The following is a 71,400-nucleotide window of genomic DNA, read 5'->3' as shown; positions in this document are numbered from 1 at the left end:
TTGTTGCATCACTACGTAACAAACAGATGAATGAGTTTCACAGAATGTACAGTAAAATTCACCTAAGATGCTCTGAGTCTCTCAATAAAGGACATGATAAAATCTGTGTGACCTAAAGTGTACTGGATTTTCCTTCCGAAAAGCTGCCACCCTTTCAGACTTTCAAAGCGTGTTGTGATATGCTGTGCAAACTGGAATGAGTCCACTGGTGTGTGTGTGTGCGTGCGTGTGTGTGTAGACACATAGCTTTAAACGACTGTTGAAAGTGATTTGATTCATCCCCTTGTGCGTAAATGAATGCTCCTATCATATTACTTCCAAGAAGAGTGTGTGTTGATGCCTTGTTTGTCAAATCTAACCCCCAACCCCCCATTTCATGGGCTTTTAATGACCTCAGTTGGTACATTTTGTGTTTGTTTACATGCGTTGCACAACCCCTTTCAACTGGTAACTCAAATATAAGTCAAGTATCAGCTTCCACAATCTTCATACCATAGCTTTCTCTTGCCTCAGTCCAGTCAGGCATTCCATCTCGAAACTCGCAGAACAAACTGTTGACTGAAACTGGCCTCAGGCGGCACGTGTCAAACGTAAACCAATTTGATGAAAGAGAAAAACAACTGTTGTCTGATGTAATGTGTTTTTAAGATGACACAAGTTGGATTCTTGCTAAACCTTTTGTTGCAAAAAAGCAACAATTTGCTCTGCAGAAGAAGAGTGAGAAAGACAAAGAACGCAAACTAAATCTGCATACTGTACATGCTCAACGTATTCAGGAGATGTGCTGCCTCTGGCAGCAGTGAGCTGATATTTAATTTGCTTACTGTTTGTTTGCCAAATGACATGTGCTTAGTGTACGCTGCGTGCTGCCTGACATCTAGTTAACAGATTTCTTAACCTTTCAACCTGGCGCTAGCTCAGCGTTACCTCTCGTAACCTCTTCCCCCACCCAATGTCATTAGTAGGGTATCTTATCAGCTGCAGCACATAGAACATCTTAACAAGCAGAACAAGCTTACTTGTGAATTTTTCCAAATCATAAAAATGAAAAAACAAAAAACAAAACACCAAGTTGGATGAGTAACATATGATAGATGCCTTTGTCAGACTCAGAAACACACTCGATTCTTTAACGAGTCACCTTTGGTTGACGTCCTTATCTCTACCCAGTTATGCGCTTCAACTTGTTCTCGTACAAGCTATCGCCTCTTCATAAACATACAGAGACACCAGTAAAGCCTGCCGCATCAGCAGATACTCGAATGTGACCCAAGACATGAGAAGTAGAAACACACTCGCATGTTGTCTGTAGGCTCTTATATCGATGCAGCAATTAAAGGAATAGTTTGACAGTTTGCTCTCCTGTTGAGTGTTAGATGATATTGTTGATCTTAGGCTGGGTCCAAAATTCCACACTCCTCCTTATATAGTTTACCATTTACAATGTGGTCAACTTTACAGCAGCACCAAACCTGCCATACAAATGTTAGGAAATCTCTGTTTACCGGTGATGCATTGATTGCAAAATTCTGGACTGAAATCGCATAACTTTTTTTGTCATTTATTTTAATTATAAGCCGGCGCAATCAGTTGACGTTATCCTATTTACTAATAGGCCATATACAGCTAAGAACCTGAATACGAATACCGCTGTACTCTGTGTACTCTGTACTCTGTACAGCTTTTTGTGCTACATTGCACCGTACAGGTGCAATGCAAATGTTATAGTTTGTTGGCGCAATGACAGGTATGCCAAGTTTTATTAGCTCCTGAAGCGGACCTTGAGGTGTTTTCATATACATCAGTTTCTGGCTAAAGATGAAAAGACAGACATCTTGCAGTATTCATTCATCATAAAAAGAGGAAAAAAAGGGAAAAATGTGTATATATATATATATATATAAATATATATATTATAATGCATTCATATATTGTAAATACGTTGCTGTACGCTCATTCATAATATGGTAGGGAGTTCATCTGATGCTAGTATGTGAGAACTGTGACCTGTTTGTGAGGTCGAGATCTAATCTATCACAATCTTTGTTCTTGGATCTTGGATCCACGCCAAAAGACATTAAGGCCTCTAAGGAGGTAAAGAGATATCCTTGTGTGCTCTCTGAGGAGCTCATGCTGGGTAATAATAACCACTCTGGAATTGCCTGAAAATGATGCACACTGCAAATTGCAAAACAGGCAGACATCACAGTTTTCCCGGCAATGTGCGAAAAAAGATGTTTTGAAAATAAGGCTGCAGATGAGTCACGGCATGCATCACACACACACACACACACACGCACACATGCGCGCGTACACACACACACATTACAACACCGTCTGCCCCTGTGTTGTTGTGATGTTTATGAGAGCAGACTGTCCTGGGTTTTGAGGACGTGAGCATAGTTATTATCACCATTTGACCTCCGCTATCTGCTGAGAGTAAATCTGTCACCTTGTTTGAACTTTATGGATCTCCTGAGCTGGGGCCCCACACTGAATGACCTATGTTCTTCCTCCCCCATAGAGCCATAAAAAGCCTCGGAGTAAATCTCCATACTGGTGGAACGAGGCCAATTCAACAGGGTGGTAATAATGTGATTTTCAGGACTGTCTGGATTGAAGCAACAACAAGATTTACAAAAAAATAGTTGTTAAATTACAGAGGACTGAAGTCTTAGTTGATCAGCTATTTTAAAAGCTAATTAACAGCACAGCTGAAGCACATGTGGCATCCTCTGCTATTATGTAATGGTTCTTTTAGGGGTATGATGCCAGGTGGTCTGTGAATGCACCCATGACTGAGCTGCAGTTGCTACGAATCCACAGAGCGGACATGCCTTTGCTTTTCCTGTCTTCTTGCCTTATCCTCTGTCCTCTTCTCACCTCTCCTCTCCTCTTTCGTCTTGTGTCTGGTCATATCCTATCTTACTTTCTTTTCCTGTCTTGTCCTCTTATGCCCTCAACCTTCTTATCTTGCCCTTGTTTTTCTTCTCTTGGCATCGGCCCCACAAATGACTAACTTACTTCTGCTTTTGGGAGAATCCTTTAGAAGAAAAAGCCTGTAAGATCTGGCACATGAACAGTGGATTCCGCATGTAGTTTATTTCCTGCAATATGATTTGATATGTTCTACATGTCTGATATGATATTCTCTTGGCAGTCTTGCTGCAAAACTGTAACCTAAAGTATTTAAAACACGTGATGGTCTATTACAAATGAAACGAGGACTTGATCATGTCCTCCCATACCCTCTCTCTGTTGTCTTTTCTCACTCTAATGAATCCCACGAACACACTGGAGTTTTTGGACTCAAAATGGACTCTTTGAGCCAAAAGAGTGGGCATGACCTCAGTGTTGATTCCTTTGTTGATAATGTCTCATATTGATGTGACTTTCAAATAGTGTCACCACTGAGGACAAACGATTCACATGAACTGACTCTAAAGAGCACACAAACATCAGAAAACAAGAAAAAACGGACTAAATCCGTCACTGAAAGTTACTCTAATCTACATATTATTAGATACATAAAGTACAGTGGGTGAATGTTAAGGGGTTTGAGGATGAAGACAAGGTGATGTGACAGCGTATTGCGTTGGATAGTGTGAGGTGACTGCCCTCTGCTGGAGTTAAGGCAGAGTGTGACTCAGTCTGCTAATTTCCAATCGTAAAAGTTACGATTTATTGTCACCGAATTTCTAAATTACTCCCAACTTCAAATCAATCGACAGCTGATCCAGAGTTTTTCTGAAACTGAAATTTGTGCGAGAATATGAATCTTTGGAGCAAAGCAATCATTTCTTTCCTGACTGTGTGGTTGTAAAAAGGAACCCTGCTGCAAAAATCTAGTTTGAGACTAGTTTCTAGTCCAGTTATTTAACTTTTGTGCTTTCTCTGAGCATATTCAGAAGTGTCCAACTCTTTGACTCTATTACTTTCATAGTTGATATAATGCAAACACAATCATTCACTCTTAATGGACCATAAATTGAAATTTCTCTCCCAGATCCTTAAAACAGTCTATATGCCATTGACACTATTGTGTGGAGTAATTTTGAGAAATGTATTTTGAGATACCAAGCAGAATTTTTATCTCACACTGTAAACAGTTTTTACCTGCAAAAAGTCAAATCAAGTCGAGCCTTTTTCTTTTACAGCACATTTGAAAATAACCTCAGTTGCCGTACTAGGCGCTGTACAAATTACAAAAGGAAAAATATAATCAACAATCACTGAATGATCAGTAAATATGAACAAAAACAAATAATAAAACATCATCCAATAAATGAAAAGGTACAGTACACAGGTCAATTAGCCATTACGTTAGACAAGGAGGAGACAAAACCAAGGTCCAGAATTACTGTGAGACTCGACACTGGACTCAGCTAGCTTAACACAAACAGGTGCCTTCATGTCATTGAAGCCTCTTAGCCATTAGCACTGTTTAGCTGTTAGCGTTTGGTTGCCACCATCTTGTTTTTCTGTTTCCAGGAAAACAATAACGACAGCGAAGGGTGAGCCCACATGTTAGTAAACTGTAAATCATAAAGTTACCCCACCTTAAGTCAAACCCTACTTAATAGTCTATTTCACCCATAAAATATTACCCATAATCTTCTAAGAAAAAAAAAAACCTCAATGTGAAAACTCGATCTATTATAAATTCCTTTTTTTGTTAAGATTTAGTTTTTTCCTCCATCATTTGAAAATGATATTGTGCTATACTCTTTGCTTTGATGCTAAAGTCACTGTAAGTCATTGAAATTGACAATGTTGGCAGTTGGCAATGTTTAACATGCGTACATATGTTGTGTACAGAACACAACAGATGGAGTAAAGTAATATGCAGGCTGGCAATCAAAGATGACCATGAAGTACTCACAAGCTGTCTGACTAGGTGGCACCGACAAACAATCTGCATCAGCGCCTAATTACTAGTACTGACTTTGAAGGATGTTTGCCATTCAGTCTGAATATCCAACTGCTGCATCGCACCTAATGACATTAACACATATGCTGGAAAACAAATGCTTTCATTTACACGCTACATAAATCTGACTCACAGGAAATTGCTGTAATACCCGGAATGCTTCTTTCCACATGACTTGATCTTTCATGCATCCATCATATGCTACCACTGCCAAAATGAGTTTATATATGAACAGGATAAGAATTCTTGTTCATATCGTAAAGACTTAATTTATATGTGGAAATGCCCATAAAATCTTTTTTCATGTTTTTCATGTTTTTTTTCTTTGTTTTCTTTTTTTGGTTTACAGGAGAAGGTATGCGGGAGAGGGTCCGTTCAGTTGACAGCAGAAAACTTTATTTATTCTGTTTTAAGTGCCTACAATATATCCTCTTCCCTCCTTGCTAATATTTAACCAAAATCGGTGCGTACTGTACAGTTTAACATTTAGTGGGAGTTCTGAACCTTGAGTGGAATTTACATTTATCTTTTTTTTTGTGTGTGTTTCCTGTCTGAAGAAGATGTTTGTTTTTATTTCTAAGATCATATGACGTACCAAACATTCTGCACATAGAGACGTTAAAAAATATATGATAAAAGAGATCAACTTTGCAGATGAATAAAAAGAAAGAAGACTTTCTGTGCTGAAGAGCATTCAACCCCCTGACAAAAATGATAGACTCACGACACGTGGAGGAATTCCATTTGGTTGTTTTATGTAATGATAATCATAAAAAACCACAAATATGACACAAAACTATTTCCTTTAAGAGCTGATATCAACACCGTATCATCAATGATTGTGGAAATTTGATTTGCTTTTTTCCAGATGGTCATCTTGACATGTTTCACTGGACCTGAAACCTTTTTATTTCACCATGAGCAGCAAACAGAGGACTGCCGCTGGCAATGAGCTTGTCTCAACACTCAGTCTGACAGCTGTGGCTCAGGGAGAGGTCGACGTGTGAGACAATTTGTCGGAGACATCAGCCCAATGAAAATCACAGCCATGTGTAAGAGCTACTATCATAGCCAATTCCGGGCCTGTTTTAGATTTATTAGGGAACAATTTTCAGCGGGACTCCTTTCAGCTGGTTCATTGTGCAAGAGAGCAATAGCCAGTGTCTCCGTGCTCTGCTGTCCCCATTGAGACAGACTGTGGGCCATTTTCACTTCAACAGATCGTTTCATATTCATCCACTGCTATTACCTTCAGCCTCAAGCGTTTGCCAATTCTGCTCCCACAGCTGGGCTTTTCTTTGTTCTGATATTTCTGGATGGCATGCCGTAGCCTCTTGCTCAGGATAGACAAATACGCAAGAACCAGTTTATCTTCTGTTTCTATTTAAACGTTCTTACACACCCTACTGAAATGATATCGCTCTAAAACGCAAAAGTTTTTCCCTTCAGAGTGCGAACGGTTTCATTTGTGTAGATGAGAGGAACATTTTCTGTCTAGAATGAGCACATTTCATTTAGTTTGAAGGTTATTGAGAAGTTTTAGTGAGGACATTTCATTTGTGTTTATCAGTGCATCATTTTTTCAGTTGTGTAGGTGACACCATTTTACTTATACGTGTGTAATGTTTTCCTCATTGAGCTTCCTCATTGTTATCTCCTCCAACGTCAATTTCCGTCAGAAACTGAGGGATATGAAGACGCCTCAAAGTCCACCTCAGGATCTGATCGCCAGCGAACTGTAACATTTGCATAGCACCTATATGGTTCATATAAGTGCTTAAAGTAGTTGCAGATGTCCTAAACAGTACGTATTGCTACTGAGAAAAGGACATAAAGTTACATTTGCTGCACCATGGAAGTGACAACTCAAAAATATTTGGTTTTCTGCCTTGCAATTGATAGCATTTTTTCCTCAGCAGTCCCATTGTTCACCTCAGAAGTAAATGAGTTAATAATTCTCTGCCAGGTCTATTTCAGTGTAGGAAAACCGAGTTCCGATAGGCGTATTTTTCTAAAATTAATCTCGGCCTACAGAAGAGAGTTCAACTCATGAAAACAACTCAAACAACCCAAGGCAGGAAATGATACCTGCTTTCGTTGCCCGTTTGCGATCAGTGTGAAAACCATCATAAATCATTGATGAATAAGGCACAGCATTTGAAACTTCCACAAAATGTTGCCGTTTTTTAAAAGTCATCAGCAGTGACCTCAGTGACTTGGACGATCCTTGTTACAAGTAAACACATAAACCTTACATCCACTTAACAGATGCTCAAAATTGAGACCTTTTGGAAGTGATTTAACCCTCCCTTTGTCTACTTGAGTAAATCTGTCACTGTTGCTTTGCAGCTGCTAATCTCCAGGGGTTACTGACAAGCCACCAAAAACTTTACACAATTTACGGTTTTGTTGAGAAAACCTAACAAAGCTGCAATTCATTTTTTTTGTTGAAGGGTAGAAACAAAATACTGAAGGCAGTTTAAATGCTTCCATGCAGCTAAATTTGTACAAGAATGGCGAAATCGGCTTTTATCTCCATCCACATTTTGGCGACTGGTGTAGTTTTTCTACTTCTTTGTTGGTGCAATTACTAGGGCTGTTGGTGTCCTTAATGACCTGGCTTGGCTTCTCCGTATCTCATTCATGTCCTCCAAATGATAACACACAAAAATAAATAGTGTCTAGAATTAAAAGAAAGAGGGGTGAAAACGGTATGAATTAATTGTAACAGATAGTTTGCACGAAACAGAAAAATCCATTCGCATGAGCTCCAGCCACTCATTCATAGCAGTGTTGCTGGCTTTGATAAATGAGGATTAATCAGTTATTTCTTGCCTGATTTATTTTTTTAATTGCAATGTTCAGAGATTTCAATGTGACTTGGTCTTTCTTGTGCTCAACACATGTGAAAGGTTAGCTCAGGTTAGTACTTGATCATAATAAAGACGTGGCTTTAGGAGGAAAAATGACTTCATGTCAAATCAACATCGACCAAACCTCAAGGTCATTTACACTTCTCACACTCTGTTAACTCACAAAGTCTGTGCATTTCTAAAGTGTCTTTTAAGTGTCTTATATTCAACAAACTTTTTATAAAAAGCGTGCAACAGCCTTCGCGATTACCTCTTTAGAATATTTTTGATGAGTTTAATCTTTTGATGAACTTCTCATGAGCATACTTCTTTCCAGTGGGATTGTGCAGAAAAATACTAGGAAGCGATCTTCTTGTTTTTATTTCAACTGATCAAGTTTGATCAACTGAATATCTCTATTTGATGCAGTAATGTCTGACCTAAATACCTCATGTTTGGCTCGGGGTACTTTATTTGTTAATATACGGTTGATATATATATGTGGAAGGGGATGAATAAAAGAACAAACAATAGTGTCTTAATAAATTGTTAGGACCACTTTGATCCAGCATAATTGCTTCAGTTTGCTTCAGGATGGATTTTACAACCCTGCCTAAAATCTCCATTCACTGGTTGATTCATATCTGGAGACTGTGACAGCCAAAGCATATGCTTTTCATAATTTTCCCACTAATCAAGCTATTCAGTGATGTTTCCGTCATCCTGAAAAAGACTCATTAGGATGTATCAGCACAAAAAACAAGCTGTTTTTGCTAAAGCAACGTTGCATGGATTTGCATCAAACCCCTACATCTGTAGGCATAGAGAACCCAAACATCGAAGCAAAATACACGCCATAAAATCACACGGCCATCTGATCGTCCTATCAGGGTCAAACGTTCATAAAGAAAAAGTAAATTGCATCCTACATGCTAAAATGTGCTAACTGAACCGTGTGTACTGGTGTTGAAATTAATGTAATCTTAAAAGAGACCTTTAAGGCTTTTAATATGATAATCTGTGTGGGTGAAATGTGAAAGTTAGTAATTCCATCGTGCTGGTATCTAAGGACAAATCTGAACTTAAATCTTTTTGTTCTTATGCCCTGCTGACCTTTTCCTCCTTTTTCGATTTATCCAGAGGAAATTTCTGGCCTCTGTAGATATTGCGGCGTGTCCTGCTTTTGTCATGACTTTGTACAGCACACAAAGCCTTCTGCTTTCGCCGTCTGATTTTCATACTGAAGCTGGGCCCTATTCTACGGCTTTCCATTTATTTGATGTAAAATATGTGCTTTACCAAATCCAATCTCATAGTAGCTGTGGTCAACAAATTGGACGGTGGGTATATACCTAAGCCCTAGTTTGCCTTCAGAATAAACTCAAGTTGAAACAGTTCACCACACTGAAAACAAAATACCATGCGACTGAGTTAGACATTGAACAACGATAAAGTTTATTAACTCCAACCGTTAATAAGGGTGTATTTAGTTTTTCACATACTATTTATCTGATCAGGTAAAGTTCTAAAATTATGTAAATACTATGTCATATAAACAATATCTGAATTATTACACTTTGCCTCACTTTTGCCTCTCCCTGCTGCTCACGGCTTCACTCACCTGTGGGCACGTCTTGACTCCCGGGGCATTTGGCCAAGGGCACTGGGGCATGCACTGGCCCACTGTGCTTGGCTGTCTGGGGCGCCTGGCCCTCTCGGGTATTGGATGCACTTGGGCTCTTGGGGCCTGGTTCCGGTGCACGGCCCATGTCTGGGTCTGTCAGGGTCGGTAGGCTGTTGCCCCTGGTTCCTGGGGGGCCTCTACCCTATGCTTATGGGAGCTCTGTCCAGGGGCTCTGCAGTATTCTGGGTGGATGGGTGGTTGTCCCTGCGGCTTCCCAGGGGGGGTTGCTGGTGGCCTGGGTCTTGTGGCCCTCTCTGCCTGCTTCTGATTGCTGAGGGGGGTTGTGGATTGTGGCCCTATACACTTATACACTCATAACTAAGCACAGTTATCATGTGGGATGTGCCATGTGTATTTCAGGTACATACACACACACATTCATTAGCCCAGTAGCATGCTCGCTAAGCAGTTGATGTGTTATCCTGTGGTTTGAGGTCATCTTTATCCACAGTTGTGTTGTATGTGATTGCTGCTACTTGTGTTTGTTTTTGTTTTTTATCTGCTTTCAGGTGCTCCTGGTGGTTCTAAGACTGGATTCCCCACAGAGTCCGTGGACTGTCTTCTGTTTAGTTTTTGCAGGTGTAGCAGCTGGTTGTCTGATTTTTCATTGTTTGTCTCTTTCTATTTCTGTTACGTTTCTATTTCTTTTCAGAAAGGTCTTTTATTTTCAGTGCTGATATTGAAATACACCTGACAACCTTAAGCAGAATTTTTGGCGGTTAGCTGGTCTACAGCATTCAGGTATGTGTGTTGATTTTCAACAAGACAATGATTCAAGGCACAACAAAATGGCTTAAAATGAGAAAAGTCAAGGTGTTGCCATGAACCAGTCAAATTCTATAGTACAGAAAATCCAACTTATTGATGCTAATGTTCGTTGAACAGGCTCTCACAACAAGCTATTGGGTGTACTTGGGTAGTTAGGGACAAAAAAGACACATTATTGTACTCCACAGGAAAACATCATTCATTTGAAAAAGTTGAATAAACAATCTTTAAAAGGATCTCTGATCCAGCTTATAAAGGATGTTCCCTTATGACCCTTCTGTGTATCATTCTTTGTGTTTCTTCTCCAAAGGTGTACATGGTAATCCTGCGGTTTATGGGTTCCGTGTATTTTGTTCCCTAATGAGGGTTGGTTTGGTGGTCTGCTAAAGTCAGCGAAGTGCTCAGTGAAGCTCTGCATGTTCAAATACAGCAGCTAGACAAACAGGCAAATTAAGCAATGCAGAGAAGGCTAAATCAGGTCAGAGAGATGAAGGTTCATTGAGCGAATCTAATGCAAGTGGGACTGACCCCCAAAACAAATTAATTCAGTCAAAGTCAATCAGCCTTGTTATTTGTGTTTGGCGGTGCCAAAAGAGAAGGATGGTGATAATTAGAAATAATAAGGCCCCCTACTTTTGTTCTCACGTCTCTATAAATGGCAAGACAGTAAGACCCTACTGGCTGAATTTGACAGACTACAATAGCAACTGAGCCTGGCCTCACAGAAGTGGGAGTTGAAAGCGTTAAGTGGAGCAGAGAAGTGTTTTGAGCATTTACTGACTGTTTGGTGACATGCAAAGAACAGCAGCATCAGTTTTATGATGTAAGCCTACTGCGTCAAACCTTTGTGTGTGTGGAATGTTTGTTAGTGTGACCTCTTTACTCTTTGACATGTTAACTCATTGAAGACTAGCTGACCTGAGCTTTCACAAAGGGACTCAGAGAGAACAAGCTGTACATTACTAGCGGTGGTCATTAACCTCGTAACCTACGCTCATCACAGTGATTGACATCGAATGCTCCCTCAATGACCCCTAAAAATAAACTGGAATAGATACGGTTTGTAATAGACTATTCTTGGTATTCATATATAGTATATAAGTAAAAAGTGGAACTTGACAGAGATTACTGTAACTGTGACCGGCAGCACTTTCAGTCATCCATGCATTCATGACACATCCAATGTATTGAATGACGGTGACTTTTTCACTTCGGTGTTATGTTCAGGTCACCCTCTTTTTGCAATGCGATTGTTGCTGTATGAGACACCATTTTTACAGTTTGCTGTTTTGGGGATCTTACTTTGGGCATTGCTTGGGATTTGGAAAGTCCCATCAGTCAGAGGCTTCTTCAGCTCTGCTGCAAAGATGATCGCGGCAATAACTGCACAACTATTTAAACTGATTATTTCTTGATGATGAACAATAACTTATCATTGTTTTGATTATTCATGTTGCGAAATAATTACCTGTTTTGTGATTGAAGTATTTTTCAGTTGAATTGAAACAAGTCATACTTGTTCAGTCTTATTTTAATCATACTGTCATGAACTCTGACATTTAACATGCTAACTGAGCCTTGTATTTTTTTAGATCTAGCTTTTGGAGTTTTATAGTTTATCTTTGCATTGAATAGTCTGACCTTGGGATAAACTTGCTGGGATATCCAATCCTGGGATGATTGGCAACAGTCCAATGTTTCCCACTTCTGAATTATCTTTCTCACTGTCGAATGATGGTCTCCAAGGTGTTTGGAAATGGTTTTGGAATAAACTTTCTCACACTGATGGGCAGCGATCTTTAATTCTCCAAGATCATTACTGATATCTTTCGTCCTTGGCAACGGAATGCTCTAGATCAGAATACTGACTATGTGACTGATAAACTGATTAGTATTAAAGGTCCAGTATCTGATCCTCTCTAAATAAACTTTTTTGTTCAATGTGTTGACTTTATCTTCATGTCCACACAGAAAGAAATTAATTGCATTAAAGAAACAAAAGAGGAGAACATTTCTTGTAACTATAGAGCTAGTGCATGCTGCTATGGAGCTACATTCTGTGTTAGTCAAAGACTGTATGTACAGCGATTTCTGATGTTAGCCCTAGGCTAACTTTCTGCTCTTCCAGCTGACTGGAGTGGTGCATATGCACTCTTTTACAGGCCGTGGTGTGCACACTTTGCAGAGCTGTGGCTTTAGAGGGAGCTCTGAGGAGAGCGGTTGGAGTCTTTTGGTTGCGGTAAAGTCTAGCATTCTTTCACTTTGGGAACAGTTAGACCTCTGCAGCTTGAAAGCAGTAAAGTAGATCTGAATATTTTTGAATTTTCTGTTTCATTAGATAAATGTGCTGAAGGTGTATTCTTACAGCATTTTAGAAAGTTTCAGTAATATTCTGTCAGATGCAACACTGCTTGCAATAAATAGTCAAGAAATGAACAAACAGAAAAGTGACTGAAACTTGTCAGTGAGCTTATTGTTAATGTCTTTTTTGTATTTTCTGTTATCCAAGCTCTGAAATGGGAAGTTTGTATGTTTTCGCCATGCATGCATGGTTTCTTTTGGCTTCCACATGCCGTCTTAGGTTAACAGGTTGACTGACGTTTTTTTTTTTTTCTAAGAGAATTGATTGGTCAGGAGATAATTATTTTTTATACAGTATGTTAATTTCTGTTTAGGTTTCCAGTTGCCATAAGTTGCCATAAGGTGATACAACCTAGTTAGAAGGGAGCATAATGCGATCCTGAAAATCTAGCGCTGGACCTGACGTTACCTTGATAAGCCACTTAGCCTTCTCAGTAATACAATCAGGCTTTCAGATCAGCAAAAGAAACACTGCAACACATTTGCTGTATTTTCAAATGATGAAAAAAATAAATAAATCAACTGAAAGAATCACAAACCCAACTTTGCAGGCAATGACAAAGGAAAATTATGAATTTTTCTGTGAAAACAAAATGGTAACAATAATATTGAAATTTGCAGATTTCATTAATTAAAACTGAACAATCACATCATAATTGGTATATTATTAATCATCTGATGTTCCAATAGGGAATATGATATCTTAATCAAGAAGTCCTGTGAGTGATAAGAGAAACATTTACTCCATTGTGATTCTGTGACAAATGGGGAAACGATCCTTGTTGATGATTAAAACCATGCTACGAACGCACCTTGTGATGATTTTATTTTGTTTACAGATGCTTCTCCCAGACGGAAGAATGAACAAATCTTTAAATATTTTATATCTTGTCTGAGTTTGAGTGTGATATCATTCAGTTTCCAGCTCTGACGTCCGAGGTAAAAGAAGCGTTGGGTACCTGCTGAAAGGACTGGGAAATAGACCTTTGCAAATAGTTCTCAATATTATGTTGATTATTTAGCTGTGTTAGCTTTTCTGCATGGCAAAGTTGACATGTTTTAGAATTCTAACATTAATTAGGTTGCATGTGAGTGTGTCACTAAGACGATTCTGATATTCTCATTCCCATCATGGCTGGCTGTGCACTACTGTTGTCGGAGTTTTGTACAATGGCACAGAACCAGTTGAAGGGGCCGGACGCCTTTCGTCACCTCAGCCAGACCTTATCTTTTGATTTCTTTTATGGTATTTGTTTGCTACATTAAACCAATCTTTTTTTTTTTCTCAAATTGAGATTGTTTTTTGATTTTTTTTTTTCTTTTGCTTTTACAGTTCCGGTGAAATGTTTGCAATCCTATTTTTAAAGTCTAATTCTAAAACTATTAAAGAGGCGAAATGTACTTTTGTTAATATTTTGTTTGGAATCGTGACTTTGAGTTGCTCCTCTGTTGTAGCAGTAGCTTTTAGTTAATCTGGTGGTTTCTTCTTTCAGCTCCTTTTCTCAGCTTCTCAGTGTTTTTCCTTTTGAACTTCTTTTCAGGAACACCACACTTTCCTTATCCTCTAGATCTGCTTATATTCAGCCTGTTTGTGGCGGATCACAGAGAAGGTCTCCACGTGCTCTGGACTTTAAGGCATTATTGCTTTCTTCACCCTGCTGGACACAGTGCCCATTCCCTAGTGTTGCTCTTTTAGCTGGCTCATAGACCTCAGACATCCCCCTCATTAATCTCCAGCAGTCGTCTCTTTTAAACAGTTCTCGAACATGTAGTTGAAATATATTTCTGCCCTCATGTCCACCTACAATCTTCCTATTCTTGGATAATTTGATTGTGTTGAAGAACTGATCCAATTTCCTTGAAAATAAGACATACACGTAGGAGTGCGTTTATACAAATGTGTTGTGATGGTGTGTATAAAACTCTATTTAGCCATAATTCATAGGGCAACAAAAAACTAAATGAATACATAAAAAAACACAAATAACAAGTAAAAAATCGTATCCTTGTAGTCATCATGAGAATGCTAACATTGTTGTCAGGGGCATCAATGGCAGTTAAAGAAATAATATCATCTTGATAATCCATACAATAATAATGATTATAATAAAGTAGGAGGAGTCATCATAACCAGCCAATATTGGCCAAACGCAATATCAAAGCACCTTTTGAAGACCAATATGGTTTATTTACACTGCCATAGATCTCTGGGTAGCTCACTGTCAAAGATAGGAGAGAGATGGTCTAGAGTCAATGCTCCTATACAAAAACCATCCTTATACCCTGAGGGGGGGGGGGGGGGGGGGGGGGTTCTTTTAATCAGGGAGGTGGCAGTAAGGTGTTGTCAGTGACCTGACCTTTTAACCCCAGGTAATCATTTGCGAAATGGTCACTTCCAAAGAATAGAAATTATGGCCTCTTTAAGCATGACTATGTCTCTGAACTAAATATTTCTCTTTCTAATCAGTGTCAAGCGATCAAACCTTTCAGTCTCAATTGCCTGAAATCACAGATGAATTATGAAGATATCTCTTTTTTTTAAAAAAAAATCTTAGTTTTTACCCATTTGAAAGATTTTAAAACGTTTATGCTTTGTGCAAATGTTCTGTTACTGTCTTTAGCTCTCCCCTCTGAGAAGTTGGCCTTGCAGCACAGCACAGTCTATCTGTTGTTGAGACATGCATGCCGACGGAGGTGATTAGATGATTCATAATGAGCGTCTAAATGGGTCTAAGTTCTAGGGTAACTGTTATCTAATTGTTTTACACCAAATCTTAGACGTCTTTCTGCAGAACTTCCTTGATCTAAATCAATCTGACTCTAAGAGTGGCCACTCCTCTGATACAACTGGTGTTATGATTTATGATCAGTGGTCTTTCTTGGTCAAGTTGCCCTGTACTTTACGAGATAAAGAAAGAACATGCTGCTGCAGTGCTCCGTGATTGCAAATCAACAACGTCATACATATCTTTGTAGTTTAAAGAAAATCGTTTTTCTCTTTAACTTCCACTTCCGCTCCCTCTTGGCTTTCGTACAAACAACATGGCAGCATGAGGAGCAAAGTTTGTTCTCCCAAAAAGGCAGCCACTTCTTGTGTTTGGAACTGGTCGGTTTTTTTCAGTGTCAGACCTGGTCCATTGCAAAGTTTGTCCAAAGGTTAGTGCGACTAACGGCTAACATCTCAGACAAAGGCATCCAGCCGAGTGGGAGAAATGTCGGTCACTATGAGATGCAAAAAAAACAAAAAACTGCGACCACGCACAAACAGCGGCTATAAAGCAGGTAACGTTAGTGGGGTCATTTTCACAATGTATCCCACTTAAGAAGAGATTGCAGATGCAGTCATGATGCATATTGCTAAAGATATGTTGCCCCATTATACCATGGAAAAGGGTTTATCCCCATGCTAAAATCTTTGGACCCCAAGTATGTGCTACCAAGTCGGAAGTATTTTGCTTAGTTGCCTTGCTTCACTTGTACAACTGTACATGTGAAAAGATGGCTAGAGAGCTTCAGGGGGTGTCATTTTATTCCTCTACAACTGACTTCTGGTACAGCCATACCATGCAGCTGTACATGACTTTGACGGTGCATTTTATGATGATTCCCAGATCCTATCTCTAACCCTACGGTCCAAGAAATATCATAGATTTTTGAGATTACCACAGAAACTCCCACTGTTTGCCTGAAAAAATGGCTGAAGGAAGTATACATACTGAGAACCAGTAGAGAGATGGCCTTTCACACTCCTTGAAAACCAATAAGAGCCATTCAAACACACACAGCTGTTTTACAAATACAAAGAGCTGTGTTCAGACTAAACTAACAGCAATAACAGCATCCCAACTGACAGAATTGTTGATAAAAGAAACCCACAGAATCCCACTAATTATACAGTTGTAAACTTTTGTAAAACACCTTTGAATTAATTTGAAATATCCATAGATCAACAGTCAGGTCCCCTTGTCATCCCTTTTTTTGTTTTTCTTATTTCAAGTTCTGTTGAGTTAAATGGGCTCTTTAAAGGGGCCATGAAACCACAAACTACTGCACAAAAAGCCATTCACGGTCTTCCGACATATTTCTTCTGTTTATTTGTTTTTTGATGTGACAATAATTCATAAATAATCAGCTGAGTCCAGCACTTCTCTGTTTGACCCTCTATTCATTCCCTTCCTTTACTTCGCGAGTATGTCAGCTGGACCACAACAAGAGCACAAAAGAGAGGAAAGGCCAATTGGAACGCCATCATCAGATTAATGAAAACAATGTCACCCCACAACTTTGCCAGACCTCGTCGTCTTTGCTGTAGGTCCAGGGCAGTTCCTCATAAGTCATGAATGTATTTTCTGGTGAAAAACAAACTTTATGTAATTTATTTTTGTCATTTTTAAACTCTGCTGGCACATTGATGGGGATTATTCTCTTGTGCTGTTTCAGGACATAATTGTAGCAACGGCGCTTAATTATAACTAAAGAAAAACCTGTCTCTTGTGTTTACAAAACAGATACTAAATCAAGGTTTTTGGTCCAGTGAAGAGGTAAAATTATTCCAGTTTTACAACTCAGTTTAAAATGGGCACTGCTGAGTGTTATGAGGTAGCTCAATGCTAAATGCATGGGAACGTGCAACCATGTAATGACCTCACAAGACGCTAAAGTGAAACTGCCAGTGCCAGCCGTGCAATTAAGCGTTGCACAATAAAATGGAAGCATCTGCAGAAGATCTGATGTACTCTGTAATTAATTAGACCCAGACTTTTACTGTGATGTTGAGAGGAGTTTAAAGCAAACGTGAGAAAAACAAAAGGCCGAAGCCTCATGCAGTCTTTGAAAAGGATGCAACGCTTCTTTGTAAAGAAGCCTTCCTCCTGAACTACGTTGGAAAGGTAAAATACTGCAGATTGCCTGGAAGAGGCACATTCAACATGCCCCTCATCCCACATTAGTCATGGAAATGTACAACTGACCTAAGGGATGCATTGACAGGAGATTGTTGAAATGGAGTATAAAGCCAACATTTACGACCTGTGAACACCAGGGATCCAGATACATTCCCTCCTGGAAAAAATGATCCATTTCCTTATGGGCTGTGCAAGACTTTAAAAAAAGGACAGTTGTGGATGTAGAAACCAACTAATTTCTTTACTTTACAACTGAATAAAAGTTTTTCCTTTTTTTAAAAAGTGAAGTTATATTTTACTTTGAAAATATTTACATGAAAAGAAGAAGAAGCTATGAATTATAGTGCAATACTTAATTAATACTTAATTTTAAAAAAAGCAGATATCATGCTCATTGATGTTTACTGAAAGCGACAACACCGTCAAATTCAAAATCAATTGTAATTTGTCTCATCTGAATCGCCTTGCAAACTTCAGCACTAAGGAAGCCGCACGCTGTAAATTATGTGCCAACAGTGATGGAACACTGGCAGCTGTCCGTTCGATTGCCAATCACCATTACATCACTGACGATGGATGATTTACATAACTTCTGAAAGATTGATTGAATAATGCCAAAAACACATGTCAAAGGGCTAAAACATACACAGTTCGCAACTTTGGACTATTTAAGGCCACAGATTTAATTCGGTTATATCAACTCAACTCACCTCAAAGCACTTTACATGGTTAAGTCAAGACAATGTTCCAGACTGAGTACACTCAGCCGCCTGCTTTGGCTTACTTGGCTTGTTAACATCATTCCCGTTATGATTTAAACGTTTAAACTGAGCTCAAGGAGTGCTAAGCCGCCCAAGAAGGGAATGTATGTATAATCTGTAAGCTCATGTTAAGCTCTCACTGTACCCCGCTCTACTTTCAGATCTTTAATGTTCCCGTCTGAGCTCCTGTCAACGAAAGGTTTGGCGCACATTTGTACTTACGTGTAATTTCAAATTCAGACGATTCCTCGTTTAACCTATAAATAGCATTTATTCAAAGATTTAAATGGTTTAAATGGTTTTGCTAAAATGAATACAACATAGAAAATCGAAAACAGCTCATTGCAAATGAGCAGAGCAAAAGGTGCTCAAAGCTAAACAACAAATCACATTCTTTAAGGTTTGTTCAGGCACAAGAAAATCCTCATGATAAGGTTGGAGGCTGTTTGGATTAGTTCTGGAATCATTGTCATGGTATAAAGGTTTAACCGTCTGCTTATAGGAAATTGGAAAATCTTAAGAGTGCTTCTGTACTGATAATGTTAGAATGAATAATAATGCTGATGAAAGGTCATAAATAACGTAACCAGCAGGGCATTACATTTCCTAAATGTGCATTAACTATTGCATGTCTTTATTGTTTATCATGATTGTCTTTATTTTCCTACGCAGAGAAGGTGTAATAATGCGATCATCTTGTTTTCCAAACTAATGAGAGTGTGGAAAAATTCCTGCTTGACATGTGGTTTCAATTTCTTGTCTTTCTGTCTTCTTAGTCTCTTGCTGATATGTTGTCAGAGTCAGAAATCTGTTGAATGTGACTGACCTAGTCTGAACCTTCTACCGCGGCACCAGGCTGTCAGAGCGAGAAGGCAATCAGAGATGCCGACATCAAGCCCATTGTGAGGCTCTCTTCCAGCGCTGCCTGACAGCTCCATGCTCATCTCTCCTTCTTTTTTTCCCTTTCCTTCTTCTTTCCCTTCTCACCAACTCCTCTGCTTACTGATGTGTTTCTCTGTTTAGTTGGTCTATGTCGTCTCTATGCCCGGTCAAAATCGTTTTGCATAACAAGTTTGTCACTCTGTGTCCTGTAATTGCGCCTCTAACAAATAATCTTAAAGCAGCTGCCTCGGTGCTAAATTCTAAGATATTAAAGTAATTTGATAATTCATCCACACATTCATTATGTTAAACTTTTCTAAGGTTGAACATCAATAAAAAAAAAATTAGCAGGATGCAATTTTTGTAAGGCATTCCACTGTATTCTCTCTTTTTTTTTTGCTTAATAAGCCATAAGATCAAGATAAACATAAAAGAAAAAACCCACAGGCTTATGACTGTAGCGCCGTAGTTAGAGGTTTACGTTTGCAAACAAGGAATCTGTTACTTTTAAAATTTCATTGAGTCTCTTTGCACGATTTGTTGTCACAAAAAGAAAAGAAAGAAAGAAAACTTGTGCCTCCTGGGAATCCTGCACACACCACTGCATGTTTGCAGCTCACTCAGCCAGTGGTACGATAGAAAATGGTGCTTACCACAGGAAAGTGCTCGCTTGGTTTTGGATTTATCAGTGAAATTCATATTGTGTCTGGCTCTGTTAGCAGCTAGTGAGATGAGTTTTTTCTGTATTCCTCCAATAATGCCTTTTCTACTTTCTTTTCTAATAATGTTGTTGCCTTGTAAATAGAAAAAATATGTTGGCAGATACTACAAAATTACATAAAACCTACATTTATCCCTCTGTTGTATAGATATAGTCCAAAATAAAGCAATGTACTGTTAAAATATACCATAGTAGATACACTGAAAAAAAAGAACAGTACAATTCTGGTGTCTCTGCTTCCAGGATTGTACTCAGTGTTATTATTCATGGTTATTTTACCGTAAAGATAAATTCTCATAGTGTATTTAGACTGTAATCAGAGCCTTGCAGAGAAACAGCCAATCTGTGCCTATAAGCTTCATGATTAGTGTGAAAGTAAAAATTAAGTAAGTTTTTTAGAACATTCATGCAGCTTTACAGTTCAGGAGAGAGAAAAGGGACATTTTTACTGACCCTCAGTGTCTGGAAACTGAAATGCACCGGGAGTGGCAGAGAGTGTGCTGCATTCAGTGTTCACAGTCCCACCTCTGCAATACCTGAAGATCTGAGGGAGACTACTTACGGTCAAGTTAAGGATGAATTAAGTTATTTACTCGGGGTGACTTGAAAATTAATTAGATTGTCAGCACATCAGACAATCATTTCAAATTAAATGTATCTCTGAATTTGAAAAAAAAGTCTCTGCTTCATCATTATTATCATTAGTTGTTTGAAGGAAACTGTCCTTGATTGTTGCCCAGCACTTTGGATTGAAAGCCACTACAAAATAAAGGGACACAATTATGTTAGGCTGGTGAATGATTTTTCATGTAACTGAATTTTCAACAACTGCAGGTGAAGAATACGGACAGATGAAAGAAATCCTGTCTTGGATAGTTTGTTCTGTGCAGAGATCGGCTATGGAGGTGTCAGTCTGTGGTGTGGTGCCACTGGAGAGAAGTAACAATCCCTCCTGTTCTGTGCAAGACTCTGCGTCATTGCAGCGAAAGATAACTTTTACAGCTCTTGCTCAGTTCGCCCTTTTCCTTTGTTTTTGTTTTTTCCCATATCAAACTGCTCAGATACAGAAAAATGTGTCTCACAAAGAAAAACATTCAGCCTCTGGGGACGAATGTGCCAGCTTGTTGTTGTCTTTTAATGCTGCTACCAGTGCTGCCATCCAAAATGTGGAGTAAATCCGTTTTTTACCGACAGGGAAAGCATGACGGTTGGATTTATTAGGGTTAGTGATTCCCCCAGTGAAGAATGATGCCATGCATGTGTAGGACACTAGTGTCAAATTGTAATCAGGATGCTACGTATGGCTTTCTCAATGGGTACCTGCAGATTAAGAGACAATTTTCGAGTGTAATGAGACATTTTATTTCCCTACATAATGATAAATGACTCTTTGTACCTGTCACAGTCTTCTGTCATTAGGCAGTTTTTGGCTGCAAGAAAGGAAGTAGCACAATCACAATCACCGTGATGAGAGTATCATTTAGAAATGAAAAGGAGCATCAAAAGGATGTCCTCTCTTCCTTCAGTTTACCACTGTTAGCTCTGGTTGTGTTTGAAGTACACTAGCACCCCCACTTCTCCACCTACATCATCATCCTTCACATAAGTAATGTGAATAAATATAAGTAAATAAATAAATGCATACTTCATGTCTCTCGTGTTGTTCGCACAGATTATTCTTTTCTTTATTCGATCTAAAGGGATACAGTTCTAATCACCCAAATCCGTCTCTTATCCCAGTTTCATCTCATTACAGGGTTATTTTCATGCTTTCGGTCCAATTCCTCGACCCTTATTTTCTCCGAATCCAGCATCTTCGCTCTTGGCCTTCCTTCTCATCTCTCCCCCCCACTTTTTTTTTTCTTTCCCTTCCCTCTTGATGCCATCTGAGGTTGCAGCACACGTCACTAACAGCGCAGAGCTCTTAAAATAGCCCAAACAGCAATTGGTGAAAGGGGATCCAAGTGGTAGTTACCAAAGGCCGATTCCAGCAACAAAATGAAGCTTTTCCGGAGATTTTGCAAGCACTCGTCATTTCATGAGTCACCCACTCAAGCCGTGCAGTCTAGTAGGAAGAGGGGGGGTATCATGCATCCCCCGGAAATATACTTCTAATCAGTGTTTCTAGATTGGAAAAATGTATAGAAAATGATGAGCTATGTTAAAAAGTTAGGATGTCCCACATATCATTTTTATGCAAATTAGTGCCGCCATCTCAGCCAATATTGCAGATAACTAAACAAATAAGGTGTCTAGACCCATGTTTTTAGGGTCAGAGATCATAATAAGACTATTCATAAAGTTATCACATGTTGGTGGCATGCTAGTAAGCAAATGAGTGCTGCCATTACTGTAATTTCCTATTTCCATTCATGTATTCATTACCTCGTTAAAATTCGTTAAAATTTTAGCGTCTTTGCCAATGCCAACTGTGTATTTTGCTGGGTATTCAACCTCCAAACAAACAAGGTAAGACGCTAACTCAGCTACAGACATATGCGGACATCAGTTTCTGCATGAAACCAGAAACAGGCAGCATCACTGCTGTGCTAACTAGCACCATGTTAGATAGTTAGCCTCTTAAAATCTACGTAGGTTTCTATTCTAATTGTTGTTATAACTGATGGTATCATTGAAACATTTGCTAGTGCCAAATATTAGTTACACACGTGGATGTCAGTTTCTGTATGGAACCAGAGACGGCATCATAGCTGTGCTAGCTATCACCATATTCACTATAGATGGCTAGCCTCTTAAAATCTACAGATTTCTGTTGTTATACCTGGTGGTATCACTAAAACTTTTGTTAGGACCAAACATTACTGTATAACATGATGGCTGCCCTCAGAACATCTGTTATCAAATTGAAAAGTCCATATTTCATAACAGGGCTCATTTAACATTAATGGTAATTTCTCCTTATTTTTTCTAACACTGAGGGTAGAAGTTGATATTAAGCCGGCATGTCCAAACAAAAACGGAGTGGAGATCCTGCAGCCCACAAATGCTCTACACCAACATGCAGCCTTCATGTGCCATCCATGTCTAACCATGGTAGTTTTAAACGCCTCACTAAAATCAAAGCAACTGCTACAGAAAAACTGCATCAGCTTCATTTAGTTTCAGTTCTTCTACCTAGAGCAAGCGCAAGGAAGATAGCTGGAAGACCTCATTTAGCTGGAGGTCTTCGCCAATGCCAAATGTGTATTTTGCTGGGTATTCAACCCGTAGTCCCCATATCGTATGCAATCAGTGTGTGATCAGATCCCTACAACTCTCCTCGATAACCTGGAAAGTGTTGGGTATCACCGCAACTGTTATCAGCTCTTTACTGGCAACCTTCATCTTCTTGGAGATAATACAGAACCAGAACAATCAACCTCACAGAGGCATCGCTCCCCTCGTTAATCATCGGGGTGCTGGATCCATCTTCTTGCCTGAGTATCTACTTCATAGATAGCTGAAAAGCAAAGACCACTTTGCTTGTAAGGCCAAACACCACCTGTCATGTTTTAAATCTTTCCACACAGCATTCGCTAACTACAAGCGCGGGATTCTCAGAACCGAAGGAGCAAAGGATACTGACCAGGCTTGCATGCCAGCCGCCCATGAAAAGGCATTCGTCTCAATACTGGAACACATTCAAACTCATGTCATCCAGCAAAATGAGGTCCTCCAGCTATCTTCCTTGCGCTTGCTCTATGTAGAAGAACTGAAACTAAATGGGTATGAGAACTCAAATTATTGCTCTGAGAAACTACTGGGCAAGACCTGTGGGCAAGACTTGTGCCATGCAGTGTCAGAGGGAAAATGGAAGTCACTTGTTCCAAAGCAGGCAGCTCACCATATTACACAAGCTTGGCCATTCTGAGAGCTACGATTTTGGCTTAGAGTTGGAAACTGCTCCTGCCAAGGTCCTGGATGAAGTCTCAATCTATCGGAAACAAACTGTGACAGGAGAGGGAAACCTTGTATTCCACTGTGAGTGGGACAACTTGGATAAAACTACAACTAATGTGCATGGCAGCAACATTGTCAACAGTGCTGGGGGTATACTGGTGCAAGAGGTCTGGCTTCAAGGTCTGGCTTCGAGAGCAACAAGGTTCAAAACCTGACTATCATCGACAAGTTGCAACTGCATAGCCTGAAAGTCAACACACCAGAAGCTCTCCCACCCTTGCACTTTACTCGTGTCGGTCCAAAGTTTCCTGAAGGCTCGTTATTCACACCCCCTGCAGAGAATGACGCAGTCTATACTGCTAAGATGCAGGAGTACTACATCTGGCTCTTCTGTAGGTATACTGGAAGCAGCGGCAAGCTGGACAAGGGGGCTTCACCTCTGCAATTGGTACTCCCCCAATTGGTACGCCCCCACCCAGAAAATCAACAGTGGACTACTTCACACCCATCCATCAACCAATCACTGATAATACAGTTGCTGCTGAAGCGTTCTCAGATAGCCACCAGTGAGGTGGGTCAGAGATGGGTCCTGAATACATTTGATCTTGGAGTCTGTGTGAAAGCTTTACCCATCATCTGGCATTGGCCAGATTAATTCTCCAGTCACATGGTCATGATTGGACCCTTTCACACATCCATGAACTACATTGGGATGATCACAGGCCAAATACGTGGTTCTGGATATGCAGAGATTCTGTTTGAGGCACAACTAGTGACAAGTGGATCCCTCAAAGGTGTTTTCAGTGGAAAGGCATATGCAAAGTCCCTCTTTTGTCTCAAAATTATGTGTGAGGCAATGAAGAGGCTGTTGATAGAGCGATTCAATGAGGAGCAGAGCATCCTTATCACTTGCCCTTCTAGTCTTCTCAACATGACCCAGTCTTACAATCGAGAGCAGCTTGTTGAAGCCCTCAAAGATCCCTCAACTCTAACACTCATTGAGAAGTATCACGCTTATGAGGAGAAAGTATGCAAGGGCCACCTGGGGAAGACGGCTGTCTTCTGGATGTTCTTTATTGCCCACTGTCTTCTTGTCTTCATGCTCCTCCACTCCGTTAAGACCAACAACATCCCACTGTTTCACAAATGTAATGGAGGGATGGCGGATATCTGGGTGGTACTGTACCTCCATCATGCTGCTTCTCTTGGATTAAAGAACGCTGTGGTCAGATCACCTGACACAGATATCTTCTTGATTCTTCTCTACCATGCTCATGCTATCAAGCTGACTGTATACCTGGACACGGGATCAGGGAAACATCAACAACTTCTCAACATCTCTGAGCTTGCAGGATCCCTGGGAGAAGACTACTGCGCCACTCTTCTTGGGTTCTATATCTTCAGCGGAGAAGACTGTACCAGTGCCTTCAAAGGAAGAGGGAAGGTGGGGCCCTTGAAGAAGCTGGAGAAGAACCCCAGGTTTCACAACATTCAGTCAACTCGGTGACAGCTGGAATGTCAAGCCTGAGATGCTGAGGCAGTTGGAGCAATTCACCTGTCTGATGTATGGACAGAGTCGTGAGTCTTCAGTGGATGTTGTCCATGTCAAGTTGCTACGCAACATGGTGGGGGAGGACAAGAAACTCACTTGCAAGTCTCATGTTAACCTGGCTCGCCTTCTCCCATGCCGAGCTGATGAATCTATTCTGGAAAAACCAAACCCCTATGATCAGGGGCGGGGATGGACGAAGACTGATGAAGCAGTGTTGAAACCGGTTTGGTCCTGCATTCCTATCCTACCAACTTCACTGGTTGATCTCCTTATCACTGGAAAGCATGAACAGGAAGAGGAGGAGAAAGAGAAAGGAGAGGATGAGTTTAACTCTTATTTTAGTGAAATTGATGAAAAGTGATTCAAAGTGGAGAACAATTGACTGTTAGCCTAGCATAAGAAAGAGAAGAATGGTCACATCAAGTTGTGTTATGTTTGATCCTTGTTTGATCATCCTACAAAAGAAATGCCACCAACATGTGATCACTTTATGAACAGTTTTATTATGATGTCTGACCCTAAAAACATGGGTCTCGACACCTTATTTGTTTAGTTATCTGCAATATTGGCTGAGACATAGTGAAATTATATCTATTCGGTAATGGCGGCATTAATTTGCATAGAAATGATACGTGGGACATCCTGACAACTTTTTAACTTAGCTCATCATTTTCTACACCTTTTTCCAATCTAGAAACACTGATTAAAAGTATATTTTCAGGGGGTGCATGATACTCTCTTCCTACTAGACTCGTGCTTGTAGAGTCATTAAAGGCCACTGAAAATTCTTGAGATTTATCTTTTATTTTTTTATTTTTTTACGAAACACTACAAAAGTTTGATGAGGGAAATTCAGGCCAGCGTAAAAACAACAGGCATACAGCTGAAAGACGTGATATAACTCATTCCACAGATTAGCTCATTATAATGCTGCCAACACAATATTCAAAACTTGGATAAAAATCTGGTGATGACTTGATTTGTGGAGCATAAATGGTGCTATCTTGCATTCAAACTTATTTGATATGTTGCAAGGCCAAAATTCAAATAGTTTGGGCAAGAAACATGTTTTTCTGGACACTGACAAATCAAATAAGCAGGCTACGTCTCGTTAGTTATGTGACCGAAGACGGCAACAAATTCACCGATGAATTGTTTTTGAAGAGGTGTCACTCAGTTCTAGTCATTTCACGACCAATCAGCCTTGAAAGTTATTGAATGAGAACTTTGGGGGCTTTCACAATTATGGGTTTTGGTTGCATAAGGAGAAAAGACATGGAGGGTTTAATTAAAAGCAGCTAACAAAGACCACATTCAATGGTTTTCTCTCACAGTGTGCAGTCCAATTCCTAGAATTTCAGCATGTATCCTATTGTGGAAGAGCCTGGTTTATGGATCCCGGCGTGGACTTGGACCTGCAATAAAGGCATAGAAACTCTGCAAACCCTGCTCTTTTTAATGTATAGCCAAACTATTAACCCATGCAGATCAAAGGCTCTGAACTACACATACCTTCTCATAATTGCTCGTTTAGCTCGCTTTTAATTAACTGAAGGCAACTGCTATCTCTCTGAGCTATGAATTGTGTTAAAGGCTGCTTTTGCAGTCTGTCTAATGAGTTGTGGGAGCGTAACAGTGGATTTGCAGACGGAGAATAACAAAGCATGAATATGTTAAGACTCTCTTGTTTTTTTGTTCTTGTTTACAGCATTTAATCCAAAGGCCTGCCACAGACCTTGCACCCCAAGGTCTCACCTAACACGACCCGCTGAGTAAATCTGTTATTCAATTAAATCATTACAGTTGAATTCCCTATAATTGATTTATATTGCTCCCGCGGTGGGACAATCATGAGACAATTACACATGCAAAGAACAGATGGAATCATTACTTTAACACATACTTCATGGGGAGTTAGTTCCCACAAGCTCTCAACGACGGAGGGAGAAGATGGATGGAGTTATAGCAGTTACGATTTCTGAGGGCTCGTCGGAGTGCTAGTGTTGCGAGGACTCCCGTTGATTTTGTTTGTGTGACAATCTGATTGAATTTTTTCTTTTACAAAAAACACGGGGATTATTTGTCCGTGTAACTTAGTTTAGGAGGTAATGGAAAAAGTCGCAGCTGTGTTCAGGAACCCTTTGACTGAACACAGAGAAAGATGTGACTCTTCCCTTTCACAACCTACAACTAAAACACTCAGACACTAAAACCCTCATACGTTTACGGCACTGGCGTCGCTGAACTGAAATCTGATTGACATTGTGGGATCACATGCTCATTGCTGCATGTCTGTATGTTAAGTTTACGCCAACTTATATCATAAATTTGCAGCTTTAATTTGGATATAGAAACATTTGCAAAAAATTGGAATGGCCACATACAAATTTGAAGTGCACAAATCATTTATTCACATTCTCGACCACATTACTTTTGCTACACAGCAGGAGGGAAGCCACTTCTTTAACTTAAACACCAGCAACAAAAGAGGCATTCAGACACTTTACCTTAGTCAAAGAAAAGCATGAGAAGTACCACTTAACAGGCAGGTGCACTGCCTGTAGAATGTCACCGTAACTCTGAGGTGTTACTAGATGATTACAAAACTTTCCAAAACACAAATCTATTTTTACACATTTTTCCCCTGTAAGCTCTAATTATTCTGGGGTATTTGTTTATTTGCAATAAATAAATAAATGACCAAAAAATCCCAATCCGGCGGGGCTTTTAACACAGGATGTTAGCAAATTCAACAACGTTCTATTTCAAAAACTGAAACATAACTCGTCCGGTTTGAAAAGTACACGTAAAGTTGTCGAACATGTGGTGTGGGAGTACAACACTTCCCTCAAGAATGGGGAACAATCAAACAGAACGCATAACAGCACAAAAGTTCAACTCAAATACCTCAGGATTTGACTTTTGCTCATTCCTTGAGTAACTCTACTTTCCACCATGGTCGAATACCAGTGTGCGAGCGCCAGTGAGTCCCTACATCTCATGTTCTGACTCACCTCTGCACACACTACCACTTCGAACTCTTAGTTCTAATTGTTTACATTTTCGATAAAGTTGTAAACATGTCCTAAAATCACTCGTCTCGCTTATATTTCACATTCTAGCAAAGGAACTCATCATAACGCATTAATGGACAGATGAATACATTTTCAAGCTTTATTGTCGTGGAAGGCACAAAGAGCATTTTTAAACATAACCCTTAAAAATAAATTAAAGAAATTCTTCCACACACTGTGCTTTCCCTGTTTGAACCCTGACTTCCCCTGCCAATGAAGCCAAACCCACTCCCAGCTGTACTTAATGTGTGCCGAATGTACCGAACACACGGGTTCAGAAAGGAGCTCTGTGTCATGATTCTACAGTAAGTGCTTAGAAGATTTCAGTGTCAATCATAACGGCAGCAACTTTCGTCGTCCCGTGCGGGGATATGTCATCCCAGAATGTTGTGATATCAACATCTACTTTCTAAAATGTGACTTTGATTATGAATTGGCTATTTTGAATTTTTCCTATATTGCAATATGTGTCGAGTCCGATTTTCCCTGCTCCAACACTGTAATGATATGCAAACATTTGGCATGGGCTGGGATGGGGAACATGCTCCTTAAATTGTGCGTATGGCAGCTCATTCCCAGCTCAAGACCTCAAATGGTCCTGTATGATGTCAAATATGGCTTAGGTTCAAGTAGCTTCAAAATAATTTAGTTATTTTTTATTTTTTGTTGTTGCACTGCCCCTCTAAAGTCATCCTGACCGCTGTCAAAAACAAAGCATTAAAAAAATATATAAACATGTAACAGGCTGGTCAGGGGTGCCATCTAGTGGTCATATTAGGATATAATACTTGACTGTTGTATGAATGTGTTGCATGTAACAGTTCCATTGAAGGATGTGGAAACAGTCGCTCCTTGAGAAGGAAAGATGAGGCACTGCAACTAAAGGAGTCAACGCTATTCAAACCCCAAAGGAGGCGGCTCAACTCTCTCGGGTCCAGCTTGGAGAAAACCGGTTAAAACCTCGTACGTAAAGAACACCACCATGTTTACTGGGAATGCACGCAGACAGTTGATGCCCAAGCTCCTGAAGAAGACCCCGGCTCCCTCCACTCTCACAGTCTCAGAGATGCAGTGGAAAAAGCCCTTATATCGCTTTGTCTCCCGCGCTCCGTCCATCTGCAGGCGAGCTTTGATCACGTCCATGGGCGTCCCGACAGTCCAACCTGCCATTCCAGCTATTCCGCCAGCCAGCATCACACCACTCCAATCTGGTGAAAAATGAGAAGACACTGAATCAAATAAGACCCTGAAATAGTTCAGGAAGATGCCCTATGACACATTTTTGCCTTAGATTTGTAAGTGAACAGCTTTGGAGAAACACTCTGTTGGGAAATCTGTCACATGGTTATCTGACTGCATTTCCACGGCACTCGTGGAAAAGCTACGTTAGGAGATGAAAAAGATCTTCCCTCACCAGCTTTTTTCTTGCTGCCGCCCGACAACCATTCGCAGATAGTTGTGTAAGTCAAAAAGTAAGTGGCATACGATGGCCCGTCTCTCAGCATGAGCGGGAGAGCTCCTCTGTACAGCCCCATGAACCCCTCCTCTTTGACGATGCTCATCAGACAGTGAACGGGACCGTGGTACTTAGGTTTGGGCAAGGTGGTTCCTCCTCGCTTGGACTCTGTCTGACACTGCAGACGGACCTTCACGATATCACCAGGCGACATCACCGATATCTGTTGGAGGCAAGCGAGGAGAGACTCAGAGACAGATTTTTCTCTGGGCAAACACAGCTAAAGCTATCAAGGCAAAAACATCTGGGAACGGGATGAAAATCCCGCGCCCATTTTGCATTTTGCTTCCAACGTGTGGATGTAAACAGTACACAACAGTGTTGCTTTCTGGTCACATTAAGTACTCCCCTACCTGAGCTACACCACCAGCCATCCCGGACAGGAAGACTTCTAGTTTGGTGTTTGGACCCCAGTCAGCTCCTCTCGCCTGCTTCAGACACTGCAGGCAGTTCCTGTAGGTGCCAAACACCACTGAGGAGGTCATAGAGACCGTGGCCATGGGTAAGGACATGCCTTTGAAGAAGCCATTCACCTGAAGGAACACAGGAGAAACGACTTTTGTTATTTGAACAATATACCAAAGAACTAACCCTCAAAATGACATAAATGCAACCTCGTGACATATAAAACATGCTGCGGAGGACTTTTGGCCCACTTTTCTTTCCAACGTTGCGTCAGTCTAGTGAGGTTTGCAGTATTTGTTATTCACATTCTCTTGTAGATTTGCTGCTGCGTTTGGGATCGCTGTCCTGGTGCATGACCCAGTTTCAGCTCGGCTGAACCGAGCCGTCAGACAGATGACCTCACATTTGACTCTAGAACACTTTGGAATACAGAGGAGTTCATGATTGACTCAATGGCCGTAAGGTGTCCAGGTTATGTGGCTGCACAACAAGCCCTAACCATCAGCCCCCCTACCGCCGTTCTTGACAGTCGGTATGAAACGTTTGTGCTGATATGTTGAGTTTGGTTGTCTCCAAACGTGGCGCTGTGTGTATGCTGCCGCGTTTTGTTCTTTTTTTGCAGTTTCTCCGAGCACTGCACGGTCCTGACCTCGGGGAGCACTTGTGAAAAGCATTTCTCACAATAGCGCGATGGACTCGCAGTCATAAGCCTTATAACCTGTGCAATATGTCGTGGTCATCTAAAGTCGCATTTACCTCAATTTAAGAGCTGATACATATCATTGTTTTTTTTTCACTTTCTGTCTCATGCGACTGTATCTTATCTCAGAAAGTTGTCCAAAATATGTAGTTGACAAGTTCTTACACAGGGATTCTTTTAGAGATTTTTCTTGGGTAGTTCCATCGCTTGAGGTTGAATTGACAGACAGGGATCCCATCAGATACTAAAACGTTCCTTTGCTATAGAACACACTCTACTGTGCAACAGTTTAAGGCACTTCTGAGTGAGTAGAATTTGTCTGAGATGCCAGGAAACGGAAAGTCCTGAAGAACTGCATTCAAGATATTTGATCAAATATAGCTTTTTCTTTTTGTTCATGTATAAATGGTTTATAAAATGGTTTATAAAATGGTATATGAACTAGGCTTGTTCACTTTATTTTAAGTGCATTCAACTTCAAATAAACTGTATGTGTTACTCTGGTTCTGTAAGTATAATGCAACAGCTGGATCTATCTGATTTTTTTCCCACTGTGCGATCTATTTGTGTAACCACAATGCGTTTTATGACCTCTAAAGATACAAACAATGCAGGCAAACAGGACACAAACATTGGCTACTAGTTTTCTGCTTTCCTGAATTAACAAAGATCCTGTCCAGACGAGTTGTGCAGATTTAAAAACTGTTGCAGAGGCTGGAGTGCATCCAACAGCTACTGATAACATCCTGCATTGTAGATGAGCTAAATACATCATACTCATAGAATCTGTTGAGGCTAGCTGTAGTGTACTTCCATCCCCTGGTGAGCCTGCTGGTTAACCCTGTCATCACAGGCTAAGTTAGGAAGACCTACGCTGCCCTGATATACCCTCTCAAGCTACAAGTTCCACCTTTAAGTCACCTTAACTGGGCCTGATTGTTCCCCAGACTCTTTCATCACAGATCTGTCCTCCCCTCCTCTGCTTTAACCAGGGCTCGTTCAGGTGGCTTCTGTGTCTTAACTCGCAGGATGGTTTCCAAACACTAAATACTCTTTATTCATACTCAATAACCCAATAACATTTTATTTTAACGCAGTCACAAAAAGAAACACAGACTTCACCGGTTCCACTCACCCCTTCTTTAGAAAAGGTCTCCGCCGCACACTGATACACTCCCGTAAACTGTTTCTGAGTTTGGATCCGGACCTGAAGGGACAAAGAAGATGTCAAAATGATGCCTACTCGGTTTGTTTTTTTAGACAGCGGCTACCACCTAATGTACCTTCACGGTGTCCAGGGGGTAGCCCACCGCAACTCCACAGGCCCCTGTGTGTTTTCAAAGAAAAGAGAGAGTCAAGGACAGCACAGAGAAAGTTTAAAGCAGCTTTAACAGCTAAACTATTAGCAGACGCTGGCAGGGAGGTCAAATGTGAGGATTTATAGCTATTCTTTTTTACGTAACTGTGAAAGCATCACCTTGACAGACAACAAGGCAAAAATAATGTGCTATTTTATGACATACTACTTGAAATTGTTTTTGAGGAACACACACACACACTTTCTTAGTTTTTAAAAAAGGTTTTCCCTCTAAGGGGATACACAGTTGTTTGACCAACAAAGTTTCAGACTGGATAAAACACTGACTGACTTGGTGGCAGTTGTGACCATCCATTCATCCGTTTTCTATACCCACTTAATCGAGACTAACCCGGCTGCCAGCGAAAGGCGTACTCCCATCACATGGCGATGAATTATGTCAGTTACCTGATCTTTTCAGCTGTCGGGATAGAAGCAGCCATATGAAAACATATGGGACTGATGGTTTCGCTCTTTTCTGATAAGATTTAAGCGGTCATATCAGACAGCTGTTTTTGGAAACACCAGCGCAAGCTTAATAGTAAGCAATGAAAGACACATGGTCAACCGGGCTTAATCTAATCTTCTCAGTTGTCGCATTATACACGTACAGCAGCTAACTGCTTAGCAGCTACAACACACAAGTGCTCACGTTGAATTAAAAAAAAGAAGCAGAAAGTAAATAGAGTTGACCGTTACCTCCAATTGATCCGGACACAAAATCAGCGATATGCATCCTGTCATACGGTGACTGACCGGTGGATGCTTGTGAGACGTGGACCCATTCTTTCCCTCGCTCAGTAACCTTGAGTGTGTTGTTACATGACAAGCGGCAGCAGGGTGTTACAGAATTAGCCGAACGGTTTCGACTGTGGTTACGACTCTCTACGAAAATAGCCGAGAGGTTAACTATGTGTACAGTATGTCAGTTCACACTTATATAAAAAAAACAACACTTTCTAATTCATTTCAATCTTTTTTTAGGAGTAATACTACAATATGAGTACAATAAAAACCACTACATATGAACTTATCAAGAACAATCTGTCATAAATATAGGAGCACGCGGGTAACACTTTGTAGACAGTCCCTTGAAACCAAATTCAAAACATCACGCGGCCATTCCACGCATTGAAACATCCAGGGCCAATGAATGACGAGGATTACGCCTCGAGCGGGTGTCGGCATTTTCTTTTCTCTCTGATTGGACAAAAAGTAGAGGCCGGTAATTGGAACTGCCCTTTTGTATTTACTTCCTGTGACGCACGTTAATCGGCGGCTATCCTCACAAACCTCCATATCATAGAAGGTGTTCACGTTGAGTGTAAGTACCACAGCGGTTCGTGGCGAGCGTGTAGAGTTCTACCAGAACAAGAGGAGAACAAGTCAAATAACCGAATAGAGAAAATATATTTGTTAACATCTGTTATCATTGAAATCATTCATTGCCAGCTCGCTGGTCCTGCTAGCTAATATAAACGCTAACTGACGGTGTCAGCTAGCATTGAGCATATAGCTAGATTAATCAGCCGTGGACAGTTACTGCAAGGTTACAGACGAAGTTACCGGTGTTAGACAGAGCTGTGTGTTTTACAGAGTTGTTAGGACCTGATCATAAGCCTCAACACGTTGAAGAGTAGTGATGGACTTCGTTGCTGGATGCATCGGAGGTAAGTCTGCGGCAGAAGCACTTTTATCACCCGCTATCAGCTAATTCATCAGTACACAAGGACAGTAACCAGATGGCTTGGTTTCAGGAAACTATACTTTCACAGTATTATCATTACAGTAAGTACAGTGTTTCCGTGGTTACTGTGAGGGTTTCGAAATGATGGGGATTTTCCGTTAATTGCCCAATCAGAATCTCTCTTTGTTCAGAAAGGAGTAAAATGAATCATTGTTCAGTTTTCTGTTCGCAAATAATCTCCTTACCAAACACACGTATTGGGACCATATTAAAACTCATATTCAAGCTTGATTTAATTCATTTAGCCCACAAAATGCAGTGTAATCGCAGCATATTTCCCGGCTTATGTAGACATTAGATGCTGTGAGTGCAAAGGTACTGACTTGTAAAAGTTGCTTCAACCCTCTGCCCGTCTCCCCTGGTGTCACTCGTTTGGCGAGAGTTAAGAACTTGTTAAACATAAACAAATGCCACCCACTGTTTTGCAACAGGATGGTGTAGATGAGTTTCCACACACCACATGCAGTGAAGTGAATCGGTACACACCCCTGCACAGGCCAATCCCATGCTTTCTTTATTTGCACTTACTGACACCATAGATCATGTGGTGTCCCAAATCTGAAGCTTGTGTAGTTGCTGTTCAGCTCTAAGTGCATGTTTATTTATCTTTTTCTTTTAATTAAAGGGTGCAAGCATATATTCCCAAATGTGAAGCAATGGGCAATCGCACCAAAAAAGTTTCCTCTTCGTGGGATACTGTGAAAGAGTGATGCCTTCTTTCTCTTGTTTTTGGTTATTGCAGATCACAAGTAAATTGAGGTCAATGACTGCTTGTCACTTTGTCAGACACTATCTTGTGTTCTTTTCAGCTTACAACAAGGGCTCCTCTTTGATAAGCTCTTATTTTTTCTTTTTTTTTTGTACAAATGAGTCATGTGACAGAGCCTGTGGTTACGTCTGATTAGCTTGTCCCGTTTTATTCAAATTCACAACACCAAAACGGCTATTGTATGTTTGCACACTTGGGACAGCGCAACACATCTCACAGATTCACGCTGCCGCCTTGTACTGTCACATGTTCTTCGACATTAAGGGGAGAGACAGAGGGCAGAACCGTTTCCTGGAATTGCGCAGATACTTTCCCGATGCGAGTTTCCTGCATTTATACTTGATGTGTCATAACTCAAGGATCCATCAATTGAGTATTACAAACGAGGTTAAACATTTTGTAAGACAGTATCCAAATAAGGAGGCCTCCACTGGAGAAATATGATTCCATCCTTCATTCCCACAGCTTCCCCACTCCACTCGGCATGCAGGGAAGTTGTTTTTGGCAGTCAGGCGCATCACAACAGCGGTGTGTTGTTGATGAAAGGGGAACCTGTTTAAGGAGCAAGGAATTAAAAAGGAGAGTTTTCTTCATCTAGTCTCATTATTTAAGAGTTCACACCTTGAATGCTTCAATATGGAATAAGAAACTGGCATCACAACACGAGCATATGCTCCACAGGCCCAGGTTTTCCAACATTCAAGGGCACACAAAAGATAAATTTGTTGATGCATGGTGATTTGGCTTTGGATGTGACGGGGCAAACTCCTGGAGGACATGGCTTTATGCTCTAAATTTGCACGACAGCAGGAGTTCTCATCTTCAAAAACCGGTCAAATGGGTTGGAGACCGTGTGGAGATGAGACATGAGTGATGGAAGACTGCTTGGTTGAGGCTAACATTTAGAGTTTACAAGGTCTTCACATGGTGATGTACAATTGTGTTTGAGAGCCTGTTTTTTTTCCCCCCTGCGGAGCTTTCCATCTGTTCTTCGGTTTGATTTCAAATCAAATGATGCTAAAAATGGTCATTGACATTTCTTCTCTTCCCAGGTGCTGCTGGAGTGTTGGTGGGACACCCATTTGACACAGTGAAGGTAAGCGGTGCCAAGCGGTTTCCTGTCAAACGCTCCCATTTTCTGTACATTACAAAAGAAATCCTTTCAAAAGGAAATCTCATGACACAGAAAGCGCTGTGTTACCTAAACACATGCTGCTTTATGTTTTCAGTGATGTGTATATATAGAGCTGACTTTGAACGTTAATGAATTATTCATAGATTTATTTATTTTCTTTTTCTTTTATTCAGCAATTTACCAGCATTTATTCGATTTTCAAAACATTTTTTTTCTCTTCCAGGTCAGACTGCAGGTCCAGAGTGTTGATAAGCCTCTGTATCGGGGGACCTTTCACTGCTTCCAGTCCATTATACGGCAGGAGTCGGTACGTAGATTTCTTTACGTTTGGTGGTTGGAAGCATTTGACAGTAGCCAGGTTTCCATCTCTTAGGCGTCTGAATAATGAGATCTGAAGCCATCGTTTGAAAAGCCACAAAAAAGAAACGCGGTGAGACACATTTCCATTTGTCCGTTTGAAGTGAATAAACTGGTCTCAATAAACTAAGTCACCAGAGGGTGGCGGTGTGGACTACTTTAATAGTGTTTTAAATACTGTAGAAGTAGTTGTTGAGGAGAAAAGAAAGAAAGAATCCCAATAACAAATGCACTGGACATCCACAAGAGGAAAATGGAGAGAGCTCTTTTTAAGGATTTACATTCATCTCTGGGATATGATATTGTATGTGGAAAGACGTTTGCCACTCGTGTAACTTTATTGTTCGCTGGCTCGGACCACAAACGGCTTGAGTCACCTGTTTTGATCTTTGCCAGCTCAGGCGGGAAGAGTTCTCATTCCCCTTAACGTGCATCAGTTCTTCGAAGCGAGCAAAAGTCTGACTGCTTTCTCAAGCTTTTCTTACACACACCTTCTAAATGTGAATCAAAAACGGCAAAAGGAACCTAGCTTGTTGTAGCTTAAAGTCCATGAGGTAAGACTGACCTGATGATAGTAACATGTGATGCTCTTGGACTTAAGATCGACTGGGGCACTTTAAATGGAGGTTTAGTAGTTGGATTGAGTCTGATTCGTTTAGTTTGTGTGCATTTTCTTTTTCTTTTGACCCGAAATCTGGTGTGACTTTTGTTACTGGTTAACCTTATACGGGCATAATCCGTCCAGGGGATTTAGGATGTAGTCTGAGAAGTGTAAAACCGCTCATTTATTTCACTCAGTTTGATACTTTTATCATTGAACGTGTCATTAGAACACGCAGCAGAGCGCTTGTTATCTGAGCAGGTCTATTTATAGCCTCAGGGTCGTTTCACTTCATTCACCACATTGTGCCAGGCACCTCGCACAGGGAATTGTGTGGTAGACAAAAATGATTCTCTGCTGAGCGAGGAAGCAGTCCTTGTCCTTCACCAACATTTTGTTGGGCTAGATACTCTTTTTTCTTTTGTTCTTGAATGAGACTGGAGAAAGTCAAATGTTTCTCACCCTTCCCACAGGTCTTTGGTTTATATAAAGGCATCGGCTCGCCCATGATGGGCCTTACATTCATCAACGCCATCGTGTTTGGCGTCCAGGGCAACGCGATGCGGCTGCTGGGGCATGACACCCCCACCAACCAGTTCGCTGCCGGTGCAGCCGCAGGAGCCATCCAGTGCGTCATCTGCTGCCCCATGGAGCTGGCCAAAACCCGCATGCAAATGCAGGGTACAGGAGAGAAGAAGTCTTCTCGGAAGATGTATAAAAACTCTTTGGACTGTCTGGTGCGCATCTACAAGCGGGAGGGTCTGTGGGGAGTGAACAGAGGGATGGTTACTACATTTATCCGTGAGACGCCTGGCTTCGGAGTGTATTTCTTGGCCTATGACGTGCTGACGCGCAGCCTGGGCTGCGAGCCCGACGACCGATACATGATCCCCAAACTGCTGTTTGCTGGAGGCATGGCCGGAATCGCCTCCTGGATCTCCACCTATCCCGTGGACGTAATCAAATCCCGGCTCCAAGCAGACGGGGTGGGCGGAGTCCACCAGTACAGCAGCATTGCTGACTGCGTGCGGCAGAGCATCAGGAGAGAAGGCTACATGGTGTTCACACGAGGCCTCACCTCCACGCTGCTTCGAGCCTTCCCTGTGAATGCGACGACCTTCGCCACCGTCACCCTGGTCCTCATGTACGCGCGGGGCGTGGAGGAAGGACCCAAAGATTGTGAGTCGGCCCAGACGAGCCACCACACTCCGATACAGCAGCAGGCACAGCCCTCCAGCCTGTGATGGCTCGGAGGGGCTCGCACTCAACCTGAGCACTTTCGAAACGCATTGTGAGGACGAACCGAGCTATTAATGCCGCCTGGCTCAGTTTCACTTTAGACTAAGCATTCCCAGTTTTGAGTCCGGAAAATTCCCAGTTTATATAAGCACTTGTTTTTACTTTCATTACAGAAAGAGAGAGGGGGGGGGGGTAAAACTTATTTATTTTAAGCAGCGATGCAAGTGTGGGGGTCTATACTACTACTGATGAGTTAGTAGTATAAAGCCCCACCCCAATGGTGTTGCTGTATTGTGTGCAAAGGGTGGATGCTGGAAAGTATCTCTTTTCCAATAGATCCTAAAATGTGCAACTGATCGCTGTCGACCACTGGTTTACTTCTTTTTTTTTTTTTTGTTTGTTTGTTTTTTTGTTTACGTGTATCGGAAATCTTTTCTTGCCTTATGATGCATTATACTTGTTTAGATTAAAGAAGTTGACGCGTTTGTACCTGAACTGTATCCTTTGAAGAGTCGAAAGAGAAGCAGAGCGTATCAGTTTATCTGCTATCAAACTTAAAAAAAAACGAAAAAAATTGATTGTTTTTTTGATTGTTGTCATGTTCTACCAAACAATGTGAAGATGTACCGTAACTCCTTTGCTGTGCTGAAGGCCCGTCCAGGTGTAGAACATGGATTTAATGTTTTGGCCGTCCGGTTTTTGTCATCCGTTTCAAAGCTGGAACTGAGTTTGTTGGTAAAGTATGTGGAATTTTTGTTTTATTTATTTATTTTTTTAAAAAGCAACACCATACTTAGGATGGACCTTTTTATCACTACCATTGTCTTTTACTGTAGATTATTTATGGAAACGCTTTGCGTAATCAGAAAAATGCTAGCGGATAACATCTCCCTTAGCAAATGAATAAGAAAAACCTTACAAACTGTCAGCATGATAGGGTTGAATGTTTGCGGACAGTAAAAACTGTCCATTTATTGGGAAATCGCATGTCTTTGATTTTGATTTGTGGTTTAAAAAAGGAATCAATAGAAAAAAATCACTGTTTGAGTGTCATGTTATCCAAATACTGGAGCTGATCTGGAATGGAGCTTCAATGAGACGGCACTGACTCGCTCAGAGATTTTTGAAAGTATTGTTGATGATTGTAAATTGTGTTTTGTTGTATTGTTTTAATGTCACGTGGTTACTGTTTGCGTTTTTTCTTCCGCGTGTCGGTAGAGAAACTCCTCTCTCCGCGTCCGCGCCCCTCAAAGCACTTACCTGTCGGAACGTTTTCCTCAAATTCGTCTAAAGTTCCAAAACTGACAACCGAACCGAGCCACTGTTGTCGTATGATAACTTCCTGAAAGGCTGTCAAAGAGCTGGAGGTCCCAGCTGCACTAAAGCCTCAAATGAATGTAGCGTTCTGAAACTCGCAGAGGGTGACGGACGGGCTGTTTTGTTTTGTTTGTTTCAATTGAATCGTCGCCATTTTGAAAACTCCGGTGCTGCTAGGAAAAAAACATGGGAAAACTCTCCAGTGCTGTGTAATCGTGTGTGTGTGTGGGGGTGTGTGTGTCGGGGGGGATGATGATGTTACATGAAAGTGGAGAAAGTTGTTTTAAATCTTAATTTCCACCTCTTCAACGGTGACTGTTAGAAACGTGAGAAACACAGCGAGAGTTTGTTAATGGCAGCCCAGGCTGATGCAATATGTACAGAATGTCACTCTAAAAATGTGCGACTGTTTTGAAGTGCACTATATATATATATATAAATCTATATATGTATGCATAAATATTTTCCATTCTAAAGTACTTATAAATTGTGGTTCTATCAGCATCTGATTTTGCTGATGTACTCAAGAGAAACTGAGACATATTTTTGTCATACAGGACCTGTTTTATCTCTGAGGATCTGTACTAATGAGCAAATAAAAATGATGCACCAGCTGCTTGTGTTTTTTCTTCTTTCTTTCACCTGCACTGTTAAATACACAGTACACGTACACATCATCAGTAAGCATCGAGCGCAGTGTTACCGTGAAGTTGAATCTTTATCGACAACGAGCAGCGACACGCTTTGGCTTATTTACGGATGTACTTTCTCTTATGAAAAGTTTTCTATATTATTAGGTTTTATTGAGCTCACTGAAAATATGCAGCTTACAGTCAAGGAAAGGAGAGTAGATCTTTTTCATTTGTAAGGTTTCGTGTATCAGAACGCATCACGTGTGATTGTAAAAAAAGATTTTAGCCAGGAGCTTCTGATCAAATACAGTACAGTTGATATACTGATCATCCGTTAGTGTGAGCAGCGATTATGAAAGCAGATGTTCTGACAGTGGCGCCAAGGTGGAAAGACATCAGAAACGGGTAGCGTAGGGTATATAGGAGTATATTTCCAAACTATTTGGAGTCCATCATTCTACAGAGAGAAAGATCAAAAGCAAGTACAAAACATTCAAGAGCCGGAGGAACTTTTCAGTAAGACTTCTGATGAGAACTAACAGGAGAGATCATGTTTCTCCAGTTTTAGCTTCTCTTCATTGGCTCCCTGTTAAATGCAGAATAGAATTTAAGGTTCTTCTCCTCACAGCTCTTAATGACTGAGCTCCATCATATCTGAAAGATCTCATTGTAAGATATTTTCCTAACAGAGCACTTCACTCCCAAACTGCAGGTTTACTTGTTGTTCCCAGAGTTTCTAAAAGTAGAATGGGAGACAGAGCCTTCAGTTATCAGGCCCCTCTCTTGTGGAATAAGCTGCCAGTAAATGTCCGGGAAGCCGTTCCACTTTTAAGATTAGGCTTAAAACTTTCCTTTTTGATAAAGCTTATAGTTAGGGATGGCTCAGGTGATCCTGAAACATCCCATAGTTAAGCTGCTATAGGCTTAGACTGCTGGGGGACCTCATCTGTCACACCTTTCCACACTTTGCTCTCTTTTTCCCCCTGTTTAATTTCACAATTGATTTTATGTACATGTGACATTATTGTGGTTATTAACTTGTGTTTCCTTGTTCCAACAGATATCCTTTGAATGGCGTTATGGTGTTTTTCCCCCCTCTTTTCCCTCTTTTCTGTCTTCTCAAACCCCAGCTGGTCGAGGCGGATGGCCACCCTTCCTGAGTCTGGTTCTGCCAGAGGTTTCTTCCTGTTAAAAGGGAGTTGTTCCTTTCCACAGTCGCCACAGGCACGCTCAGGACAGGAGATTGGACTGAAGACAACTTTTGGTGCAATCTGTTGGTTCCTTAGCTAGGATATTGTTTTTGAATTGGCTCCACATGAATGAATTGGAATATTTTGAAATGAATTAATTGAATTTCATTGGATTATGATTACAATGAATTGAACTCCAATTGGCTTGGATTGGACTATATTATTTAAGTTCCTTGAGATGAATTGTTGTAATTTGGCGCTATATAAATAAAACTGAATTGAATTGAAATTATTGGTCTGTAGTGTTTTTAAACAATTAAATTACATGATTTAAGAAAAAAAGGGTTAGTTCTTGGGTAGTTTGGTTTTATAACATTCTATGTCTGTTTTATCAGTAGGTATAGGGCAATTATATTGTTTTGTTGGTAGTATATCATTGCTTTTGTTTCTCTGAGGAGGGTGTGATGTCTTGAGCCAGTGCAAATCAGTGCATGCAGCTCGGTCTAATTTCCTGCTGGGTGATAGAAAGTTAAACTCATCCTAACTTCTTTGTAAATCTAAGTGTTCCAGAGTCAAAAGTGAGGCCATCAGTCTGACAGCTAAGGCTCGGGTAAAAACTGGGTCACGAAACACGACAGCGATCCGAAACACAGCAGCAGATCTACAGCGGAATGGCTGAAATAAATAGTTTTTTTCTTTTCTGGGGAGATTTATTAATAAGTCTGACAATTTAAGCACAAACACAAGCACAGATGGGCCACAGACTGTTATCAGTGCAAAGGGTGAAAATGTTGATCGAACTGCGGCCCGATTGAATCATGGTGTCATAAACTGCTTATCTGACTGAACTCGTTTTCATAGAGCAATCCAATTAGTTGGCATCTGGGTATAAGTTCCATTCTGCTGTTGTGCTACCACAAAGTCAAGGCAGGGGAATTCGGCTCAAGCTTTGTCTTATTGGAGAACCTGTGAATCAAACTCTCGAAAGACAAAAAAGAGACTAGAATTACAGCAGCACCGATTCAAACGCACATCTCAAAGTAAATGATGAAACAAAAGACCAACAACAAGCCTTCATGTTCCAAGGACACTGTTTTGTACAAAGCTCAAGCTAAGCTCTGCCTGCCTCTCTAAGAGAAGAGTTGTCTGTGCCTCTCCAAAAAGTCTCCTCGCATAAGTCACAGCTATGCTATGTTTCTTCAAAAAGCCCATATTTCTGGCATGATGCAAGAAATTCATTGACTGAGCTCTGATATGAAACATTGGCATAGCACCCAGGGCTCAAAGTTGCACAAGGCTGCATGCTGATCTGTTTGGCTTTTCATCTGGAGGTTTGGGCCAGAGTTCCAGGGCCGAACCTTACTTCAAAATATGGTGATCGACATGTTACCTCCCAATAAAAGGAGGAATACAAAGCCCTATTGTAAATATATAGTGTATGCACTCTCGGTTGCTGGCATAAACCTGCTCTTACGCTTGGCTTTCAGGAGGCGACCATCTTTGATGTTTTGAAGCGCTAATCTCAGATGAGCAGCCACAGCGTCCAAACTCGTGTATGCCAAGAAAAATGGTGTTTGAATAGCTTGCTACCGAACGGGCCGCTATGTATAAAAGGATAAACTGTAAACACTGGTGGAAAAACAACCCTGTCTCTAACAGCTTCCCCTGGAACTCTCTCCCTTCTCCATAATCCTTTTCTTCTTCCCGTTTTGTTCTGAAGGTCATCTCTCCTGACAGCACAGACAAGATTTCTCATGGATTGTGAAATCTTTTTAAACAACAGTCGGTTGTCTGTTTCTCTGAAAGCAGGACAGAATACAAATCAGCTCTGTTGAAGGTTGCCCAGAGAGCTTATATATTTTTTAACTATTTAAATAAAGCGGGGAGCGCTGCAACCACTTCCTCTTGCTTGAGACTGTTTTTGAAATTTCTCTCTAAAGAGCAAAATGCTGCTTTTTTTTGCAGCTGACAAAAAGATCCCACACCGTGGGACACCCTGTAAAACGCAAATAAAAACCGAAAGCAACAATTGTGTAATGCCATAAACTAATGCTTTACACTTAATAGAACATAGAAAGCACATTTGAACAATTTTTTTTAATGGAAAAATATTCACCCAATATTTGATTGCAGCAACATGTCTCAGAAAAGTTGGGACAGGGCAACGAAGCTGGAGAGTGAGTGCTTCTGTAAAGAAACTTTCGACTTAGATTAACTGGCAACCATAAACTGAAGGTCATGACTGGGTTTTTTTTAAAGAGCACCTTATAGAAGGAGAGTCTCTCAGAGAAAAAGATAAACAGAGGTTCAGCAAACTGCGAAAGACGGATCCACCAAATGGGACATTTCTCTTCTTTGAAGCTGCTGTTTATGAAATTTTAAATAAAAAGCCTCGCTGTCGACCTTCTATGTGTTTTCTGTGTTCTAATGTGAATAAAATATTGATTTATGAGATGCAAATCATTGCATTCAATTCATTTGTACATTTCAGACAGAGTCCCAACTTTTTGGAGATTGGATTTGTAAGTACATCTTAAAAGGGTTGTTAGTTTCTCTGGCATATTTGCACAGGCTAACATTTAACTCAACAATACCACAATACTATGTATTGTATATTCAGTATAGTATAGTATATAATGTAGACTATAACATAAGAAAGATCAGACCATACCTGACTCAACATGCCACCCAGCTCCTGGTGCAGGCCATGGTCATCTCCCGCCTTGACTACTGCAACGCTCTCCTAACTGGTCTCCCAGCCTGTACTATGAAACCTCTGCAGATGGTCCAGAACGCGGCGGCGCGTCTGGTCTTCGATCAGCCTAAAAGAGCACACGTCACCCCTCTGTTCATTGAACTCCACTGGCTGCCCTTAGCCGCCCGCATCAAATTCAAGTCACTGATGTCAGCCTACAAAGTGCTTAATGGAACGGCTCCCATCTACTTGAATGCTCTTGCAAAGGCTTATGTCACAACTCGTTCCCTCCGTTCGTCCCAGGATTGTCGTCTAGCAGCTCCTACACCACGCCTAAGACAATCCAAACTCTTTTCATGTGTCGTCCCACGATGGTGGAATGACCTACCGAGTGCTGCCAGAACAGGGGCGTCCCTGTCTATCTTCAAGAAGCTCCTGAAAACCCAGCTCTTCAGAGAGCATATCCTATCCTAGCACTTACCTTGTACTTCCCTACCCCCTCTATCTCTGCACTTTATCTTTCTGCACTTCTTTCTATGCCTGCACTCTATCTCTACTCTGTCACCTCTGACAGAGTCGGACTAGTGGGTTCCTTCTATGTAGTTTATTGTTAGCTTTTTATATAGCTTGTTATATCTTCATTTGTAAGTCGCTTTGGATAAAAGCGTCTGCTAAATACATAAACATAAATATAGACAGTATGTATAAAAGTAGTTCATATACACAAACCAGTTTACAGTACTTGGGCGCTGAATGTACCATTCTACAGCACTCAATTTCTTCCTTTTAAGCCATACTTTGTGGGTTTTCTTTTGTCTAGGGTAAATATTGTGTTGAAAGGCCCACTTCTACATCACGCTTTTCTCATTATATGATGTAGAAATCGCTATGCATCTGAGTCGGGGACATTATGCTGCCTAGTTCCTGAGGCTAATGTGATATCATGACATTGTATATCAGTGGCACATCATTTCAGGCACATTTTGCATCTTGTTTTATAAGCATTAGAAGATTTTACTGAGCCATTCTATGATGTTACATGCTGTGAAAAATAGCTAGTTGTGGGCAAAAACATATAGGAATGTCAGCCATCAACTTTTAAAGTTTACATTGGTAATAAACTGGAATATGCATCATTTCCTAGTTTTTTATTAATTTAATTTACTAAATGATCGAATTCTAACGATAAAATATCAACATTGCATTCCATTTAAAAATGTATCTACTTATTCAAATACATCAAAAAGCCCACGAGGTGTATATATCACACGAATATTATATTACAATTGCAACAGAAAAGAAAGCAAAAAAATATTTGCAGACAAAGTAAAAAAAAAAAAAAGGCTTTCAACTGCGGTGTTGCGTCTGAAACTCTGCTGCAAGATATGTGGATGAATGTTGTAACTCGACGTCCAACAAACCAGTCAGTTTTTCCCATGCCGGCAAGTTGCAGCAAATGCAGGAAGTTACGTTTCTGTCTGACACCAAGCGTAACAGCGATAAACCTCAGTTGTACCTTTTCACGCTGAGGAGATTTGCACGCAGGATGCCTGGAACCGTTCACTGTGTGATGGCGCTGCTGCTGTTATCTTTGATCAGAACAGGTAAAGTAAAGAAATAATTACTAACTCAGTCTTTTGATCTTATATTTTACATACTGTTGTCCCTCTTTTTTAATTAATGTTTTTCCTACAGGTGTAAATGGAGAAGATAGTCCGATATTAACAGGAAGGCGTTATGTTACATATCCATGTGGTAAGGATTCCTGCTATAATGTATGGCATTTGAGTGCAATCGTAAATAGTGACATTGTTATAGTCTGCAATGGGGAGATCCAGACATCTGCAGCACAGCTTGACGACTCAAAGTGCACTTTCCAAATCGAGGATCTCACAGAGGAGGTTGACAGACGTCATCGCTGCCAACCGAGCCCAGGTATCCTCTCTCCTGACAATTATGAATAAGAATAACTGTGAATAACTGTGTGGGGCCATATGAAAGAAGCTTGGGGGAAGGGGACAAATCAGTGCCATAAATTCATTTCTTTCATCCTTCCAGTTTCTAAAGCTGCTGCAAAGTTAATCCTGACACCTGGCGAAACGTTGTCGCTGCAGTGTGTCCTCTTCACCTACTTCGAGCAGGATCACTGCTACGCACCGATGAAACAAGAGATCACTCTGATGTGGGTGGATGAAACTGGTGCCCAGATACACGAGGACTCCCAACACCAGATCCAGCAGCGGTCTCCGTGTGAGGTCACGCTGACTTTGGCTCTTCAAAGTCCTGGAAAGAAGAAGTTTAGGTGCCAGGCGACAGTGGACGAACAAAGCCAGAGTTCAGCAGAGGTGTGGGTCAAAGTGCCAGGTCTGTCCATGGATGGTGCCGACAACAAGACTGTTATCTGTTCATGTAGAAAGAATGAATCATAACAAGTGCCTTTTCTCTTTGTAGCGCTCACAGGGAAAGGAAGAAGCATTCTTGGCGATCCAGAAAAAAAAGATCAAGGTATTCCTCGGTGAAAAGCTTAGACAGGAGCTGGATAGGAAAACGATCAACTTAAAATATTTCATATTTCAGCTAAATCTGGGTGTTGCAAATTAGAAATACAAAAGAGGAATCGCGGGGGTTTTTTAAAGATTTTTTGTTGTTTTCTCACCAAGAAACCTTTTGTTTCTTAGTGATGAACTTCAAGGACGTGTTTCTGTGCCTCATAACATTTCCTCATTTTCAATGATGTACATTTCCTTTTTCTTCAGGTGGCAACAGGGACATAATTGGGGCTGCTGTGGGCGTTGTGGGATGTGTTATGTTGACAGCTCTGATTGCAGCATTTGCCGTAAACAGAAGAAGAGCCGGTAAGTTCTCCTAAACGTCCTTAAGTTATGGGCAGGCTCTTTTGAAATAGCTATTATGGAACGTCGTCCCTCCTGTAAATGACTGTGAGGCGGTCGCTTACGTGTTGTTAAGTGCTCACCAAAAGGTGGAAATCTGTGGCTGCCTTAAGTAACCTGGAAACACTTGAGAAATCTTAACTGCTCACCACTGCACGGAGCATTTTGTAAGGTTCAGCTTGTTGCCAAACAGGAATTTATGCATTTGATTTTTTGTTTCAGACCGCCAGCTGCCACATGAGTCATGTAACACGATCGACACCAGCCACGTAAGTTCTTAAGATCAGATAGAGAATGATCTCATCTGGATGGCTTTGATCGCATTGACCTTTAATAAGAGTGTGTTTCTGTGTAGGTCATGAACGCAGATGATGTGATCTACGCTGATATTATTCTCCCCGTCAACTCTGATGCAGTCCAGGTCCAGGAGTGTGAAACCACAGAATATGCATGTATCAGATACAAATAGCATGAATAACACTCTTTCTATTGTTGATTATGAACTCCAACTGTGCTACCTCCATGTAATACATACTGTGAAATACACATTAATTCTATCCTCCTGTTGCTAATATTGGAATTTTATTTTCCAAAACTACTTGATGGGATAAAAGAGGTTTCCAAAAAATGGGCTTTAGCTATGAAATAGCTAAAGAATAGTATGAAAATGAAGGCATGTACAAGTAAACCCACTTGAGTTTAGCTGTAAAATAAAATCATGAACCTTTTGATAAAGATGGTGTGGGCTCTTTAACTGTGTGGATCTCCTGAATCTTTATCAGATGTAGACTTTTAGAAATCATCATCTGATGCCATTGTTTGGTTCAACAGGTCTTCCAGCTGATGAAATCATGTAGATAATTTGTTTAATACCCATTCATGTTAGCATTTCCACATCATTCTCAACTTAATCCTTTAACAAGCCACAAAATCCTCATAAGGAGGTAAGAGATTGGTTGGATGACGTGTTACTTGCAGCACTTTTTTACACACAGACTTCAGGCAATGGCATAACTTGGTCAAGTTTAGAACATTATCATGGTAAAGGATAAAGCACTCTCTTTATGCAACGCCATCAACAACTCAGTGATTGGCGTTTTTACGATGTACATGCAGTTGCTCCAATGACCACTAGAGGTCGCATACTCTTCAAACGTACTTATAAGTTGTCTTTTCCAATTTACTTTGAGACTAAAAATGAATAAAAAAGACACCTTCACCTATCAGAGTGAAAGGACAATGATTATGCTCCACATCAAAGGGGGACTCAGTATCAAATAAGGTGTCAGTTCAGAGATTTTTGAGTTATGACAACTGTTTCCCAGTACAAATGAGTTTTACTTTTGGACAAAGGTCACAGTGTCCTTGTTCACACAATTTTGTCCATAAAATGATTATCTAAAGAGACCAAATGTCAATGTATAGGCATAGGCTCTATGCTACCTTAACTTCTTCTGATATTACTCTTTCTGACTCAAAACCTTCACAGTGACAGAATTTAGAGAACTGAACACAGATATCTTGCATGATACTTTTAATAGGAGTAAAGTGTCAGTTGTTACTGATGAATAGAGAACAAGTGTCTCCTCCTGCAAACATATTTGTTTCACAGAATATGTAAGCATCTGTTCATTATTCCCCTGCACCATCGTATTGCACAATGTTTTGGACAAAAAAATAATACACACAAAGAGAAAATGCTGCAGTGCTGTGAAAATAGTAGTATTTTCTGCAGGTGACAACGTGCAAAAGTATCATTTGGCCAGCCAGGCTGTGCAGCTAAATGCAACACTTCATGTTGGGCACAAACTAATCTCTTTAGCCTGTGCAAACATGCTAAATCAAATTTACGTGTTGAGTACACTACTGGCTTCCATCCTCATCTCTCTTTACTTCCCCTTGCATACACACACCTGCACTCACAAGTACACACACACACACGCACACACACACACACACACACACACAGCCACAGCAGGTAAGAGACTGCCGGAGCCGGTCCCAGTGTTGCCCTATTTGCATTTTAAATGCTTACAGCAAGCCCACTACTGTGTTCACAGTGCAGTGCAGCACAGCTAATCTACACACCTAAGATGTGTGATTGGCTTTAGACAAGAGTCTGTGGGGGTTGAGGAGATGGTGAAGACACAAACATTGAGAAGAAAGAGTAGAGAGGGGGGGTGAATGCAGTCAGGAAGCTGAGCCGGGAGAAGTTAAAAGATTTAATTCTGTGCATGCAGATGTAAAGTCAGATTCTGAACATGTTCACTTATTAAGATCTTTATCAGAAAACTATATGCAAAAGATGAATGTAGATAGACTTTTTTTCTGAACTGTTTTTGAAAGGCATCCATGTGAGGAGAAGATGTCAGTAAAGAGGAATGTGAGATAGACATGATATCGGGGTTAGAAGCATTTACCTGAGATTCAGAGCTGAAGATCTGGTATCTTGTTGCATATTCTATGTGTTTGCACATGACTGAGAGTCTGCAATGAAACACCTCGACAAGGTTATGAAACTCTGGCTCATGAAAAGGCACAATGGGAAAGACAACTTGATATGTCTTGTCTTCTATTGATGAAATCTAGCGATTTAAAAAAAAAGGAATATATCTTTATTTTAAAGTAAATAGGTGTGTCTTTCACTCCTCTAATGAAACTTCCAGACACATAGATACAGCAATTCACTGAAACATGTGCAAACATGAATGGAAATATGATAAACGACGCAAGTAGAGTTTGTACAATTCTAACAAGCTTAAAAGTCAGTATTTGGTCTGAGCATCTTTATTCTTCAACACGGTCTGAACCCTCTTTGACAAGCTTTCTTGTTGTTTCTTTAAGTAGTCTTCAGGAATAGTTCTCCGGGCTTCTTGAAGGACATTTCAAAGCTCTACTTTTGATGCTCGCCGCCTTTTATTCAGTTTTCTATCCAGATGAGCCCACACTGCTTCAACAACGTTGAAGTGCGGGCTCTAGGGAGGATTCATCCCTCCATAAGACCTGTTGCCCCTGGTTTTCAGTCCATTTCTTGTGTCATGAATGACTTCAGGGAACAGTAGATGGATCAAGGTCCAGACACATCTCTTTCAGATACTGTTCACCTGCAGTAGATAGCTTTGTTCGGCCTGCCACTTCTTCTTTTGTCCTCCAGTTTCCTCAATTTTTCTTTCAATACAGTGCACATCAGGCTGAGATAAGTTTCCAGCTAATAGCTTATTGGGAATCCCCTTGTTGGTTTAAAAAAAAAAGTACTTTTAGTATTTCATGCCTGTCAAACTGTGTTATCTTTAACTGAAGAAACTGAAACAAATGATGTATCACTGGAACAGGCTGCAAGTAACAAAAGATACAATTACAGATGAATTAGGTGCTTTTTTTATGCTTGAATAACTCATAGGTCAGTATTAAAAAAATCCTACATAAAAATGGTCAAGTACAAGCACTGGAATGGTTGAAAAATCAGCCAGTGAACTATTGCTCAAGGCCAATTAAAAAAATACAATAGAGCAAAATATAAAGACATGATTAATGGCTCATAACTTGTGCACAATACTGTATATTTAGGAACTATTGGCAGACTGTAACCTCTGAAACAGGCTGACAATAGAGGCAAATACGAAAACAAAGAAAGAACCTGACATTCACACACCAAATGCCAGACCTTCTATCTTTCGAGTGTCTATTGGCATTGTCTTTATTTGCCTGTCAGATACCCCCCCCCAACCCCAACCCCAACCCCACATGGGAAACCACACTTACACATTGTCCAAATAGCTGATAAGACTTAGGCCAAAGCCTTGAACCCCAGTGAACTCAGGCACCAGCTTGTCTGCCGAAGACTTGTGTGGACCAATCAGTGGGGGCCAAATGTTCCTGTCCCCTAGTGTGTAAATGTGTGTGTCAGAGGTGTAGAAGTAGGGTCTACAGTATGGGTTTGTGGGGGTTGGGGGACAGTCGCTGTGATTGTTGTGCATGTGTGGAGCAAAAGGCTTTGATTACTGAAATCCTGCAAAAGGCAGGAGGGGAGGTGTTAAAAGTGATACAGTGGAGAAACAATCTGAGCTGGAACTCAGGGGCCTTCCTCTTGTCTCATAAAACTCGTGCCCACACCCTGTCTACACGTTTACTCTAATCAACAAACTTGCTTTTACACTACACTGTAGACCAGAAGAATACATGCAAAAAGCACCCATTGTATAGTTACTGTTAGAGGAAAAAAACTCACAAGGTTTGTTTTATTAAAAAAAAAGATTGAAAAAGATTGCGGCGAAGAAAACTTCAGTTAAGTACGCCAAGCAATGAAGAAAACCTCAAAGATAAATGTCAGCATTTACTCGGCAGCACAGGCACGGGGAAGATTTTTATGTGCCACAGAAAGAAGCACTGACTGCAAACTTGACAAATAACCTTGAAAGTGAACTGTTGACGTGTGAATTTGGCTTTGTCAAAGAGGAGCAAAAAAAAAAAAAACGCGCTGACAACACATAAAAACACCGATACCTGCACCTCCGTGAGCGCTCCGTGAGCGCCCCTTCGGCCCCTGACACATTGGCTTTTGTTAACACTTCACATTGAAATTGACCCTGGCTCAACGCAAAGTGATGGTGTCCGTGGAGGAGGAGCAGGAGGGCAAAGGGAGGTGTTTCACAAAGCTGAGACAAAAAAGAAAAAAAGAAAAAAAAAACAGCGGATCGGCGATTGACAATTTCCTGATGGGAGGTGCCTCTAATCATTCTCCGAAATCTCCTCCGCTCACTGCAGGACGGGACTCTCCGGAGCTGGGCGCCATGGACTAAAACTCTCAGTGTGAAGTCAATACTTGAACGGTGAAACCCTCCGCCACGACTGCGCGTCTTTCCACGAGACTCTTGTTAGTTTCTGGACGCTCAGGTAAGAGATTAATAGTCCCCCACCCCCGTTGTGAGGGATATGGCGTTAGTTTAATCAAGATAGGCGCTGGATGATCTGCTCTAAATGAAGAAGCAGCCCAAAGTTGATCTTATTATTTCAGACAGTGACTATGCATGTGAACTGAGTTAGATTTCTTGCAAGTTACTTTGTCCTGTTCTATTGTGTGAGATGTAAACAATGGAAAGCACATCATTAATTCATTATGAGAGAAAATACCTCAAAATACCATGTAGATTATTTAATTCTTAATTCTGCTGATATATCTTTTTCTTAGGCATGAGCAAATTTCTACCATATTTTTACCATTGAATTTCTAACATTGACTCATGAAAATATGCTCAAATCATCTGTTTTGCAGCTCTTATGAGGTCAGCAAGTATGATTCAGAGGAAGGAAACCGTTCTGTCCGTCCTGCGGGAGCTTCAGGAGGCCACTGAGAGCTCTGGCCTGGATGCTGTGACCAAAGTGGCCCACGAGGTCGAGCAGGTCCTCGCTCCCTTCCAGCTGCCCAAAACCCCCTGTCAGGATTTCGCCAGGTGGGCTAGTTTTGACGACACGGCTCGGGGTCTGTACCCAGCTGACGCACCTGGAGGACTCCTGCCTCTGAAGTGTAACGGAGAAGGCAACTTGTTGTTTGATGCTGTGAGCACGCTGCTTGTGGGGAACACTGGACTTAGCTTGGAGCTACAGGTTAGTAGAGCGGTCCACACTGGGCTTAAAATGTATACTGTAGTTCTGTTTATTGGTTTGTATGGCTGTGTAATGACTGTAACACTGATGCCATGAATATTGCTCCTCACAGGTACGAACTGTTGTGGAAATGGTGCTGTGGAAGAGGTACTACTTGTCTGGGATGATTGATTCTAAAATGATGCTCCAGGCTGTTCGCTTCAGTTTGTGCGCAGAAGAGTCTGAGGATATGCTCAACCTACCTGTAACGGTCTTGGAGGCCATCTTCGACGCAGATGTTAATGCTTCATGCTTCCCTGGCTCCTTCACTAACATGTGGCATTTGTATGCCCTATCATCAGTCCTTCAGTTCAACATCTACTCCATCTACCCCATGTTCAACCTCAAGATCAGACCCTATTTCAACCGACTCATTCGCCCCAGGACCTGGCCCGAAGACTCAGAGCCGCAAACCATACACATCATGTGGTCCGGGGAGCTGCAGTCTGAGCTATTGTTCAGGCCGAACTATTTTGTCGCCCTTGTTCAGACAGGTGTGCAGACATTTGAAAGCCCTGATGGTGACCAGAGGGTATCCCAACTTAAAAGCCAGGAAAATCTGAACCAGGATGCGCAGCTTTCTTACCCAAGTCTGAAGGACAAGTACAACATCACCAAGAGAACCTTCTACCGCTGGAAGAGGCAGACGCAGGAACACTGTAAAAAGTCTGCAGCAAGATACGAGGCTAAGTATTTCCTACAGGCTTGCTACTTGGAGGGAAGACTCATCCCATTGCACCAGTTTAAACAGTTCTTTCCTGAGATTTCGAGGTCATCGTACTACAACTGGAAACATGAGCTCATAAAATCTGGAGGAAACCTCTCCAACTCATCTTCAGCTGGAGAGATTAGTCCTGGGGAGAGCACAGAGCAGGAGGCCTGGTCATCTCCAGAGGCAGAACACGATGAGTCGGATCACCATGACAGCGTGGCCGGCATGTTCGGCCTCAGCCTTGGCCGGCTTGATGTGGAGCGTGCTCAGAATGTAGCACACATGCAGGAAGCTAAGCGCTGTCTGCAGCAGTGCATTGCCGCAAACACCTCCTTCCCCTTTAGGATTTTCAAGAGAAATTTCCCAGGAATCTCAAGATCAACCTACTACAACTGGAGGAGGGAAGCCATGCTCTTTAACAGGGGCTACAAAGGCAATCTGGGCAGCAGCGAAGACAGCTCTGATGCTGACAAGAGCCAAAGCCCAAAAAGTCAGTCACTGCTACCTCAGGCTGTTGTGCCAAGAACCAGGATCTGCAGACAAAAACACAGAAGTTTCAGGCTTGCTTACATAAGTAAAAAACAGCTCAGAGAAGCTGCAAAGTTGCATGTCCAGAAGTCCAGATGGTCCTTGACAAAGTTCAAACTCAAGTTCCCATCCATGTCCTCTTGTCTTTATTGGCTTTGGCGGAGCAGCCACAACCGCAAGATGAAGAAGAAGAAGGAGGAAAAGATGATCACCCAGAGTGCACAGGTTAACGTCCCAGAGAGTCTGGAGAGCACGGTAACAGAAAACAAGACGCTGGAGAGCCAGATTGAGCCCCCGTTGGTCAAGACCCCTGAGTATCTGAATGGTGCCACCGCACATTCATTTGATGCCCCGCACTCTAAGCACACCTTTTACACAAAGGCCCCCATAAATGAGCAGGTGTTTGCCATGGATGTTGTGGCTCTGGCCAACTTTAAGGCCAAGGCTAAGCTCTTCCTGCAGCAACGCTTCGAGGAGAAATCCTTCCCGACGTTTAAAGAATTCAGATCTTACTTTCCATTCACTGCACGCTCCACATACTACATGTGGAAGCGAGCTTTGCATCACGGGGTGTCGCTGGTTCACGGGTGAGCATGAGAACCTTTTTATTCCACTAAAAATGGGAGTTCAGGTGTAAAATGAAAGCAAAGCTGCAGAACCCGCAGGCCCCAGAGACTTTACTTTCATGCCACTGCGTTAAATAAACTACCTCCTTATTGTTATTTTTATGTTCTAAAAGATTAACTACATTGGTTTAGCATCTAAATGCATTGTGTCCTCCCTCTTCCCCACAACCTCAGATCAGTCCTCCCTCCTGGACATTTGCACGTGTGTGAAAAGGAACTACATTGTGGGTCTGTGTAAACCCTGCATGTTGCCCTCCAGGCAAAAGGCAGTTCAAAGCTGTTTAGTGGCATTTTGTTTGAAGCAGTTTCTCCGCCATTCTTTTTAAATCCTGGCTTTTGGACTTTGGGCCTCCTGGTTTTTTTTGCCCCGCCCCCCCCTGCTTTTCATTGTTGTGTGATTTGTTATTGCATACGTGTGCTTTTTGTTGTGAGTTATATCTGACCTGGGAGATTTGTTGTTTAGAGAAGTTTTTTTTAAATTTTTAATTCTTTGAATGTAAAGCGCTACCTGTATTGGTTGTCAGTGGATTACTCCTTTTTTTTGTTTGTTCAGACACCTTCAGTAAACAGGGTTCCAGTAACGGTTCATGTTTCTTTGCTTATGCAGTTCTGGGTTTCACTTGGTGCACTGAAGTTTTAAGTGGTTGCATGAAGATTTTGGCATTTTAAAATGCCCTTCATTTCGAGAAATCTTCACAACAAGACTGCGTTTTGTCACACTCTATTTGCACTAAGATTGTTCCCATTACACTGAATGTATTTTCTTAGTCGTTATGCACACTGGTTAAGTTGCTTAAAACTGTTTTTGAGAAATAACTTGAGAGCAGGATATGGATGAAGATACTTTACTTTTTTTATTCTTCTTCATTTCAAAACTACCTATTTCCCTGGAATGTTGGGAAAGCTTTTTTGCCTTTATAAGCTACTTTGGTGTACAGTACTGTTTGTCAGACTCACAAGTGTGTTCTGTGAACTTGCCTGTGTAAAACCCCTGAATTGGTTATAATTTTACACTTCTACTCCCATGTATTTATTTTTTGTATTCATTACTTGTCAGAAATAGGTACAATTCACACTGGAATCTATGTTGAGTCAGTAGGTGAATAAATCTGTTCTTTGGGGCTGTAAATCAATAAACTTTCAACCTGCATCAGCAGTGTACTTGATGTTTTTTTTCCCCCTGATCAGTCTTCATATCACAGGCTGTTAAATTCTGCTTTTTGCTGCCCTGTCACAAACATGGCTGTGAGAAGTGATGCTTTGTTTCATCAGCTCATAAACACAGGTCATCTCTTTATGCTCCATGGTGTCCAAAAGCAGTGAAAGAAGTTAAAATACCTATATTTTTCCTGAATCAAATGTTCATCCTTAATTTTGTCGAGCCATCCTTTTAAACCTTTGCTCCATCTACTGCATCTCAACTGATAGCTTTGGTCAGATAGATTGGAGCACTTGACACTTGAAATTGGTAATTTTAGTGGCAGAGGTCTAAACTTTTATCCTAAACGCAGGTGAGTTGATGTAAAGAAATGGCACGCAGTGCAAAAGATGAGCAAAAAGTGAAAATTCAGCTGGATCTTTGTGTTACTAAAAAACAAGCAGGTAAAAGCAAGCCGGTGGTAAAACAATAGCGGTGAGCTTTAGTGGTTTTTGCTCACTGCCTCTTCTCTGGTCAGCTATTGTGCTTATGCTAATGGTCAAGAGTGGTTGGTGGGAAGGGGGAAGGGGCTAATTGTATGTATGTATGGGGACAGAGGTGTTGGAGATAAGGCCAAGAACATCCAAGAGTTTTGGGGGTGGAGGGATCGAGGTACAGAGAGAAAGAAGGGGGAGGAATCTGTACCTTTTTGTTTCAACAGTCTGTACTGAAACCACTGTGTTGATCAACAGAGACGTCTTTCTTTGACTAGAGTTGCAGAGCTACTTCTCTATCAACTATTAGACTTGGAAGTTTGGGATCCAAAGTCAGCCCTACCAAGGATGAGTAAAACGTTCATCATGTTTATTTTTCATTACATAAATGAAGACTGCAGAGAAACTGATGTGAACTCAGACGACCTAAACACATTAGCTCTACTTCCTGTCATCCCTGTTGTTCCAGTAGATCTAGTGGGTATGAATGGAGTTGAATTAGAGTGATTTTTTGAGACGAAAAATCAAACTAGAATTTGTAGACGCTGCCAAGTCGGACTCATGAAACCTCATCCTTGATCTGAGCCCAGCGTGGGTGTTCTGTTGTACACTACCTGCCATCTCTGTTCTCTGCAGAAGAGGCATAAATGGAAAGGAGAAAGTGATGGAGATGAGAAAAAACTCCCATCAATTCCAATCAAGTGAACAAAACATTCTGGGCCTGTCCAAGTTATAGTTGAGGTCCTGAAAACAGGAGTTGACCAAACAATCTTCACTCAGCAGCCGGAGCTGAAGATTATAGCTCTTACCCCACTCAGATAAACATAAACGTTTGAAAGGTTTACCATCTCTTAGAATTTCAGAGGTTACCGACCTTGGCATGAGAAAATACATGACGGAATCTAAGTGATCTTCTATTCCCGTGGGTCTATTTGCCATTTCCATCATCATTACTGAGCGATGGAAGAAAATCTCTCTGCCACCGAGCGACCCCCACATTGTTTATCTCCAAAATGGCATGGAAATAATGAGGGCTGGCAGGTGGGAGCTGAAGTCTTCGTGGATTAGCATACTGCGGTTGCTTCAGAAAGTCAGAGCGATAAAGAAGAGCAGCGTCTTGAGGATGCCAATTTTTCCGCAGTAAACAAAACAGACCTGTGAGACTCTTAAGGCTTTCACTTTGCTGCCAATTACCCTCTGATAGGAGCACTGATATGAACTGAGTCTGAAACGTAGCACAAAGTGAGGAAGAGGAAAAGTGGAGAAACAAAATTACTGAAAGTGACTGAAAGTTTTAAAATCAGGTAGCATTTTGACACTTACAATGAGTCAGATAAAACATAGCGATTGAGGCACAATTGTAGCAATAGTTGTGAGTTTCATCTTCAAAAACATGCATGTACACAGTTTGTCCACTAGGTGGCGATGGTCTCCTTCATAAGACCTGTGCCGGCCTTCAGGAAAAGACTACCCTGGGGCACACAATCACTTAGGTTCGGACACAAAATCAATGTGTTACTGCTCAGCTCAGAGTGCCCAGTGCAGATTTCTCTTGTGATAACTCCATTAATAAACATAATCCTGCACTGCAGTCAGGTAAAGCCAAAGCCAGATAACGTCTGGGAAACAAATCGTTCTCTGCCAGATTAAGCAATACAGGAGAAATAAAAGAAAACAAATGAGAGAGAGAGCAGCTATTAACAGATTAAGGGATTATTCTTCAGAATACACAACTAGTTCATTTAATTTGCTTATTACATGCAGAAGAAAAATATATTTTACTTATTTCTTATTTTTACCTTGAATGTTTAAGAGCACAAAGATCATCATGTGCCATTTTGGATCTGTACAGTGCAAAAGTCTTGAGGCACACCTAATTAGTTTATAAACTGCCAGAAAAACCTCCAATAGGTACAGTGATTTATTCAGTCGTGCACAAACATTAATGGGAATTTATAGATGAATAAATAAACAAGGCAAAAAAGGCTTGTACAGTTCTACAAAGATTCAAAGTTAGCATTTGGCAGGAGCGCCATTATTCTTCAACACAGCCTGAACCATCTGAGACAAGCTTTCTTGTAATTTCTTTAAGCAGTCTTCAGGAATAGTTCTCCACATTTCCTGAAGGACATTTCAAAGCTCTTCTTTGGATGTTGGCAGCCTTTTTGTTCCGTTCTCTGTCAAGATGATGATCCCACACTGCGCCAGTACTGCTGAGGTCTGGGCTCTCCTATTGGAACTGATTTCTGAAACCATTTCTGATCAGGCTTCAGTGAACATGAATCATCTGAAAGGTCCAGATGCATCTCTCAGGTCCCGTGTCAGGTCTTTGTTGGATTAAAGACGTCACTTTCAGATAAGCGACTGTTCATCTGCTGTCAGTAGTTTTTAAGTCTGACACTTGTATTTTTTTCCTCTACCTGTACAGTTTTCTGTTTTTTTTGTCAGCACTGCACACCATGCTGAGATATGCCACGTTTTTAGCTAACAGCTCTTTGGGAATCACTTTGCTGGTGAAAACAATTTATGTGACATATCTTGGACATTTTTTGTAGATATAACCAAATAAATGGGAACAAATTGTGTCTTTGCAACAGCATGCTTGTAACAAAGTACCTAAAGATACAGTTTGAAATAGGCTCTTTGCTAAGTTGTCTGTAATGTGTAGACACAACACTGGTTGATCCCTTGAGTTATGGGCCTTTTTTATACTCGAACAATTCATAAGCGTCTTCAGTGGCTTTACAAACAAAATAAAAATGGAAAATAGCATTGTACAGAGACTGGAGTGAAAACTAGTGATTTAGCAGCCTGTGTCAAAACACCATTTCTAATGATTACCAGAAAGTCGATCAACAATCATCAATCATCAATCATGGAATCAAAATATAAAGAAATGAAGGGTGGCCAAAGACCTTTGCACTGTACTGAATGTCTTCGTGTTGTTGTGCCGTTTACATGTTCTTTTCTTCTTTTTAATGGTTTACCGAACCAAGAGTCTTTTTTTTTTTTAGAAAAAAAGATCCATCATTCATCAGAAATGATGGAGCAACGTCCACATTTGACCAACTGGAACGGCTTAAGGTGCTTCAGCATGATGTGAGAAACAGAAAAAAAGTTCAGTTATGGACTGTGGAACTTACATGTGAGGCTGATGTGAGTATTTCTGTGAAGGTGGATGTGAAATTCCGATTTCAGTCATGCAGACAAAAAGCTTTTAGGGAATTTTCCTTGAGTGATGAGCAATTTTGGTGCTTAATTATACATAATGTTGTTCGTGAGCATGCTCGCATCCTGAGGGCACGGCGAGCTAATGCAAACCTGAGGAGGGAAACATTTGTTAATTCACTATGAATATTATTTACTTGTGCTGGCTTGTTTGGTGGCTATAATTAATTCCCTTTCACATTCATCATTGTGATATTCTTCAGAGTTGTTGTGGCATTAAGCCCCTCCTATTTCATTAGTAAACAGACCCACTGCTGAAGCTGCTGATCAAAGAGTAGTGCGGACAGGTAAATCAGTGAGCGACAGGCCCTTCCTGGGACAGTCGTTTCATGTTTGTTTGCGCTGCATCAATTAGTCTGTGATTCTTTTTTTGCTGATGAACGCAAAGAAACTAAGTGTATGTGTTTGAGAGACATGAGAAACTATCCCTGTTTCCTCCACACAGATGATGCTTGAGAAGGAAGGTCTGCGGTCGCGTAATCCTCTGTGTTTGCTCTGTAGCCTTGTGCCATCTGCTCAGTTTTGGGTCAATGTAAGCTGATGAAAGAAAGACGCTTGATCCCTCAGTGCAACTGGAAAACCGTGACTCAGTGAGCAGAAATGCCAAGTTCAATGAAGTTAGATCTAAAGATAAGAAGCCGAGAGAAACATTTATCATCCACCCGTGTGTTCAGCCGCCCGTGCCTGAACATGAGCTCCTGCTAGAGATAGAAAATAAAAAAGTTTGACTTAAATGTTACTTTTTATTTATTAGGAAGCTTAATATTGAATTTTCAATATTTCTTCATCATCAGACTATCCCTACAAGGTCTAACATTAGTTATCTGATTCAACAACTGAGATGTAAATGCAATACTTTGTAACTTCTTTAAAGAGGACAATTTTCCAGGGAATCAAACAAAAACAAAATGTCAAGCAGCTTTCTTTGGCATTACTTTATGATACAAGTAGCTCCCTGTGGTTTCATCTGTTTTGCACGCCTGGTTGTTGAGGAGGAAGCGGCAGTCTGCCATAAACTACGTTTATCAAAATTCTGTTCAGTTCAGTGCTCTTCATCTTGTTTGTTGTACGTTTGCCAACTGTTCGTTTTACATTGCTTTTTACTCAGAATGGACAATAATGGGTTAAAAAATCCTGATTTTATGACCACAGTGAATTCTATACTTACATGTATGATGGTTTACCACAGAGAAAGAATGCCTCGACCACTTTGGCACACAGTCCACAGCTTCTCAGCGTCAGACGAATTTCAGTCAATAACACGATTCCCCTCCAGTACATGTACACTGGGGCAAGGACGGTGCTCCAATTAAATGGCCAGTTTGAACTCTAACCGTAGCTCGGCTTTATGAATGAAGGTTAGCTTGCTGACTGTGAACTTCCCTTATAGGATGTGCAGGACTGATCAATAGCAACCAGAAGCCTTTAGCTGCAGTTATTGCTTTACAGGGGAGTCACATCACTCACTGCAAGCAAATGTCCTGCTGTGGTTGTCACTCACAGATACTTAATGCTGGATCATTTTCATTTGATCGGCTGATGTTTTAGGTAATGAACCGCTACAAATACATGTAACTTAAAGTGTACTGTTCAGATTTGGTGGCTGGTGTATCTAACTTCCAGCAAGAGAGGGACCAAGCAGATAGTCAAACTTTTTGTTGAACTTAATTTCAGTCTTTTGTGAAGTCTTCACTGTAGTGTAGCATTTTGGCTGTAGATTCTGGAGGGTTTGTGTGGCTATGGCTTTGCAAATAAAGACATATCTACAGATAGTGATGAGAACTTTTTTTTTTCTTTCCAATGTTATAGGTCCAAGTATGAGAATCAGGATGATAATGTCAGATGGTTAAATGATGCTCTGAATGCCTTTGATTTCAATAAAGACAGTGATCAAAGCACCTCAACGAACAGATAACATGTCCATTAATCCTCACAGAAAACCAGAACAGGTAAAAGTAATGAATGAGCAAGCGACTGTGATTAGTGACATTAACCCTGAGTAATTTGGCAGGTATCACTCACCTGGTGTCAACAAGAGAGGAGAAACAGTCGTCATGGTGACCGTAAGGGATAATTATGCCCCCGTTTTTCTGTGCAGCAGTGAAAACACATGATCTGCACATGTCCTCGGTCTCCTGCAGGGTTCGGTGTGGGTGGATGTGTGCGGGCTGCTGGCTTGATAGCCCTGCTTATCAAAAAGAAGGAGAAATCATCCCCTGCTAATACCCTCTTTTGATTCCCATTGTTAACCAGAGAGCCTCATTAGTGACCTCAGCCTCGCAAGAGGAACCCGTCATAATAACCATGAGGGCACTATTGTGAGCTGGGTGAGTGTAAGCACAGCTGTTGGCTCCCCATAACGGCAAGTGGCCAGGGTTGTGATTAAAAGCAGTGCCAACTATGAACTAATTTCAACACAAGCTATTGTCTGGAGAGTAAGAAGATAAGAGCTAATAGCCAGATTTTGTTTCAGCATAAGAAAAGGCGAGTGATCCACAGGGGAATAACACTGAAGTAGGGGCAGGAAATTAGACTTTGGTTAATAACTGCCTGTCTGCATCAGTTACTCAGAGCCGACGCATATGCGTTTGTGACGGCAGAGTTTTAATTTCTGGTGTGTACACAACGTCAAATATACTTTACAGTGGGTGTGTATGTTTTCCAAAACGCATTTAGATACATGGCGTACGATATGATTCCCAGAGGATACATTTTAAAACTAATTTGAAGCAATTCAGTGAAGTTGATGCATTTAATGATATAATTCATAGCACAGGATATTTGAAAGTTCTTCTTCAAACTTGTCCTTTACTTTGATGAACAAGTCTGGCACACATCTGGAATAGAATCTAGTTAGTGTCTTTTGCCACAGTTCTACTGAACAGAATGTATCACGCCAGTGACGCTGTCAGAGGATAAGCCTTCATAAGAAAAATTGCACAATGGATACCATTGTTAAATTTGGTTTCCCTAAGATGTGGCTAAATTGTGGTAGTTGAAGGTCTTCTTTTTTTGTTGTTGCTATTTTTCTTGTTTCTTCCAGCAGTATTAGCATCCGCTGTCCATTGACCGTGATGTCTGACCAGGTGAGTGCTCAGATTTGCCACTGCTTTACTCAATCGATGCCCCACAGCCAACCATCCAATGTTTCTTCCATCTGATAAAATCCAAATGTGTTGTAAACCAAGTGAGTGGCTGCAGACAAATATTTTTTTGAGCCAGGCATCCAGCATGTGGACTGCAGGTTTAAATTGTGTGCAGGCTCGGCTCGGTCTGTGTACCAAATTAATGACACAGACCCACTTTTCCATTTTACATTGACATGGATATTTGTGCAGATCTCGTACCATTGTACCATCGCGTGATTTATGATGTATTTTACTCAATCCAGCCATCTGCATGTCAAAATAATTACATCTTTAGCATTAGAATATATGTTTCAATCTGTGTCTGTTGATCTTCAATAGAAATGAGATGTTTATATGACAAGGAAGGGCACAAAGAACAAGTTCTGCTCTATACACTTCCAAAACTGCCACTCGTTTGTGTCTATTTAAGCTTGACACATTGTCATTGTAAGATTAAGCTGCCTGCAGATCCAGTATACCTTGGAATTACCCATCTTTGCAACTTTCGCTTTGTAAACTTTGATTACACCAGTACGTAGAAAAGTTTAAAACCTTACTCTGCGGAAATTCTGTAGCAACTTTTAAGTGAAGTAAAATTCTTTGGAAGCCCTGCATGAGCTGGGTGAATCATACGCTCCCCTGTGTCTGTTTAACTCCTTTACTTGAGTTATTGCTGCTTCTTAATTCCTCTTTAGTTTTACTCCTCATGCTTTGGGGTTGTAATGATTAAAGAAATTTGCTGAACTAAGGCCTGAGATGTGTGCTCGAGGAAAATATGTTTTCACCTACAAAACTATGTATTCTATAGAGCTGATCCTGTGAGAGTTTTAGTCTCTGAAGAGATTTGTGTGAAACTGTGTGAGTGAAAAAACTTCTTCTGTAGTTTTCACACACGCAGGGTTGTGGATTATTTATACTCAAAAAATGGCTAGTTTATATCGATTGAATCACAATCCATTACCAAGTACTTACAGACTATTTCACAAAATAATTGATCCATGGATATTACAAGACGATTTCAGTCAAAGTCTAATAAACAGCATAGCAAGATAGATACAAACACTATTCATTGCATTCGTTGCAGGTCCTTCTTAATCTGAGGGAAAGAAAGTGGTTATATGCCGCATTCTATTACTTATACTTAAGCCTTTATTTCTTTTTAAGAAGCTTTGGTTTATGCTTATCTTCTAAGTCAATTACAATTCAGCTTTAGGTCTACCAAACTCTTCAAAGGAGAATTTTGCACCACTTACATAGCAGCCATGTTAATATTTCATAGATAGACCTGTGAAGGGTGCACCCTGCCTCTTTCCCAATAGCAGCTTGGATAGGAACTTTGAATTGAATAAAGCAAGTAAAGAAAAGGCATTGACAGAAAATGGAAAATAAAGCTTAACGCGTGAAACCCACACCAAGAACTTTCCCAGCACAGAACCCAATTTAAACCCTGCTTAAATGCTCCTCTTTGGCTTTTGCTGGTCTAGCAAAAGCCAGAACATTAGTTCTTATTCTTGTGCACTGTCACTGTGCCAGTAGGCAGAATAATTGCAGATGATTTGATTTTGAAGGTGCTAAAAGCGTAAAGATTTACTGTGTAAAACGGGAGCAGATTAGGTGCACTTTTACAAGTGCCCATATGTTCTGTGTGTGCACGCATGCGGTTGACTGTATATTGGTGTGCTGAAGCAAAGGCATAGTTCCTCTTACCGTGGTGAATTATAGCTGTGTCACTTCCAATAAGGTGTGTAATATTTCACACGGAGGCAGAGGAGTCCTAAATCCCTCCGTCTGAGAGCATTTGTCCACCTGCCTGCTCCAGGACAGGAACAGAACTCTTTGATTGTATCCTGAGAATTGGACCACAGTGTTTCTTCAAATCAGCAAGGAAAAAAAATAATTTAAACCTGTTTTATGTAGTAGAGGAAGATATGGGTAAAATATGACCCCCAGGAGAGCCTCTGATCTTTTTGATGCAATTAAAATGAGTTTTGGGAGGGAGACCTTCGAGCAGGTTTGGCTGGAAGACGTGCGCGCTGTGAGGGGTGCAAGCTGAAATCGCAAAACATTAAAAGCTAAAAGTCAGGATTCCCATTGGCTAGGAGACCCGCTGAACACATTGAGTTCTCATCAATACAGGGTCCAGGCTATTGTGAATTCATCATGGTACTTTAATGGGGTGCAAAGACATCGAATGAGAAAAAGAAGAGATTGTGTGTAGCTATCTGATGAAATCGCTGGAGCTGCACTGAGTTTGCTGCATCAGCATCTGTCCAGGGCTCCATTGAATTCCTGCATAGTATGCCAAAGGAAAACTCATGGTGACAGGATTGAAATAATTTTCTTTCCCTCTAACTGTGTTGGCTTCACAGGACAGTTATGGGTAATACTTTAAAGTATAGTTCAATCCGAAGCCGCAGCAGTATGAGGGTATGTTTACTGAAACTGTTGTTTCAAACGAGATATTATGCCCTTTCCTCACAAGTTGACACTGTTTCCTGGGGCCTTAATAGAAATGTTTGTGCTATGCTTTGGTAAAAGAAAACAAAACACTGTAAGACAGTACAACAGCCCCCTTTTCCACCATGAAATTCCACCTCTATACACCAGCTTTAGGGTGATCTACCCACTCAACTCCAACTCTCTCTTCTACAAGGCCTGCCTCTTTTGAGATCGTTTGCACTCAAGTACATTATTATCGCATGACAGTGCATTGGGTAAATAGCCTGACAGCTAATACTCGGAGGTTATATGCAGAAAACAGAGCTCACATTTCCACTCCACAAACTGATAGTCATATGTTAGCCTACCTAACCGTCAGTTTTATTCTTAAATACTTATATTTCTCTTGTCTGCAGTTTGATCATGAGCAGTTGGTATTGATCCCTCTTTTAGGCATATTTGTATTGTGAGTTATATGGTAAGATGGTCCAGGTTGTTACAACAGCACATTGTATGATGTAAAGATACAAGCTCTTTTCACACATCTATTGCAGCTTATCCACGAAAAAAATAAAAAAAATTGTTAACCCGCCGCTGTTTTTCTTTGACAATTCACACATACCAAACAGAGGAAGCTCGGTCACACATCAGTGTTTCCATACATATGCCAAGCCAGCACACTAAAACAGCTGAACGACAACAGCATTGTTGATTAAAATGAGGCTTTTGTGTGAAGATTACATCACTCCACTTTCATTTGAGGGTAGCTTCTGTATTGTCAGTGTATCCACTTTCTAACATCAAACTTACTTGAATTCTATCACTTATATGGTCCAATGTTTGTCTTCGCCTTGGTAACTAAGAACTTGAAGATACTTTCATGGGCTCTCTCTATTGAAGCAAATGCATGTCTACTTGTTATGGCATTTTATTCCCACTTGTAGCCAGTATCAGAAATACTATAAGTGGAGCAATCTGAGATTTGGGGTCTTGGTTGTGTTGATGCTGTTGTTGGTGCTTTAGCTTTGCTCTGAAAAAAAAAAATCGTGGATAAGTCAAAATTGGATAAGAGCCTATCCTAGCTGTCATTGGGCGAGAGGCAGGGTACACCTTGGACCGGTCGCCAGTCCATCACAGGGCCACACAAATGAGACAAACAACCATGCATGCTCACACTCACTCCTAGGGACAATTTAGAGTCACCAATCAACCTGACATGCATGTTTTGGGCAGTGGGAGGAAGTCAAAGTACCCAGAGAGAACCCAGACATACACGGGGAGAACATGCAAACTCCACACAGAAAGGCCCCAGCCGGGATTCAAACCAGGAACCCTCTTGCTATCTACTTAAACATCTGTATTATGCACAATCTTTTGAATTTGTACCACAATTGTCTTTTATTTGCAAACTATTTCACCATTCACTACAATTCCTAAGCCATCCTACTTTACTTGTTGTGGGTTGAAAACTAAATGCTTTGTTTCCTTATAGTTCCAGGTGAAAATAAGAGAACAGTGAATGGAGAGGAGCCTCTTTGTTTTCATTAACTTTAAATTAGATAGCATTTTCCCAGGGAGCTGTGCAATAGATGACCATCCAATCCCCTGGGTTAGATCCTTCACTAGAAGCAGGCGACTGTGGCAGGGCTGTCTTGCCATGTGCCTGATCCAAACAGGTCGCGTCTGTAGGGAGAATATTAACCGTATTACTGAGTAGCAGCCATCACTGCGTCTGCTTGTAAACACATACTCGATGAAGTCAGCTTTCTAAAATAATACTCAAGAGGTTGTCTGGCCACAAGAAGATGATCTCAGAGCAATCATGTGTCTCTCTCTGTCTCCATTAGTTTCAAGTAATCTACCCTTGTCTCGCTGTCTTTCTGTCCCTCTGCAGCTTTATAGCTTTTTAAGCAGCTCTTCTCACCGCTCACTCTCTGCTATTCAAGCCCTTTTGTAGTATTCCCTGATAGGACTCAAAACACATCCAAAAAAGCAACCTATCAAAAGAAGGTACAATAGTTTCTCATCTTGTTTTCCTGACGTTCTGGCCTTGGGCCTTTTTAAACACGGAGTCTCCACTTCCATCTTGCAACCTTTCTCCACTGCCATTAAACGTGCTGCTCCGGGATGTCATGTACCTTCCATGTCACAAGATGTTCTCACCACAAAATATTATTTAAGTGCAACGTCTCAATGCGTCTCAATGCGCTCCCCTCGCGATGTCTTAAATAAACTTTGACAATGTTGATTTCGAAGCTTTTAAGGAGGAGGAGGGTCTAAAGATGGCATTACTTCCTTGACTTTCTTGTCAGAGTCCTGGCCCACACAATGTTTCAGTCCTTTTCCTTCTCTACTTTGCTGTTACTGTCATATCGTTAGGATTAATGTACATGGTTGTATTTATACAATAAAAAATATATGTATGCTTAGGGTTTGTTACACGGTTAGGTCTCATTCAAAACAATAGGCCACAGATATGTTATAATCTCACGATAGCTCACCATGGATTGTGACACCACTAAGTTTTGGCGATGTAGAAAATCTTACCTGTTACATGGTTTTCCAGTAAGACTCGGCTTAAGAAAAAAAGCTAGCTCCTTCTCCATCACTAAAAGGCCCAGGCCATCCTCCTCACCGAACGGTAGAACTTTGAGAGTTGGCTCTATTACCTTAATGGTGATTGTCTTAATGATCTCAGATTTATGCCCCCCCCTCGAGGACAAAAAAGAATTTATAGGGCTCAGAAGAATAGCTGTCCACTGCAGTAGATCTGCATGAATAGACTGGAGGCACATGGTAAAGAGACAAGATGAGGACATCAACTTTAGCATTTAAATTGAGAGTTTCCCAAGGCAGGTCATATAAGATTCTTTTACAGCAAGAGATAGCCCACCTTAACGGAATATTCTGGGAAATTGGTCACTGTCTTTTAGAGATTCATAGCGGCAGAAATAATAAGCCTGGTTCTGTCCAAATAACGAAAGTAGTTTATTAGCACTTCTAAAGTTAAAAATTAAGATGTTTATTTAAATTTATAAGCGTACTTTCTTGGTCAAGTTAACTTTTCACTATGGTGCAAGCTATATAACTTTATAGCTTTATCGATTGTGCAAAGACACAAGAGTGGCCTTCAGCTTCTCATCTATTTCCTTGGTTTCAAACTCAAAATGCTTTGGATTAATAACTTTTCTCTGCCTTTCAAAAGTCTTCTCTAAAATCTGTTTGTTCAGCTAGTGAAAACAAGAAAGATATAATCTATGTCTTGCCTGTATCTGTAACCTGATTTCCCAGCAGAAATCATCGAACGTTCATCTCTTCGCGTCTCGCCGCTCACCTGTTGAACTGAATAAACAGTCAAAGTCTGGGAAATGTGCCATTAAAGGCTCTCAGGAATGTCAAACATAGAAAACAGGGAAGAAGTTTCCTTTATTCCTTTTTGTTTTCTGTCTCACGACTGCGTCTATCCAGTGCTTTTGTTTACGCTAGGAGAGCATGATTTATTTGTGCTGCATATCGGCATCTTCAGACTCTGAACAAACAGAGAAACAAAGAAATGGCTTGAGATATATGAAAATAATCAAAGGGGAAAACACACTTAGACTGGCTGTCAAATGATGCTTAAAACATCTTTTTTTTTTTTTTTATCTTTCCAAAGTCTACATATTGGAGTGTCTGAACTCAAGATTGCAAAGTCACTGTGGATGGCATCCCTTAAATGCCTCTGAAGTTCATGAGACGGGATACATACAAAGCTGCAGAAAGCTTTAAAAGACCAGTGAGAACTTCTCTTTTTTCTCTGTTCAGTAAAGCCAGCCATTGTAACTTTCGTGGCAAAAGATGTGGGGAAGTGGAGAAGAATTGGAAAATGTTTTAGTACTTCCTTTGCTTACAGATTTAGTTTTGCTGTTTAAGGACAGTTGGATTAAGCAGGTATAGAAAATGGATGGGTGTTTAAGGACAAGTTGGCCTCAACATCTATGGTACAGCAATATGATATTGCATCATATTAGATTACAATAATGGGAAAATATTTAAAAGAGCACCCTAGATAACAATATAGTGCATTCCATTATAAATCATATAAAACAAAGACACATCTCATGATGATACGACATAATATAAAACAGTAAAATACATTTAATTGTGATTATGGGTTGATACCAACAGACAATATGTTTCTCATTACAATATGATTAAAAACGTTCGGTACATTCTTCTTCTTCTTTCATTCTTCTTCTTTTCGATCCCTTTATCGGGGGTCGCCACAAGGAGTTGATCTTGCATCATTGATTTGGCACGTGTTTTACACCAGATCAATACATTCAGTAAATTACAATGAAGAATATCATTCAGTACCATGGCACAAAATTACAGAATACTTAATAACCATGGCTCCAAACCAACTATGAAAAATGACACAGTCAGGGAATGTTGGACAGATTCCCACTGTCCTCTTAGGGCAGAATCTCATGTAATCAATTTTCATGCAAATCTCTTATTGGTCAAAGCATGCAAACAATTGTGCTACAATGGAGGATGCCATTCTTTACTTATACATCAACTCCCAGAGCAATGCAGTCTCACACTTAAATGTGTAATAGCTACACTGGCGCATGGCAAAATACATTTTAGTTTCAGAATAAAAAGTCAAAACTGTACCATCACTATATTATCGTGTCTCGTTTCTTTTTGTCTGTGTAAAGTCACAGAGCAGAATGTGAAGCAGCTACTTTGGTCCACAGCACAAAACACAGCTGAGAGACACAGTGTTTGAAAATAAATGCTCTAAAATTGTAAAATGATCACACTCTCTAGGCTTCAAAATCATTGCATACTTACATCAACCTGTTGAGATAGTAATATGCCTACAAATTGAATTCCATAACCATTCAAAAATGGTTCAAATGCTACATTTTCTACAATACTGTAATCGTTTAACATAAAACATAAAATAAAAATGTGATTTTACACTAATACAGCTATGACATTGACATATGACAAAAATGCTCATAAGATGAACCAAGTTTGAGCTCCACATGAGCCAATATTGTCAAACAACTTTTTACTTTTCTATTCTGTCAGTTGGTTAGGGTAAGGCATAAAAGATACATAGTTTGGCTTAAATATTACTGAATAGGCTTACATGGCCGGAGGCAGACAACAAGTCTCCTGAATGCTGCCCTATACAAAATAACAGGCAATGTAAAACATTGCCATCTCACAATTTCCTAGCCAGAACAAAATAGTATCCATATGCTCCCTCAGCAATAATTTCTGCATTTCATCACAGCAAGTGCGAGTTAGCTTGTTGCAGTAATGATACTGAAGCCAACTGACTGAGGGACAGAGCAGCAGCATGATGCAGTCTACAAGGCATGGAGATGTTCAAGTGAGTCAAACATCAGATTTAGGAGAAAGGAGAACAAGGTTATAAAGATCAAAACATTATTCTTAGTTTTAATCGTTCAAAAAAACAAAACAAAAAAAATACAACCCAAATACTAAACCCATTGGGACGCTGTGTAAAATGGTAACAACACATCGAAAAAGAGTTGGGACAGGGGCAACAAAAGGCTGGAAAAGTAAGCGGTACTAAAAAGAAATGACTAAGGGAACTTATTGTGACTACAGAGGTATATTGGCAAGACATCATTAACACCACTGGTGGTCAAAGAGCTCCTTAGTGAAACGGAGGCTCTCAGAATTAAAGATAGACAGAGCAATTTGCAAAAAACTACATCAACAAATTGTGGAGCAAATTTAAGGTAATGTTCCTCAATGTAAAATTTTGAAGACTTTCGATATTCCGTCATTTACACAACAAAATTATCATCAAATGATAAAGATAATCTGGAGATATCTCCATCTCCATATCTTGACACAGTTGAAAAATTCTAAAGTGGATCCTTGTGCTCTTTGGACCCACAGCTGGCACTGCATTAAATACAGGCAGGACTCTGAAAATAACTGGACAGGCTCACGTTTACAAGCTGAATCTTTGTCTAGAGTGCAATTAGATTACAAAGTCAGCTTATCACACAGCCTGTTCATAAAGAAAATTGGTCCACCTGTATATATTACCTTTTGAGCAATTGCAGATCCCCATTACCCACCTGCACCAAGCAATTACATTTCTTTTATGATTACTATGACCTGTAAAAATGTGTCAGTCTGACATAATTTGATCATTTCTTGTTTCTTATATTGTAGTTTATAATGTGTGGTCATTGTATAATCACTAACTTAAGATATCTAGAATTTGAAATAACATGTTGGTTGTAATATCTTGTTTATATTATGCCAAAAGAGGAATCTTAAAGAGTGTTACACTTTTTCAATATACAGTCTCTCGCTAAAAAGCTGGACAAACGCTCTCCAGCCTGAATCCTCACCTTAAATTAAGTTGGTTTTTTTCATGTTTAGATGGGGGATGCTGGGCGGAGCGCAGAGGTAAATTGATCCTGGATTTGATGGAGAAGTCCTCTGTTGCTCAGGGGTGTCAGTTCGCTCTGGATGTAACAACA

The 71,400-nt window shown here is 40.7% G+C and overlaps 4 protein-coding genes and 1 long non-coding RNA gene across 6 annotated transcripts; 4 read left to right on the top strand and 1 right to left on the bottom strand.

The window, feature by feature from the left end:
- Nucleotides 1–27,732: 27,732 nt before the first annotated feature.
- Nucleotides 27,733–33,300, bottom strand: slc25a47a (solute carrier family 25 member 47a). The gene is made up of 6 exons (XM_072362237.1): nt 33,067–33,300; nt 32,294–32,337; nt 32,146–32,217; nt 30,259–30,438; nt 29,804–30,068; nt 27,733–29,597 (listed from the first exon to the last, which is right to left on the bottom strand). The coding sequence occupies exons 1-6, from the start codon at nt 33,101–33,103 to the stop codon at nt 29,284–29,286; spliced, it is 912 nt and encodes a 303-aa protein (XP_072218338.1). The 5' UTR covers nt 33,104–33,300; the 3' UTR covers nt 27,733–29,283.
- A 314-nt stretch (nt 33,301–33,614) lies between these two features.
- LOC140267066 (mitochondrial basic amino acids transporter-like) lies at nt 33,615–40,146 on the top strand. Of its 2 annotated transcripts, XM_072362236.1 has the most exons (5): nt 33,629–33,691; nt 33,964–34,037; nt 35,936–35,979; nt 36,242–36,325; nt 37,450–40,146. In XM_072362236.1, the coding sequence occupies exons 2-5, from the start codon at nt 34,010–34,012 to the stop codon at nt 38,218–38,220; spliced, it is 927 nt and encodes a 308-aa protein (XP_072218337.1). In that variant the 5' UTR covers nt 33,629–33,691; nt 33,964–34,009; the 3' UTR covers nt 38,221–40,146. The 2 variants fall into 2 exon arrangements, with proteins under 2 accessions (XP_072218336.1, XP_072218337.1); XM_072362235.1 differs by having other exon boundaries at nt 33,615–34,037.
- A 5,431-nt stretch (nt 40,147–45,577) lies between these two features.
- On the top strand, nt 45,578–46,478 carry LOC140266780 (uncharacterized). Its single transcript, XM_072361881.1, has 3 exons — nt 45,578–45,653; nt 45,745–45,984; nt 46,108–46,478. The coding sequence occupies exons 1-3, from the start codon at nt 45,596–45,598 to the stop codon at nt 46,476–46,478; spliced, it is 669 nt and encodes a 222-aa protein (XP_072217982.1). The 5' UTR covers nt 45,578–45,595.
- Nucleotides 46,479–46,809: 331 nt separating this feature from the next.
- On the top strand, nt 46,810–47,457 carry LOC140267466 (uncharacterized). The gene is made up of 3 exons (XR_011907217.1): nt 46,810–46,904; nt 47,163–47,209; nt 47,296–47,457. It is a non-coding gene; the product is annotated as an uncharacterized lncRNA (long non-coding RNA).
- Nucleotides 47,458–51,712: 4,255 nt separating this feature from the next.
- On the top strand, nt 51,713–54,993 carry vrtn (vertebrae development associated). The gene is made up of 3 exons (XM_072362120.1): nt 51,713–51,833; nt 52,213–52,544; nt 52,657–54,993. Exons 2-3 carry the CDS (start codon nt 52,218–52,220, stop codon nt 54,412–54,414), a joined length of 2,085 nt encoding a protein of 694 aa, XP_072218221.1. The 5' UTR covers nt 51,713–51,833; nt 52,213–52,217; the 3' UTR covers nt 54,415–54,993.
- The last annotated feature ends 16,407 nt before the right edge of the window (nt 54,994–71,400 follow it).

Source organism: Leuresthes tenuis, unplaced genomic scaffold (assembly GCF_036924035.1).
Source record: "Leuresthes tenuis unplaced genomic scaffold, fLeuTen1.0.hap1 SCAF_13, whole genome shotgun sequence".
Classification (NCBI taxonomy): Eukaryota; Metazoa; Chordata; class Actinopteri; order Atheriniformes; family Atherinopsidae; genus Leuresthes; species Leuresthes tenuis.
The sequence above is the reverse complement of the archived record's forward strand: the minus strand, read 5'-3'. Positions and strand labels throughout refer to the sequence as shown.

Bases quoted from the DNA above. Each gene is read 5' to 3' on its own strand.
- slc25a47a (XM_072362237.1), bottom strand. From the start codon at position 33,103: ATGCATATCGCTGATTTTGTGTCCGGATCAATTGGAG. The intron at 30,069-30,258 runs GTAGGGGAGTAC...TGCCTCCAACAG, and splicing joins TGGCTGGTGGTGTAGCTCAG to ATATCGGTGATGTCGCCTGG. The intron at 29,598-29,803 runs GTGAGGGAAGAT...ATTTTTCACCAG, and splicing joins CGGCAGCAAGAAAAAAGCTG to ATTGGAGTGGTGTGATGCTG.
- LOC140267066 (XM_072362235.1), top strand. From the start codon at position 34,010: ATGGACTTCGTTGCTGGATGCATCGGAG. The intron at 34,038-35,935 runs GTAAGTCTGCGG...TTCTCTTCCCAG, and splicing joins CGTTGCTGGATGCATCGGAG to GTGCTGCTGGAGTGTTGGTG. The intron at 35,980-36,241 runs GTAAGCGGTGCC...TTTCTCTTCCAG, and splicing joins ACCCATTTGACACAGTGAAG to GTCAGACTGCAGGTCCAGAG.
- LOC140266780 (XM_072361881.1), top strand. From the start codon at position 45,596: ATGCCTGGAACCGTTCACTGTGTGATGGCGCTGCTGCTGTTATCTTTG. The intron at 45,654-45,744 runs GTAAAGTAAAGA...TTTTTCCTACAG, and splicing joins GTTATCTTTGATCAGAACAG to GTGTAAATGGAGAAGATAGT. The intron at 45,985-46,107 runs GTATCCTCTCTC...TCATCCTTCCAG, and splicing joins TCGCTGCCAACCGAGCCCAG to TTTCTAAAGCTGCTGCAAAG.
- vrtn (XM_072362120.1), top strand. From the start codon at position 52,218: ATGAGGTCAGCAAGTATGATTCAGAGGAAGGAAACCGTTCTGTCCGTC. The intron at 52,545-52,656 runs GTTAGTAGAGCG...TGCTCCTCACAG, and splicing joins GACTTAGCTTGGAGCTACAG to GTACGAACTGTTGTGGAAAT.